General features: G+C 40.7%; 1 protein-coding gene across 2 annotated transcripts; it reads left to right on the top strand.

Moving 5' to 3' along the window:
* The first annotated feature begins 30,613 nt into the window (after positions 1-30,613).
* On the top strand, positions 30,614-70,695 carry LOC133528563 (protein jagged-1b). Of its 2 annotated transcripts, none has more exons than XM_061865993.1 (14): positions 30,614-31,042; positions 56,259-56,555; positions 57,403-57,718; positions 57,807-57,867; positions 57,973-58,457; positions 58,883-59,259; positions 60,203-60,329; positions 60,735-60,863; positions 62,294-62,407; positions 62,469-62,579; positions 62,665-63,177; positions 69,151-69,395; positions 69,543-69,905; positions 70,025-70,695. In XM_061865993.1, exons 1-14 carry the CDS (start codon positions 30,947-30,949, stop codon positions 70,619-70,621), a joined length of 3,831 nt encoding a protein of 1,276 aa, XP_061721977.1. In that variant the 5' UTR covers positions 30,614-30,946; the 3' UTR covers positions 70,622-70,695. The 2 variants fall into 2 exon arrangements, with proteins under 2 accessions (XP_061721977.1, XP_061721976.1); XM_061865992.1 differs by having other exon boundaries at positions 30,671-31,042; positions 62,484-62,579.
* The last annotated feature ends 1,394 nt before the right edge of the window (positions 70,696-72,089 follow it).

The raw sequence follows: 72,089 nt of genomic DNA, 5'->3' as shown, positions 1-72,089 counted from the left end.
GTGACACTTGCATAGGTTGATAATTATGATGATGGCTTAAAATCATAAGGCCGTCAGTGTCTGCGCGAATTCTTGGGATCAGACTGCCGAGGGAACCACGGTATCCTTTATATAAATGCAACCGAGAAAGTACCCACTGTAAGTTGAGGGATGATGATGATGTAATGAGTATTGTGTTATTGACTAGAAGCGTGTAATAGCGCGTCGATAGCGCGATACGCGCGTCGCCGATAAATCGTTCGCGCGTCTTATTGTCATTGTCCGATCTCCATATACGACGCGATATCTGCGAATCGGGCATTTATTTATTGTGAGCGGCGGCGCCGCTGGCTGTGTCGTTAGCGGGGTTGGGAAAGGGGCCGTCGCGTGGCTAGCTAGCAACGGCACCTTGTAAGGATGGTTGATAGATGGTCAAATATTTTTCAAAAATAAAAGTGTGTTATTACACATTTTATAAAATAAAAAGAAACTAGTAGTTAAATATTTTAATACCACATGGGGTAATGTGACGTCAGAGGACGGCCGGAATAGCTCGTGTTGTTTGACTTTTGAGTTATACTCGTATAACCTGGTGTTTTGTGCTGGATTTGGTGTTAAATCCCAATAGGGCAGAAATCAAAAAGAGATAACCAAATATGTTCTTCGAAACCGCGAGTTCGATTTACCGAAGTATTCTTAATAGATTTAACGAAAATACGTATAAATTCTTGTATGCATCTGAATTTGTATTTGGTCAAGTGCGGGTACGAGCTGGAATTTGTCTATTCACATGTTATTAGCGTCCACAATGGGCCGCCGGCGCGCGCGCCGCGGCCGGCCGCTGCGATGCGCCCGCGACGCTCTCGCGGTAATAAACTCTATTACACACTGTAATGTTGATCAGGGGTATAACTGTGAAAGTTCGCAAATTGCGGGTATCTTTCTCTGTCACTATAATTACGCCTTCATTGGAGTAAAAAGAAAAAGATCCCCGCAATTTGTAGGCCCTCAGCGCTGCCGACACCGATGGTCGCTCCTCTGTTTCCCTGACTTAGCCCTTTCCTTCTGGTGGATTTCTATAAACTATTTCCCGTTTCTAAGAGTAGAACATTAGGATACTCTTAGCTCATTTCCTGACGTTTTTAGGGTTCTGTAGCCAAATGGCAAAAAACGGAACCCTTATGGATTCGTCATGTCTGTCTGTTTGTCCGTCCGTATGTCACAGCCACTTTTTTCCGAAACTATAAGAACTATACTGTTGAAACTTGGTAAGTAGATGTATTCTGTGAACCGCATTAAGATTTTCATACAAAAATAGAAAAAAAAAACTATACATTTTGGGGGTTCCCCATACTTAAAAAATTTTTTTTCATTAAACCCATACGTGTGGGGTATCTATGGGTAGGTCTTCAAAAATGTTATTGAAGTTTCTAATATTTTTTTTTCTAAACTGAATAGTTTGCGTGAGAGACACTTCCAAAGTGGTAAAATATGTTCCCCCACCCCCCACCCCCCTGTAACTTCTAAAATAAGAGAATGATAAAACTAAAAAAAAATATATGATGTACATTACCATGCAAACTTCCACCAAAAATTGGTTTGAACGAGATCTAGTGAGTAGTTTTTTTTAATACGTCATAAATGGTACAGAGCCCTTGATGGGCGAGTCCGACTCGCACTTTGCCGCTTTTTTGTAAGTAACCGCTCCCGGCTCGGCTTGTTTACTGCTTAGTTTATCCCTGTTAGGAGCACTATTTGAGTTCACATAATTTTCGGGAACGAGGAATAAAATAATAATATGAATCTATATATACCAATTCTCCATTAATGCTAAGTAGGGATTGCAATCCGGTCCGGCGGATCCGGTAATCCGGCCGGATCCGGCACTTTTCAGGAGCTACCGGATCCGGTAAAAATCACCGGATCCGGACCGGATCCGGTCAAATAAAAAAAACGCCTAAATACAGCACGCACTGTGCGGTTTAGATGAGGAAAAGGCGACGGATGAGAGGTATGAACTTGAACAGAGCATAAAACGAATGAAAACGTTTAAATTTAGTTAAATAAAAATATATTTATTATGACGATGACTGGGAACAGAAGTTGCTTTTCATGTTGGTGGCACGATACGACGATTACATAAATACTGTAATAGAAGGAAAAATTAAACGATGGAGATGCCATGGAAGGCATTTGTAATTTATGCTAAAGAGAAGAAAAGAGTGTCATAATGTTGTGATAGGAGATTAAAAGTAAACAAATGAGCAGGATTAAGTCGGCAGTACTCAACCGACTAGAGCTGGGCTAATCAATATGTGTTACATGTGTGAATGAATATAAGATTGTAAGTTTGTATTGAAAATGAATGTATGAAATGAAATGATAACATTGATAATCTTTAGTTTACTTCGAGTTTATATATATATATATATATATATATGATAAAATATTGTTTATTTTCTATTCAAATTTGAGAGAGAATCTTTTGTATTTACAATTTCATCCAATCTTATGCAATTTCCTTAATGGTACATGCTACTCTACGTCTAGCCAATTCTTTATTTGATCCATGTAACTTTTCTTAAGGAGTCCCTTTCCGCGATGGATTTCAATTCTACACTCTATTATTTTTCACATGAGATCGTCGTGTCGTGTAAGTCGTGTTCCATTCCCTAAAATTTGACCAATATACTTTTCTGTAAATAAAAAAAGGTAATTTTTTTAAATCATACAGACTACTACTTTCTTGGGCAAAAAATGAGGGAAAATTTAATATCATTTTGGTTAATAGTAAAATATCTTATTTTCTTACTAGAATGGATGTCAACGTTACAAAGAATTCAATCAAGGAACAGTTACGAAAACTTGTCATTTCAAAGAGTTCCAATTCCCACCCCACATCCTATTACCGGGCTTTGGAAACTAATCAAATTTATAATTGTAAACGAAAATTTGAGCACTTGTGAATGGTTATATATAATAAATGACCGATAATAAATGATAAGGTCACACTTTTTACTACTAAGGGTTATTTTATTGTTAAGAAGTTATTTATTAACTTCAAATTATAGAATTAGGAATACGTATTACGCAAAAAACTAGAAAAATATGTCATTTAATTAATTTTGATATCCCTATACCAAACCGGATCCGGTCCGGCCGGATCCGGCCGGATTATGGCCAAAATCCAGCCGGATCCGGCCGGATTGAAAATCAATCCGGTTTGCAATCCCTAATGCTAAGTTTAGCAATATCTAACCACATTGGTTTTGACTTTAACAAAAACAGTTACCTATAAACTTATAGAGTGCCCACCTGTGGATCTTGTGTGGCTGTAATATGATTAACAAATGGCCACTTAACACCTTCGCGGAGACCCGCGTGGGCGTCTATTGTGGCCGATTCAGGGTCCGTGAACAAAACACACACACAAATCATTTATGGACAATAATTTATACAGTGATAAAGACTGGATAAGAGACGGAATTCTATCGGACCAGGATTTCAAATACCTAAACTAGGATGTCTTATGTAAGTTTTAGATGAAAAAGTCTTAGAATAAATATTTTTAAGCTTAGAATAAATTTAAAAGTGGAAAAATCTCTGTCTCTCTTACTCACGGCCTCTGGATAGATACTCCAGCGCTCTGCCATTTGAGCTTAGTTCGAGTCTCACCCAAGAAAGTAATATTTCCACTTTTAAATTTATTCTAAGCTTAATAGCATCGATCGTAACAAGCAGAAACGTCTGCGTTTCTGCTGGTTAAAAATTAATAAATATTTTTATTATCTATTATTCGTCAAGTGTTGTTTTGATATTCACAGCAATACGCTTAAATGACTATTGGTGATGCTTATGACAATAAAATTTACAAATTGTCATTTCACAGTGTGGACGATCGTTTTTGTTCCCTATTATTAGCAAAATTACATGGCCACTTTAAGATTGAATTAATTGATTCACTTTACGAAATGCAGATTGCTGTACAGTTTAAATACAAAATATTTACCAGTATCCAATATCTGGCACTGGTACAAATCTAAAGGCCCCAATATTGTATTAGAACCTTCTTTATCACGCGCTCGCGCCTCCGTCGTCGATCTAATTTATACAATTACTCTGCATGACACTCGCATTAACCTTTTTGCCTCGGTCGGGTAAACCGGGGATGCTGTGAACTGCTGACGCACGCCGCGTTTATACCGAAACACTTTTTATGCTTTCCTAATAATAGGGAACAATAACGATTCGAGGAGCAGCGACCAAATCTAATAAGAGTTGATGAAACGGCTGTAATTTGATTTAACGTCGCTCACGAGCGGCGCGGGCGGCGCGACGGGCTGAGCGGCGCGGCGGCGGCGGCGGCACGTCGCGGGTTGTGACCGTGACCACCTCGTTGTCGAGAAAATAATTCATTCCAAAATTATCGCGCATGATTGGTTGGATTAATAGGTGATGGGATTTTAGGTAAGGAAGAGCAAATTGGCTTTGAAGAATTGTGTGATTAATACAATCTGAGCAAGGTTGCATCTTTAAACATTTCGTCGCTTTTGAGGCTTTCTCTCTTGCTGGTCAATGTGCAATAAAATGAAATGGAGCTCTAATCCACTGTCTTAAAATAGGGTTCTACGGACATCTCGTTGTCAGATCTTAGAATGAAGCAAAAGATATGTTGTATGCGCATGCGATGCGCTCTACGAAAGTGGTACGCCGAAAAATATTACACCTGAAGTGAAGTATCAAATCGAGCTGCATGGGCGCGGGTACGAGATCGCAAATTAAATCTGCTGGGTGCGGGGTTGCAGGGGGTGCAGGGCTCATTAATTGCCGCGGGTGGAGGGTGAGGAGGGGCGCGTGGGGTCGACGGCCGGCGCCGCGTGCAGGTGCCGCGCCCGCCCCGCCCCGCCCCGCGCCCCTCGCCTGACATAACACCGGACTGGTTCTGACATAACCCCGACGACTGCCTCCCACAGACACAGCATTTTGAGGCCAAGTCGACGCCGCGCACCGCCACATGGTTATAAGCTGTCTTTTACTTACACTTAAATACTATTGCATCCCATGTAGTTATCTACACGTCAACAGCCGTATGTTTACCACAAAAGTTTTTAATCCTCCATGATATTTGTGATATATCGTGAGTTTCTACTTAAACGTGGACGCAATTAAAGTATCTAAGCGAATAAAATTATACTTGGCAAGGAAGCGGCAATGTATGGAATCGTCTTATGTGATAAGTACATCTACGCGCTACATAGGTAATCTGTGCATAACCCGCTCCCGCTGGATTCCGCGGCCGCCGCCGCCGCCGCCGTCCGCGCAGGTCCGTACGCCGCCGCCGCGCGAGCGGGAACAGCCGTCAGTACTGTTCAGGAATCGCGGGTGTTTTTGTCTTGGATTGATTCCCAGCCTCCGTCCGGCGCTCCCTCCCTCCCCGCGCTGTTTCCTCCCCCGCGTCTGCTGTTGTGCTAGTATTGATGCACTATTATGTCATATGGACTATAGGGAGAGCATTAGCGATACGGCGGGTCGCATTATCTCTGCTTTTGATAATCATGTCATACAGGATTTGTAGCTTCATACATTCATGTCATACGCGGTTTTAATAATTATTAAGTACATTTTTCTTCTACTATAAATAAATAATATACTATACTCCTCTTGAAAAAGTCTGCACAATATAATTCCTATAAGAATGGTGCGGAAAGTCGAAGAAGCAGACGATTTGATTTTACTATCATTACGCACCACCGAATAGCAGTGACCACAATTGACCATCGGCAGCTTTTTCAGATTATCTGAGGGATAGTCTCAGACTACATTAGATATAATAAATTAGATTTTACTAAGTTGGCTAGTGTCTGGGTTGGTTAGCTGAAAAACATCGCAGACGTAGCCACGACTTCTCCTGAGCCCTCCTGCCAATTACCTCAATGATCCTGCACACAATGCAAACCGCTTTTTAGCCACACGGTGGTCAAGGAATATTTGTACCTATAGCCTGGCAATCTGGCAAGAAAACGTTCAATACGGAGGGCGGTAAACTGCAGGAAAGAAGAAAGACAGTAAAACACAATGTAACGCTCAAGCGCGAGTTTTTCGTTATAAACAATCGCTGGGAGCCTGCGCGCGCGCAGTTTTTGCGGCGGCCGATGATGGCGCATTGTGTGCACGCCGCAAAAACCGCCGACACTGCCCATTCACTCATCCACCAGCATAGATAAGCGATCTTCATTTAACTTTCAGTGATTATACGTTTTCTTGTTCCTTCCTCGCGTTGTCCCGGCATTTTGCCATGGCTCATAGGAGCCTGGAGTCCGCTTGGCAACTAATCTTAAGAATTAGCGTAGGCACTAGTTTTTACGAAAGTGTCAGGTAAATATCAAATCTCACCTGAAATCATCTGTCCTTCTTCATCTTCCGGACTGATCCCAGGTCCGGTTTCCTCGCTATATTTTCCTTCACCGAAAAGCGACTGGTTAATATCAAATGGTATTTCGTACGTAAGTTCCGAAAAACTCATTAGTACCAGCCGGGGTTTGAACACTTTGAACCTGCGACCTTCGGATTGCAAGTCGCACGCTCTTAACGCCAGGCCACCAGCGCTCAGTGATTATACGTTTAGTAGGAATCGTCAGCTTTGTTTAAAACATATTTGACAAGATCAATCAGTCTGAAATGTAACTGCCAAAGTACAATTTGTTTTACAAATTGTCAGTTAATTATGTAGACAACACTACGCCATGTTATGCCTAGAATATGACATTATACAATTATGACAAACTTTAAGATACGTCAAATATTAGGTATGGATACGATATGGATCGTTAATGTCAATGTTAGGGTCCTGCTGGACGTAGAAATAAAAATGCGGACTGTATTAAAATAGGCTGGTTTATTCCGCCTTAATTACAGCTAAATCCCGGCCAAACAATTATAAAAAAACTATTACGGTATTCGTCCGTTGCCGGTGGAGTATGTGAAACCAGCAAAAACTGAAGTGGCAATCTTCGAACAAGGAGCTGAAAGTCGGATCGCTGGTTTTAATAAAAGACCGGGCTCTTCCACCCCTAGTGTGGTCTTTAGGGCGCGTAGCTCAACTGTACCCAGGCAACGACGGAGTCAGTAGGGTTGCGGAAATAAAGACGAGGAGAGGAACCATTCGGAGGGCCTTTAACAACATCTGTCCCCTTCCAGATTTTTGAAGTCTTCCTCCACATACTTCAACCCGGGCAGCATGTTAAGTACTGGACATACGCACGGGAGGAGACGCGCGGGCGGCGGACAGAGCGCGACGTCATCGCGGCAAGCCGCAAGCGCCGCGCGGCACACACTCGGCTTCACATACTCCACCGGCAACGGACGAATACCGTAATAGTTTTTTTATAATTGTTTGGCCGGGATTTAGCTGTAATTAAGGCGGAATAAACCAGCCTATTTTAATACAGTCCGCATTTTTATTTCTACGTCCAGCAGGACCCTAACAGTCAGTGTCAAAAGTGACGGTTCTTCAAACATAAACGTCACTTTTATCCATATCGTATCTAGACCTAGTATTTGACGTATCTTAAAGTTCGAATGGGGCCTATAGTTTTTTTTATAGGCATATTTCTTAAGCGCCTATTATTTTCAGTTTCAGATAAGGCCATAGGCGCTCAAATGAGGGCAATCAGGTGATTTGTCAAATGATCGTCATCACGCGGGAAACAATGCGCGGGCGCGGCTTCGGCGATGGTATCGGCGCGTGGGCTGCCGTCGCTGATGGCTGATACCGACACCGCAACGCCCAATCTGACAATAGCTTTGACACGTTTCTCCTTGTCTCCAGATCTGGTTGGTACAGTTTAGAATTCTCACGCTTTACGTTGCGCAGATACGTGTACTGCAGAGCAAACCGCGGATGAAGGCCGTGCGGGAGTAGCCATTGCTACCAGAAAATCGCTTCTCTGTCACATAAAAGTCGGGTCGGCAACAAGGTCTCCAAGGTTACAAGTGAACGCTGAAAAATCACAAGCCATTGTCATTGGCAGTCCTCATTTTGTCTCCAAACTAGCGGATATGGTGTTACCCAATGTCATTTATGACGGGACTTTGATCCCCCTTTCCTCTACTGTGAAGAACTTGGGTATTCATATTCATATTCTTTATTTGTATTGACCATACATTATCATAGATACGTTACCATACATTATTGTATACAAAAGGTATGTCAGAAATATATAAAAATAAAATTAGATAGTTAGCATAGTAAACATTGATAAAAAAATTATAAAATTAAATTGACAGTAAAATAACTACACCCCGTTCCAATACGTTTGGCTAAAGTATATTCAATAGTTAAGGAAGTCAAATAATAATACTAGCCTTCTATTTAACATTCATTAGCCTTGCAGGAATTCCTTAACGGAATAAAACGCCTTTTGGATCAGGAGACGCTTCAGTTTTTTAGGGTTCCGTAGCCAAATGGCAAAAAACGGAACCCTTATAGATTCGTCATGTCCGTCTGTCTGTCCGATTCTGTCACAGCCACTTTTTTCCCAAACTATAAGAGCTATACTGTTCAAACTTAGTAAGTGGATGTATTCTATGAACCGCATTAGGATGTTCACACAAAAATAAAAATAAAAACAATAAATTTTGGGGGTTCCCCATACTTAGAACTGAAACTCAAAAAATCTTTTTTCATCAAACCCATACGTGTGGGGTATCTATAGATTAGTCTTCAAAAATGACATTGAGGTTTCTAATATCATTTTTATCTAAACTGAATAGTTTGCGCGAGAGACACTTCCAAAGTGAAAAAATGTGTGTGTGTGTCCCCATAACTTCTAAAATAACAGAATGAAAAATCTAAAAAAAATATATGATATACATTACCATGCAAACTTCCACCGAAAATTGGTTTGAATGAGATCTAGTAAGTAGTTTTTTTTAATACGTCATAAAATTTTAAAAAAAATTTTTTTCATCAAACCCATACGTGTGGATAGATCTTCAAAAATGATATTTAGGTTTCTAATAATTTTTTTTTATCTAAACTGAATAGTTTGCGCGAGAGACACTTCTAAAGTGAAAAAATGTCCCCCCCCCCTGTAACTTCTAAAATAACAGAATGAAAAATCTAAAAAAATATATGATATACATTACCATGCAAACTTCCACCGAAAATTGGTTTGAACGAGATCTAGTATGATTTTTTTTTTTAATAAGTCATAAAATTAAAAAAAACATCGTTAAACCCATACGTGTGGGATATCTATGGATAGGTCTTCAAAAATGATATTTAGGTTCCTAACATAATTTTTTTCTAAACTGAATAGTTTGCGCGAGATACACTTCCAAAGTGGTAAAATGTGTGTCCAAAGTGGTAAAATGTTGAACAAGATCTAGCAAGTAGATTTTTTTTAATACGTCTCAAATGGTACGGAACCCTTCATGCGCGAGTCCGACTCGCACTTGGCCGCTTTTTTTATTATAAAAATAATATCTGAGATAACATCCTTTATATCAGACGGTAACCTGTTGTAGATGCGTGGGCAAGCCTGTGCCTAGGTATCACTAGTACCTGCGGTCGTCTTGACGGCTCACACGTAGTAGTAGTGGTGGTCAAGTGTTTCCTGCTCAGCCGGATTAGTTTTCCTACCTCAAATATAAAGAGCGAGGGAACTGTTAGGATACGTAATTTAATAAAAAGATCTCTTGCCGGTTTGTCGGGCGGTACTCGGTAGTCTCGGTACATATACCGGACGACTTTTTTTTTAATAATAAAAGGGCGATCACGGTCTGCAGCTAAACCCCAAAGATCGATTCCATAGGAAAGATGGGAATGAAAATAAGCGTAGTAGGCGGCTAGTAGATTATTCTGGGACAAGGCGCCTTTGAGTCTAGTCACAGCATAATAGCCAGAGTTCAACCTAGCACAGAGGAAATCAATATGATAGATAGATAGATAGAATTTTTATTGGTATTAGTCATACACTGTCAGATACATTATAATAATTAATAACAAAATGATGATAAAAATTAGATAAACATGTCAATAAATCATTTAAATGCAGTTAACTACAAATTAATAATGTCAACAAATTATATAAAGAAATTAAAAACAATAACAAAAGATATTAATTCAAATTACCATCATAGAAACGACTTATAATTAAAAAATAAAATAAAAATAAAAATAATAATAGTTACAATTCCATTTATGCAGATGTTCGATATGAGCACTTGGACATATTAATCCTCCAGGAACTCATTTACCGAGTAGTAGGCCATGTTTATGCAATAAATTTCGAGCTTGCGAACAAAGGCACAATCTGTCGAAACGGTTTTGATTGACTCAGGTATTTTATTATAAATTTTAGCACCCATTACACCAAGAGACTTACCGGTTTTCTGAAGCCTTTGCGCGGGGATAGCCAGCCCTGGTTTCCTCCTTGCAGAATGACTCTTTGCAGTCGGGAACTCATGCGGGCTTCCTCTCACATACCTACCTACCTCGAATACATAGAGAGAAGGCACAGTCAATATTTTTAGATCGATAAAAAGTTGTTTGGCCGGCTCATCCGGAGGAACACCGCATATTAGTATGCTTCTACCACTGCAGTCTACCGTCTAGAGTAAAGCCTACGAATCTCGTGCAGCTCACGGTCTCAACGTTATTGCTTTGTATTACTACAGGGGTTGAATTTGTAGTCTTACTTGCCAATGAGAAGTCAAGAATATTAGTTTTTTCGAGGTTGAGCTGCATACCGTTCGCAGTAAACCAGTGCAAGAGCTTCATTATTACCGTTTTGACATTGATACAGAGCTCATCCTTACAGTCTCCACTCACTACGGCACAGATATCGTCTGATAATTTAGGTTTTCCCTAATCAGTAAATATGTATTACGTTATGCCTTGCTTCTGACTAGCGTAAGTACACGGGATTAGTCCGCGGATTTGTGCGGCAGCGACTGTTGGATAGTCAGCTAATTGCTCGATGACTCCGGAAGGGCCGTCAGCCTTACCGCTATCGACCATCGGTAGCACTAATTGACTGCGCTCATTTACCTGCTCATTAGGCATGCGTGTCCGCAGCGCTCGTTACGCGTGGAGCAGGACTTCCCGGCCTGTCGCCGTTCGACGTCGACGTCGAGTAGTATGTACTGACACGGCCCGCCGACTGAGGAATAAATAGCGCAGCGGGTGTCACATTCACATCACGCTGCTAGGTAGATGTCACACTTTTTGCAATGTTTTGCAGTACACACAAAAGTACCAGACTTTTTCTTAGACGACGTAATTATACACATATTATAAGAAAGAATTTACCGGATCCGAAACACTACGTTGCGCACCAAAACAGGGACTGAGCAGGTCATGTACTACGACATTTGCACCCACACGGAGTGGATGCCACAACGTAAACGCCGGCATGGTCGGCCTAGAAGAGATGGCGGGACGACCTGGACAGATTTCTCAGCAACTGGACGGATGCTGTTAATCGGGAAGATGGGAAGTCTAATGGGGAAGCCTTTACCCGGCAGTGGGACATTTTATAGGTTCGTTTAAAGCTAAGAGGACAGTGAAGTAACTGCTACTGCATACAAATTCCATGCAAAATTTTAACAGCTCCTAACTTTTATAATAATCAAACGAAGGCACATAACTATGGTTAAAATACATCAAATTGCGTAAAAATATATTCTATAAAGCTGTAATATCCAGAGAGGAAAATGAGGACTACGTTTGTACGGAAAAGCGGATATCCATTATCCTCTTAAGGGTTAAGATAAAACTGCTAGTATTTCAGAGTACTCGTTCCCAGAGTGTACGTATGACTAGATTTACTAGGAAGAATTTATAAATAGTAGAACATTTATGTCAATTGTTTGACACAGTACTGAGGCCCCCGGTGCCAGCGGCGGGTACGGAAGGAACTCGCTATCGCTTCCGCTCGTCCGCCCGCTGACACGCTTAATGAGATGATAATAGTCCAGCCATAATTTGGAAAAGCCATTTAAGTACTTGGTTTTACACTTCCCTTTGTGGTTGGAAGTTCATATGTTAGATCAGAGTCGCTTTCGTAACAACTATGGAGAAGACAGTGTCGACTATGCGAATAGAAAAAGCGAGACTATCACAAAATCACTGCCACTGCACTGCCTAGCACTGTTCTTTGCCACGATAAAAGTATTTGACTGCAGACCGACCAGCATGAGTTGCGTTCTCGCGCGCGCGTGAGTCTATACTTGAAGTCGCGCAAGATGTATGGAGTCGCGCGCGAGAACGCAACTCATGCTAGGAGGTCTGTAGTTATATAAAATTGTGCAATAAAATAAGATATTTGCTCTGTATATGAACCAAAAGAATCAATTCCATCCCACGAGTCGTCGCGGTGCCCCATTGTCATGCAATAATTGTGCACCGCGAGCTGTCTGTTCCCTAGGCGTCGACGCGATAATTGCGCTTATCGGGGTTATGTCACTTCCCGCCGGCCACGGCGCGGCCGGCCCGCTTCACCCACCAACCCACTGCGCTATTGCCGCGATTTCTGCGCAATGTCGCGGATCATCGTGAGCATAGGAAGTGATTTCCGACACAACACCGCATTGTAAACAAAAGAAAAACCCTTTTGCTTTGAAATGCCCTTTGGCATTAAGTTCGCCATTTGTACATTTTTCTTTAATTGTACAATAAAGTGTAAATAAATAAATAAAAGGGCTCGAATGCTTCATTAAAGCGCACTTCGCATTGCAGACCCCTTTATTTTTTTTATCTATCCTATTTTGAATAAACACATAAGTACTATTTGGCTAAAATTATAATGACCACCAAAAATAATGCCTTGGTGGGAATACCAATGGTACCAATACATAAAAGATCTCTCTTACCAAAAAAATATACTAAACACCAATAAAATAAAGTCTAAAATTACATATTAACATATAAGTATTATCAAATAAAGTATAATGATGCCAAACCTACTAGCCCCTCCCGCTCAAACCCCCCGTACACCGCACCGCAAACGCCGTTAAGTGGCTTAGGTTAGGTTTGATTGAACTGCTATCCTCACAGAACCACCGAACTGCTTTCAGGAAAGGTTAGGTTAGAATTTACTTTAATACGATAGCAGTTAAATTCCAGCCGTACTTTTTTAGAAGCTTGTTCTAAAAGGAATGAAACGATGCCGTACGTGACCATTCAAATTTTGGGATGTAAAAATAAATACCATACTAAAGACGACCGACCGGTGTGTTATAGGAAGAAACAATACTGCCTTCCTATTCCTACTGCCCAGGCATGTTCTGCACGCGGAGTGTATTCATTAAGCCACTAATTGTATCACATCTTATCAATAAATCGTTATTTCGGTGGAAAACGTTATTTATCATTATCAACTATCATCTAAGACTGTGCTCACATCATCTCGTACAATGTCATATAATTCATAACACAATACCGAACGGTATACCATGTTATGCGAAAAAGGCTCTTCTCTTTCGTAATTAAAAACGGTAGAAGTTAGTTATTGGCGGATGCGAAGTGTGAAATAGTGCGGCGCAGTCGGTCGGCGATCGTGTGGGAACGGCCTGCATTCCGCCCTCTCGTCCCGGCGACTCACGAATATACAGATCTCTACACATCTAGAGCCTAATGATGAGATTGTATTTTTCATTTTGATAAAATTTAAAGACTAAGGGGCTCGGATGCCGGAATCCGTGGACAAAAAACGAAAGCGCGACATCGGGCCATCAGCCGTTTCCACCGAATTAAGGAGATAAGCCCCCGCTGCTCCCCGTGCCCCCTTAATTAAACCGTCCTGCGCGGGCGCCTGATGAGCACGCTGGCGGCCGAGAGCCTGCCGCGGCCTCCTTCCTATCGCTTCACGAACCGTTGTTAGTATGATCTCTCATCAAGTACAGGTTGACCGGTCTCCGTGTCACTCCTTGTATTGGCTTGCCCGAGACGGCTGCTATGTCCTGCAACGGGAGCGACGGAGCCTGCACCCGCGCCGGCGCGGTTTATTTTTGTTCCCGCGACAACCTGCGATCACGATCTCGACATTCCTCGCTCGTTACTCAGCTCTGCTGCATATCGCTATTTGTTAAAGTTTCATTATAATAATTAATCCTCGATGGAATATTTCCATCGCGGCTGTGTATTAATCTTGTCACAAATTAATTAATTTAAAACCATCGACTTGTTCGATACAATACATCGATTAAATATTTATGATGACCGCCGAGGCTGCGCTCCACTCCATTGACTCCATACTTATGCCACTAGTGGATAAAAAAATATTTATTTATTTATTTATTGCTATGAAACTAATGGTCAAACGAAATAGACCTACGGTTTCCTTAATTACTTTAAAGGTGCTAAATAGTACAACATTTATTTAATCTGTTTTGCTATAAAACATCTGAGTTTAGTAATAATGAGCTCTGATTGATTATAATGATTACAGATAAACAAGGCAAACCCTGTGTGAGCATCTACATATGTAGGTACCTACTAATTTATCAACAAAATGTAAAATTTACCTGAACTTTAACAACTTATTTACGCGATACACGATAAACTGTCTCGATCGATCGACTCTGAAGCGATAAATCTTGGTTTAATTAGCTTTACAAACAAATGAGCTTATACTACAATGAAATACATCAATATTTGAGAGATGCGTGCGCATTCTTTATAAAGTCTGCGGGGACGCCTAATAAACATATTTCGTGCATAACAAGTTCTACTAAACGGGACAGCAAATAATTTCTTTTTACCACATTTATACTGACGCGCACGACGATAGACTATAATATTTCTTTTTTATATGTAACCTGTTTCCTGTTTATATTTATTTAGTTACGAGTAAATGTGAACGAAAACGCCGTTACCAATTCAATTCATAATTTCAATTCAGTTTTAACAGCAAACGACCCTGCATTGTAAAAAATAAACGCTTAATAATAATATTACTTACTTATGACATCAATATACATATAATTTAATGTGCCAATTATCAAGTACCGGCCCAGTCCCGTTAGCAAATAAAGTGCCTACCGAAATTTGTTAACGAAATGTAAAATGCTCCATAAAAAGGCCGGTTAACCGCCGCCCCCGCCCCCGCGCCGCGCCGTCCGCGTCCGCGCCGCTTTTTAAATTGAAAACAAATGTTTGTACCGATGATTGTAATTAACATCGCATTATATGTATTTTGGCACTGTAAATATAGGAAAAAGGCGGCCGTGCATGCACTCGCTTCGTTAAACGGGATTCCTCGGTCAATTTGTTCTAGGTGTTGGTCGTAAAGCGAGGATGAATAGAGGTGGCGTCACTTCACGTCGTTCTGAATCGGCCCTTAGCTAGAGTTGTGGGGCCCGCGAGAGTTGCGAGGTGTCGGTGGCGCGGCGTCGGGCTAACGAGTGCGCCCGCTGTTTACTGCCGCGCCGCCGCCGCGCCGCCGCCGTGGCGGACGCAGTGGCCGCGCGCTGTCATTTTCACGACGACTGTATATTTACTGTCGCTTCGGGTTTAAGGGCCTTCGTAGACGAACTGCAAATGCGGATGAATATACTGTATGTAATCCACGTCAACACAATTTTTAAATAAAACTCTGAGCAACGACTGCAGTAGGAAGTAGTAGGCTCTTCAGTTCTAACAATTAGATTCTCTCTATCTGAGACTACTAAATTACTTAAATGGCAAAAAGAGAAACACAGAATAAATATTACGAACTAAGATATGGTTCAAGAAAATATTCGACGCATAAATTATCTACATCTACATTACAATTAGTTAAAAGGCAAATATGTAACAATTATAAATCAATTATAATTAAACAGGCCAATTCGAGTCTTAGTTATTTGATCTGTTTTCGATATTACCATATCGAAAGGTCTTTCAAAAGTGGCATTTCTTCAACCAAAAACGTTAGTTTTGACACTGACAGATCAGTATTATATCGCAAACAGATAGAATAACTAAAACCCGAATTGTCCTCTAAGTCACGTACTGAAATCCTCCCTTTCGCAACGCAACATATTGGCGTATTGACACGAAGGCAACAATCGAGCTGTCATATGAGGGCGTGTCATGTTGTCAACCACACGACGCCCGCCACAAAGCGCGTGTCTGTTCGCAGCTGCTGCGCCGCGCGTTCGACAACTACAACACTTCACACCACATGCGACCCTCTTTATCTTAATCACGTCGCTCCCACGCTACTGCTGCTTGTTAGCACAGATCTGTGGCCATCTGCCCAATGTCTAGCTTCTAGATTGCATGACAATATACTCATTTACATCAATTGACCTGATTTTTCATTAGCTTCAGTCTTGTCTATTGCATTTATTTTAGACATCCCTTGTTTATTCATTTTTACGATCATAAGAGTGAATTCCACATTAAGCAGGTATATACAAAGAACCGGGTCTCTATTGGTTCCCATAAATTTTCAGTTCCGATTTTCTCAGTCCATAACGTTTTCTACCATAATTTTTATTAGTCATATTGTTAATAGTCATAAAATTTAACGACATAAATTGTAGATCTGATTTATGCAGGTCATCATTATTGTTAGTCATAATATTTGTCGGTCATAATATTCAAAGCTCAGATTCTATATCATTACATAATGTAGAAGGTAATAAACTTGTTTATAATAATTGTCGTAAGGTCTATTTTCGCAAGGTATAATGATCGATATTCACTTGATATCCTATATTTCATGTAACTTATTAATCCATTTCGTGCCGCCAACGAGTCGACGGAGCCCCGCTTCGCGGGACTCCTATTTTCGCTCTGAGGGACACAAGGTAACTAACGAACCTACCTGGGAAAACATGATTTTTTGTTCATGTTTTGTGTAATTCACTTTAGTAATTAAAACTATATGAATAATAACCATTAGTCCGTTAAAATGTATGCCTTAAAATATTTCTGAATAATAATGCATAGGCCTTAGAATGTTATACTAATCAATTTTATAACTTTTGCGATTATAGTATTTAATATTATAGAATGATAATGTTCGAACTATTAAACGTTATGCTTAGCAAAAATTATGACTATTGATCTTTATGTTCTTTAATTATATGGATATCAATTTCTGACTATCGAAATTCGGAACAATAAGAATATGGGAAAGAAAGGGATCCCACAAAGAACCAGATACAAACCTAGAATAATTAAGATGGAGAATTTTACAGAAGGGTCAACGATGCTTTTTACAGGTTGTCGTCAGAGAGAGCTTGATTGTCGGCATAAATAGTTGTCAGGGTTGAGAGATGTACATAATCGCACAAAGATTGCTGCCAATGAAAGGGCTAGAGCTTGGGGCCGGAGGGTCGTTGACAGGAGTGTCGCAGAGGCATCGCGCCGGAAGTCGCCGCTTACCGCCGCAGGAAAAACCGCCCATTGTGGATGATCACAGCCAATGACTCTGCGATATTCTACAAAAACCATGCGTTATCGGAGCAATAGCGCTTATTACGGCGTGCCGGAGTTAGAGCTTCGCGGAACACGGGATGCGTCGCGTTCTTGCCGGTCGCGCTGGGCGCAGGGACAGGACAAAAACTTTGTGAACAAGCTTATTAAATGCGAATATGACAGAGCTATATCAATCATAACGAACAGTACTTCACAGGATCCCAGACAACAGATACATTGTAGCCAATAAGTTTTTATTAATACGATCCCTGATAACTAACTCTCCAATTGTAAGCTGTTAAAAGATAATAAAGAGTTTCAAGACATGTCTGATAAGTTTACAAAATTAATTACTTATTCTCATCAAAGATTTATACATACACTGAGCCTCAAGCACTGTTCTCTCCTCAGCCACATGGCACAATTTTTCATAGTGTGCTATATACTAGTAAGTTCAAATCTAAATTACAAGTACCTGCTAAACTATATTCAAGTCACATAAGTATATACTTTCCTCCACATGAGATACGCTTGCAATTTATCAATGGCACGCCGTGCGCAGCAAATTCCCATCACAATTTATCCTGCCATTGCGACTTCCTGTTCCTGTGTGGGCACCTGGGCACTGGCCACTGCTATGGAATAAAAGGTTTGAAATGAGCCCAGTATAAGTCATATCAACTTGAAAACTCGCGATTATCCTGTAAGTGTAGGAACTTAACTACGCACCTGCTTAGGGCGTTGCATTAGCGGGAGCAGTGTGTAAACAGGATGTTATTGTTGTGTCCTCCATTGAGCCGAGCCGGTGCGGGTATGTAGGTTGTCATCGAGATGCGCGCGACCGGCCCTGCGCCGCTGACACATCCACATTAAAATTTCCATAAACATGTCATTACGGTTTGCGGCCGAGTCATTCTGCCGTCGTTTATTTTTTATATCTTTCTGATACCTCGTAAAGTATGCAATATTATCATCGTGTATAACGTGGATTACAAGCCGTGGCATTTGAATTTGAATTATAACAATTACCGTCGATGATACGGCCAAGTGGGTGCGGCGCGGGCCCACGTCGGGGGCTGCGCTCGCGCCCCGCTGTCTAGGCTTCGAGCGGCCGCAGGACTTCATTCGATCAGCCTTATCACCAGTGTTGGCCGAACGTCAATTGCAATTAACCATTACAAATTGAACCGTAAACCGTAACAGGCGGTTACAGTTTACGGTTCAATGCGTAATGGTTAATGGTCAATTGCATGAACGTTTCGGCCAACACTGCTTATCACTCTGTCGATAAACCTGATGGGAGGCATAAATAAAGGGGTTCTCACGAGTGTCTGGTGGCTGTTTGCCGGCAGCGGGCGCAGTAATGGTCACGACACGCGTAAATTGCGTATCATCATCCAATAATATTTGTCGTGCGCCGAGCAAACAACGGCGGGCGCAGGCGGAGTGCGGGGTGCGTGGTGTTTGCCGCACCTGGCCGGGCCCTTGTTTTTCTAACGACCAGTTTCTAACAACAAAGTTTGGAGTTAATTTGAGCCTCTCCCCGGCCTGGGCCGCCGCACCTGTCCCCGCGTCCCGCGCGTGTCAACAGTCGCGGAGATCCCGCGCCGTCCGTGGACCGCCCCCGCTAATCTCTTCAAGCCGTTCCAGGCATTGTGTCAGTTGTCGTCACAACAGTGTCCTGCTCCTGCGCCGCCGCCGCCGCGACACGACGACACATGTCACGTCGGATCACATTTTCCACCCGCGCGTATCTTTCCCACGCTACATTAAACGGATTAAGAAACTAATTAAGCCTGCATAATTTGTTTCTGACGGCGCGTCGAGTGGAATAAGCCGAGGCCGAGGTTTCAATAAAGGATTAGCCTAAGTCTAGTCTAGACTAGGCATTACTGTCAGTCACCTCGCCTGGTTTAGAGACTTTAGAGCGCGTCACTGCTCGCCTCAATGCCGACTTAGATACCTACCCAATTACTTTTATAACCACTTTAACGCTTCCTTTTCGGTAGTTTAAGTTAAAAGTCTTTGTATAGCTACAACATAACACAGCACCTCTGCCGAACGAGTGTGTTTTGGTAGTGAATTGTAGTGTATCGTTTGTTAGCCTTTTTTTAGCAAACCCATTTTGGTCGGCATCCCTTTGTTCAGGTAATGGCGGTATCATAACGTCTGCGGAGGTAAGGTGGCTGACAACGACAAACAGATGGCCTTACTTAGGTTTGATTTTATATTTATAATATTTTTCATGTCTCATTCAAGCATTTAGAAACCTTAGACACATTTGGTGGCGGCTTTACCTGTAGGTACTTATTGCCTTGTTTGGGAAATACAGCACCGAGTATTATTACGAAAGCTGCCATACTTCATGTTTATGGCGGCTGCGTGTTATTAGCGTTGTTATTCATGCATAGTATGAAATCCGTGCGCATTCACTGGTCGCGGTGCATTCGCATGGGCCGGGAGAAGTGGGATCCGAAGGTTCGGAGCAACCAGTTGGCTAAAAATAAACAGGTCACGTCGCGCCGGCGGCGAAGCCCGAGCACCCGCTCGGGGGTGGGGTCCGCGGCGCGCGGGGCTCATTAAACCGGTCTGCGGGAGCGGCCGTCGGCCGCTGCACTTGCTAAATGATTTTGTTCCACATGAATATGTAATGGAGTTTACCACGGGGTGTCATAAAGCTGATGCGCTATTGTTTCGCGCCTCTCGCGGCCCCTTTGCGCTGCGCACTCTCGGCGACAGGTCCCCGTCAGTCCCCGCTACGTTATTCAATGTCCGCGCGGCTCCGCCGCTCCCCACAATGCGCGGACATCATCCATCATACGCTCCATCGACACATTGATGTTCTTCTCGCTGATTGGAACAAATCCATTATAAACATATATTGATATTTATTGATTGATTGAAAACAATCACTCGTATTGAGCATGACATATTCATAGCTCATTGTGTTCCGGATCTCGCGGGTGTCCGTACACGGTATGAAGCGTGAGGCATTCACGCGGCAGTTTCATTGCCATGATCGACAGGCCAAATGTGTAATGAAGTTTCATAACAAACATTCGATATCAAAGTTGATTTGTAACTTGACAGCCAAGCCAAAACCAATATTTCAAGCCGAATAAGTGAAGCTAAAATATTACGCCAACACCTGTTCACTCAAATATACAATTCCATGCAGGTACCTACATACTTACTTTAAATCCTACAGTTTCTGTAAAAGATAAAGCCGTATGAAGGTTTTCACTATCATACCAATGCAAATCTGTTCCAATGCAATAGATCACCACAGCTCCTGCCGCAATTACCTTCTTCTAAACGCTAGTCGAGAGCTGTTGCCAACTTTTAATTGCTTTCGTGAAGTGAAACAATTTAAAAGTGCAATGAAAACCCAATACTTCAAACTTCAACATTTATTCAGAAAATAGGGCACAAGGGTACTTTTACACGTCAACATGGAATTTACATACTATAATATTCTTATTTTAAAAGCAAACACTGGTTTATTATAGAAAATTACTGTTTAATCTTGTATCTTAGATTCGCCATCTTACAACCACACCCATATATTCGCTGTCATAATCTATGCGCGCTATGCGCTATTTGAGCCTTATGGATACACGACATTCGTCCCCCTTTTCAAAACGAATTTACTTACTATCTAAGTTATAAATCTAATCTATCAGGTGCTCTCCTGATTCTTGTAGACCGTCTCAGATCCGGGCCAGTCGCCGGTGATGTTTGCATCTCAGGAGTGCTGCCTTCTAGTGGTAGTGGTAGTCCAGTTACTTCCACTCTATCTGATGGTTCAGCTGAAGGTCCCACCTCTTCTAATCCTATCTCCTCAGTACCCTGACTTATTTCGACCTCATCTGTTGGGACTGGCGGTGTTATAATAACAGGAGGTGTGACCTCCGCTGATGACCCATTTTTAACCGGGATCTGAGACAGTTTATACATGGTCTTAAATCTGATACATGATAAAAAAAATTGTATGCCATTTGAGTTAATTACATACCTATCTGGGCTTAGAATTTTAACAATAGCCGCTTTGGTCCACCCTTTTCCCTCTTTTAAAATTTTTGACCATACTTTTTGTCCTTCCTTAAAAGTAAGAATCTTATCCAAGTTATTATTCTTTACCACTTTTTTAGACAGGGTATTGGATGGTTTTATTAGTTCAAAACGCGTTCTTGGTTTGTGTTTGAAAACAATTTCATTTGGAGACATACCAGTAGAATTTGGACTGTTTCTATATGTAAATAAAAAGTTTTGTAACAAAAGTTCTTTTGAGGGTCTGGACTCATGTTCTACTAATAACCTATTTAATGCCTGTTTGACTGTCTGAACAGTCCTTTCTGCCATTCCATTTGATTCAGGATGGTATGGAGGGCTCTTTAAAGTCACACATCCATTATTTTTCAAAAATTGTACAAATTGTTCAGAGGAAAAGGGTGGCCCATTGTCACTGACAAGGTATACAGGGATACCAATTATAGCAAATGTTTTACACAATTTTTCTATTACTTGCGAAGCTGAAGTGCCATTCATTATGTGTACATCCAGCCACTTGGAAGTTGAATCCACTATTAGCAAATAAGTTACAGAGTCTTTCATGAAAAAGTCTACATGTACTCTTTCAAAAACATTATCACATTTTTTCCAACTGACTGGTGGACTTGCATTGGTAAAATTTCTTGTTGATTGACATATATTACAACCAGCAACAACTCTTTCAACATCTTCATTCATATTAGGCCACCAGCAATAACCTCGCATTAACATTTTTGACTGAACAATTCCCTGGTGAGACTCGTGAAATAATCCTAATACTTTATCTCTTAACTTGGTTGGGATAATAACTCTATTTCCCCATAGTATACATTTCTGTTCAGTGCCTAATTCAGCCCTTTTATTAAAATATGGCTTCATACACTCATCATTTACTGAGCTGGGCCATCCAGATAACACATAATCATACACTTTACTCAATGCCACATCTTTTTGTGTATATTTAGCTATTTCCTGAAAGTCCAGTAGAACATCATTGGTAAAGTTAAAATAATTTATGCAGTCAGCTACATTAGCTTTTTCTGGTAATGGTAATCTTGACAGAGCATCAGCATTTCCTAGTAATGTGCCTTTTCTATAATTTATTACATACTGATAACCTGACAATATTAAAGCCCATCTTTGTAACCTTGCATTAGCTGTAATTGGAATTTTCTTAAGAGGATCAAATATAAACTTTAATGGCTGATGGTCTGTAACAAGCACAAATTTTCTGCCATACAAAAATTTATGAAACTTTTGAACTGCAAAGATTATCCCCAAAGCCTCTTTTTCAACTTGGGAATAATTCTTCTGAGCATCAGTTAAGGTAGCCGATGCAAAACATATAGGTTCACTATTTATTTGGTGACTTAAAACCGCTCCGAGGCCATATTGACTTGCATCTGTGGTGACAAACACTTCTTTGTTACAATCATAATGCACTAGTAAATTACAATCTGTGATTAACTTCCTGCTTGCTACAAAAGCCTTATGACACTCCTTGGTCCATTTAAAGGGAACATTTTTTCTTAATAAGGCATGTAAAGGTGCTAATGTATCCGAAAGTCTAGGTAGAAATTTTCCATAGTAATTTAATAGCCCTAAATATGCCTGTAATTGTGTAATGGATGTAGGTTCTGGTGCCTTTTCAATAGCCTCTACTTTTTCGGGTAATGGTTTTATTCCCTCTTCACACACTAAATGCCCTAAAAACTTAATTTCACTACAAAAGAATTGGCATTTATCCAAATTCACCTTGACACTATACTGCTTTAGTTTTTCTAACACATTTTCCAAATTTTTATGACAATCTTCTAAATTAGTACCCGTTATGATCAAGTCATCAATATATGCTTTAACAAAAACTGATGGACCTGATGATATACCAAATTGTAAGCGAGTAGGCCTAAATAACCCTAAATGTGTATTTATAGTCATATATTCTTGTGATTTCTCATCTAATAACAATTGTTGGTAGGCACCACTCAAATCCAGAACACAAAATACCTTTGCTCCAGCCAACTCTGCAAATATGTCCTCTGGAAGAGGCAAGGGGTAATGATCTGTGTCTAACATCTTATTTAAAGTCACTTTATAATCTACACATACTCTAATTTTTTTATCATTCTTTTGAACTACAACAATAGGGCTTGCCCAGTCACTATGGGTTACTCTCTGAATAATTCCTGCCTTTTCTAAATTTAGTATCTCATTTTCTACTTCCTTCTTCTTAGCGTAAGGAATGGAGTAAGCCCTATGAAAAATAGGAGTTGCCCCATCCCTAAGCTTCAAAGTAGCCTGCATGTTTACAATATGTGAGGATCTATCTTTACTAAACACACACTTGTATTTATTTTTAACACTTTCAATCAGCTTATTTTTATCTTGAGTTATCCCTTCTTTTTGTATATAACCTACTTTGTGAAGCTTAAATCTTTCTTGCCAGTTAGGAAATAATATTCTCAACCAATTTCTACCCACTAAAGGTTTAAAATAACTATCACAGTCAATTACAATGAGGTATAAATCTTTTCTCACATTTCTGGGTTCTATCTTAATAGCCCCAAGTACTAACAAGGGATTTCCTGAAACAGCCTTTAACTTAACTAAACACTTTCTTAGTTCATACCTTGCAAAGTAGGTCTTATAGTCTTTAAGATGAATCACCGACTTGCAAGCTCCAGTATCAATTTGCATCTTCAATTTTCTGTTACCTAGTCACAAAGGGAGTTCTGCACAATCCTCTTCTGACACATTGCCAATGCTGCCCAGTACCACATCTTCCTCTGGCTTGTATTCACTTCTCTCCTGCCGACTTTCCATTGCCACAGGTCCTTGATCCACATTTCTGATATTTCTGTAACGGCATTTATGAGCTAAATGTCCTTGTTTCTTGCATACAAAGCAAACACAATCTTTTTTGTAGCACCTGTCTGTAGAATGTGAACCGCCACAGCATCTGCATTCTACTCTCCCTGATGGATTATTGTTGTTGTAAGAGTTGTATCCTGATCTATTGGGTGCCGGGGTTTTGTTGATTATTTTCTTCTTTTGGTTTAGCATTTGTATGTTTTCAGCATCTGGTTGAATATTTTTTGTATCTTTTGCAGCGCTTTCTAGAGCAGTCGCTAACTTAATTGCCCTTTCTAAAGTCAATTTCTCCTCCGCTAATAGTTTACTAATAATGTTTTCATTTTTCAATCCACACACTAATTTGTCTCTTAATGCGTCATCCAGGAAGGTTTTAAAGTCGCATTTAGCAGCTACTCTTTTTATTTCTACCACAAAATCGTTGATAGATTGTTGTTCTTTTTGTTGGCACCGGTAGAAATCGAATCTCCACGCAATAATGCTCTTCTTTTCAACGTAGTGCTCCTTAAGCGTACTTATTAATTGTTGGTACGTTTTATCTTTAGGTATTTCAGGGGATAACAAATTTTTTAGCACGCCGTAACACTCTGGCCCGATTAATGTTATCAGCAATGCTACTTTTTTTGCTTCGTCCTCGATATCATTCACTATAAAGAACTGCTCCATTCTCTCAATGTAGGCCACAAAATCGCCTCCTTGGCGATAGTTTTCTATACTGCCTATCATGGCCATGGTTTTGTTTTTGTCCTCGTCGCCAATATAATATTCTTATTTTAAAAGCAAACACTGGTTTATTATAGAAAATTACTGTTTAATCTTGTATCTTAGATTCGCCATCTTACAACCACACCCATATATTCGCTGTCATAATCTATGCGCGCTATGCGCTATTTGAGCCTTATGGATACACGACACATACGAGTACAAACAAAAAAAAACACATCCAGAATTATAAAATATACACAACAACAATTACAAGGACTTGTACGAGCCCTACGGGAACAGTTGTACGAGTGCGTGTTGTATGAATGAGCTTTGTAGTAATCGTGGTGCATCTGTTGCAGCGGCAACGGTGGCGCAGCCTTGCCCGAGGCTCGGCCGCGCAGCTGGTCGGGAGGAGCCGGCGCCGCCGCCGCGGGCTGTGGGCCGCCCGCCGCCGCGTGCGCGCCGCTCGCCGCGCCCCGCATGCCCGCACCGCACGACGAGCCCGAGGGAATCACGCCGCGACCTCTGCTACAGGAAATAAAGTAACATCATCGGCAGGAAATACTGCATAATACCTCTGAGATAAGGCGATCCGTGCGCAGCCCCGACCTCCGCGACGCGACGCCGCTCGCAGGCCGTGCCTGCTACTACCCTGTTCCGTTAACATTGCAGCATGTGCCATATATGTAATACTAACTTTCAAATCCGGCGTAACTTATAAAAGCCCGAAAATATCAAATAGCGGAATTTAGTACCTCGCCGTCGCTCTTAATATAATGTTTACGACGATTAAGAGCAATATGCTCATTCCAAATTTTTGGGTGACATATATGTAATTATATATATTTATAAATTGTATGTAATAATTTGTGTAGTGTATGATTTAGTGTATAGTGCTAGTTTATGTATTTTATTATTATTTTTGTCTTAATCGTTTTTCATTTTGCAATTATTATTTTTTCTTTTGTTTTTCCACCACCCTTACGCTTAACTATTTTCACCGTTTCGCTATCTGAAGGTTGTCTGGAAGAGATAGCTGTTTAGCGATAAGTCCGCCTGTTGTTACTTTATTGCCCATATATTAAGGTAGTGTATGTATACATATTTTAAGCACATTTTTCGTACCGATATTTTCAGACGTGACTGTACACAAACAGTAAAATATTCTTGAAACTTGGAACTTTTACCCCCCAACAGATCTCCCCCCACCCTTTAAATTAGGGGACGGAATATTGTCCTAAGCGAAACCCCACCAAAAAAATTCATGTAAAATGTTGCCAAGACGAAACCATAATAGGCTCGCACTGTCAAAAATTATCAGAAGTAATGTAGAGCCAAGCTTCTAACTCTGCATGCCCTAACTTCACACGGTCAAAATAATGTGGCTTGGTCGTTTTGCTACCATCACATGGGCATAACGTCAAACAAAATGGCCAAGTGCGAGTCGGACTCGCCCACGAAGGGTTCTGTACCATTTATGACGTATTAAAAAAAACTACTTACTAGATCTCGTTCAAACCAATTTTCGGTGGAAATTTGCATGGTCATGTATATCATATATTTTTTTAGGTTTATCATTCTCTTATTTTAGAAGTTACAGGGGGGGGGGACACATTTTACCACTTTGAAAGTGTCTCTCGCGCAAACTATTCAGTTTAGGAAAAAATGATATTAGAAACCTCAATATCATTTTTGAAGACCTATCCATAGATACCCCACACGTATGGGTTTGAGGAAAAAAATTTTTTTGAGTTTCAGTTTTAAGTATGGGGAACCCCCAAAATTTATTGTTTTTTTTTCTATTTTTGTGTAAAAGTCTTAATGCGGTTCATAGAATACATCTAATTACCAAGTTTGAACAGTATAGTTCTTATAGTTTCGGAAAAAAGTGGCTGTGACATAATCGGACAGACAGACGGACATGGCGAATCTATAAGGGTTCCGTTTTTTGCCCTTTGGCTACGGAACCCTAAAAATGTATTCACTGTTCATTACATTTCTATTATACAATAATTCTTGTAGTAACGAAACGGCTAAGCGACATATTTTGACTAAGGTGTAGAGTTTGTGTGGCTTGTAGAGTTAGATGCTTGGCTCTACATGAGATCTGGAAACATTTTGGGATTTTATTATCTACAATTGTCTCGTTTTATAGTAGTTTGTGTGACTGCTACATAATGAAAGGCATTAAAATACGAGTGTGGGTTTAAGAAACTGAGCGTCTTAAAAGGACCACACCAGAGTTTTAATGCCAAATTATGTAGAGTTACATACACTATTTTATCTACACACATATTATAAACTATCTATGATAATTCACTAGCCTAAATTACAGCCAACATTGGGGCATCGTTGCTCTCTTGGCAGAACTCGCGGATGAGGTGGCGTCTGCGAAATATCTTTATCGCTCATTTCGCACGAAACTTTTGTTATAGTTACTTTAAAAACACTTTATACTTAAAACTAAATAAAAGATAAACTGTACGTCAAATGGCGGTAAATGAAAAATTTACACGCATGTCACGCATCCGTAGTTTTTTTTTTAATTCAGACACTAACTAGAGTGGGGGCCTCTTTCCGTATCATTCGATACAAACTACATGCGAGATTTGTCAAAAGTGTATGCAATTGACATTTCATTACGAACAAAGATGCATCTCGAGTATCTCGACTGATATTAGAACCGAGGCAGGTCAAATCGAATTGCTTTTTTTCAGAGATGTTCCAAATTTGAATGTCATTACCATATCGATTTTGATGTAGTAATGAAGCAATTGCAAAATGTACACTATTTTACACACATAAAAAATTGGTTGTAACAAAACGTAAAAGTTTATCGTAATGGTGGCCATTATTTACGGATTTTGAAGGCATCATAGAGGGTTTATGATAAGTGTGTACAAAAAATATTTATCTTAATTCACTAATAAGTATTTATTATGCAAATTCCTCTGCATTCGCATTTGCCCAGCAACAAGTCGGGCCGATACACTCAACGGGCGTGACTAATTATATGCATAATTAATTACCCCATATAAAGAGAACGACTTAAAAACTAAATGGACTTGAATTTGCAAACTCCAACAAACTGGACTCCATTAGATAGGGATCAATTAATTATGATTAAGATGAAACTCAATCAGTCAAATCGAAGAGAAGTGGCATACGATCCGCTCCGTTAGGGCACTTGAACATATCGAGTTGTTTTTGTGCAATCGCTTACTCATTTTTAAGGCGAGTCTGTTAACAAAACGTTTCCAATACCTCATAGAGAACCACTACGAGCAATATATACTTGAGTTTTTTCTAAATATATGCGGTAAAAGATCCATTAAATTTAAAATTATATGAGTTCCGCTCTAAACTGTGCAACCTTATTTAATCCAGTAACTTTCTCGCCTTTTGTAACGGGGTTCATTTGCGTCAAATCCGGCATCGGCAGTTCTGATTTTTTTGCAGACTTGTTTATGATGTTGGTATCGTTGAAGATAACAAAACAATGTCCTAGAACAGAAAAGTGCCACTTTGATCTTTCCTAGCAGCGAAGAGAAAACCCTTTTCCGAATAGATGATGTGAGTATGTTTTCAAGTCTGTATGATGTGAATATGTTTGTTATACGTTGCATAAAAGTATAAAACAATGACAGCTACACTCCTATGGGAATTTTAGGATCGGCAGACCACTACTATATTCACCCAAAGACAATGAGAAGATATCTAGATTTATAAAGTAAACATTTTACTCATGACAGGCTCGTCTAAAGACAGTATTTCTGGCGAAATTAGAATTACAAAAACTGATGTGGAATATTTGGAGGTGGTGAGAGGGAATAAGACGAGGAATAAACATTTTTTGTTCCAGAAGAGTGGAAGAATCAGTGAGGCCATTTCAAAGTTTATATAGAAACATTTGATCTATAAATACGCGTCGTTTTTCTAGTGGACCAAGACCACGACGGTGTGTGCTACTCTCTGTCATATTCAGACTATGGCAGAAGTTGAGCGACTTTAATTTTTTTTTTCTATTATTATTACATTTTGATTATTGTGGTTCTTTCACGCTGAACCCGGTCGCGGTCAAGCAGTTTATCCGCGCGATATGTTGCTGACGTTGCGGTGGCCGCCAGCTCCATGTCGGCGGTCGGCGGCCGTGGGTGACCGCAACATGCACCCCGGTCCCCGACAGGCATCATAAGAAATTGTAAAATTTACTCTTTGAGACCCATACTGTCGCGCACATAGTCAATCCCATCAAAAACATTTTCATGTAAAATGTAAGACGAAACCATTAGGCTCGCACTGTCAAAAAGTTATCAGATAGTAGGGCCAAGCTTCTAAATCTACAAGCCCTAACTTAACAACCTCTACACCTTAGTCCACATATATTCTTATATATAATTAACCACATATATATAATTCTACCTATATTTACAAATAAAACACTTACTTACTATATGGCTTGACAGTTTCACTACCGTCACATGGGCGTAAGGTGAAAAATGTATTCATTATTTTACTTACTTATAATACTTACTTCTTGTAGTAACATGTTTTTGTAAGTCGCTTATGACAATCTTTCATCCCCTAATTTAAAGGGTTGGGGGTGATTTACTTTTAAAAATCCTGAAATATGTATCTGAGGGCATGTTTTATACAATCTGCTTTTTTACTGATTCCCCATAGAAACTTCTACCCCCTTTTCCCCCTAACGCCCTTTTCCTCCGCTTTGTCACCCTTTCGGGGTGATTTTGGGATTGAAATCTATTATATACTATATCCTTTTCCATAACAAAAACTATCTACATACCAAATTTCAACTAAATCAGTTCAGTGGTTATTGATTCCCCATACAAAGTTCCACCCCCCTTTTCACCCCCTTAGGGGGAAAAAAATTTGTTGTTGTTTATATACTAATACTATCTAACATACCACGTTTCAGCTTCCTAGGAATACCCTAAGAGTGTTGATGATCATCAGTGAGTGAGTGATTCAGTGGCGAAATCGGGGTTTTTTAGATATTAATAAAATGTAAAGTATGAGAGCTATGCAATTGAATTTTTTTACGCTTATTAAGTCCACTGTTGACATTATCCCCGAGAAATTTGTTTATGTGGTATAATCCGAACCCAAGTTATGAGGGTTCAAAAAAACGACGAAGCGCTTCGAGAATAGGTAGGTATCGTGCCCCCAGATACGCCTGAGTGAGATGCATTGTTAAATGAAGATTCAATGATACCTACATGGAGTTAAATGTAGATACCGTGAATTAAAAAAAAAAAACCTTACCTTTTTCAATGGGCCACTCCCCTATTTTGTAACCCTAAAATACGCCAAGTTTTATAATTTTATCCCAATTACAAAAACTTACAATACAACAACAATTATTATTCTAACAATATTATCGTTGGTGTAGCTTTTATATCCCAGATAAAATTGAATTGTTAATTATATCTTTAATTATGAAAATAATTAAAGATATAATTAACTACAGCCCTTGCGCAACTACATATCAGCAGCCCAACAACCCGGAGCAACGATCTCAAACTCTATCTGCATTCCATCTTAAAATTCGCGTAGAGCGCCGCCGCCCGCTGCGCCCGAGCAACGTCAATAAAAATAAATCAAATCAGTGCAGCGGGAGGGCGGGAGAGGCCCGGAGGCTCGAGGCCGCGGGGAGCAGGGGGCGGCGGCGGCGCGGGTTCAGTCCCTCGCCGAGTCCCGCGGCGCGCGCACGCCGACCTCACTTTCGCGCAGTCCGACCCATGCGCGCACACGCGCCCGCTCAGTGCTACAGTGACTACGAGTGCAGTGATAGAGTCTCGTGCCGCGGCGCCACGCGCGGCCAGAGCTGCGGTCGTCGGCTGGCGGCGGGCATGCGCCCGCGCCGGCAGCGCCGGGCGCCCGGCTGACGCTGCGCCCGCCGGCCCCATGCGCCGCGCCCGCGCCGCCGCCGCGCCACCGCCCCCAGCGCCGGCGTCGGCGAGCGCCACCCCGCTGCTGCTGCTCCTGCTCGCCCTGTTGCATGTACGTCATCACACCTTCTGGACTCTGCTGGTTCCATGCCATACCTCTAGCTGCTCGGCATAGACAAATCACATATTACACACCCGAGAGACCACAACACGGTAACTTAGGCTAAGACTGGTGTCTCGTAAATTCTCACTTCGAGAAGAAAAAAACACACCCCCGTCTCAATGTGCCAGATAGGCAACATTTCCTTCTTGTTCTTGCCTTACCCAGACCAATAATTTCCGTAGCTTTTGGGTAGTCAATAGCAGTTTTTCTCTTTTGCTCTAGATATCTTAGCTTATTCTCTAATTAGAGGAAACAGTGCAATTAGAATCCAAAAACCATCTGAAAACCCTCTTATAATATCGGAAATACCCATATCCATAGATGAAAGCCCCTAATAAACCCATTATATCCGAATTAAATTAGTTTAGGCATCCGAAAAGCCATCTGATAACTAATAACATACCGGAAAAAACAAATTCCAACGAGTAAAAATAAATGTGGAGCGTTTGTCCTTGTCAGACCATTCGATAAGTAATGCCTGTACAAGCCAGCGCGAGGCGATTCGGCATTCAGCTCGCATCATTATGCAAATGTCTGTGGGAATCGCCGCGAGTCGGGGACGTGCATGTCGGCCCTAACACACTTCACGAGTCATGTGCGAAAGCTAGCCACACTGCCGATTGGAAAGTTATCTTTAACTGCGGAAATTGCAGGCAGAAAAAGTAGCGATGCGTACCACAATAATCTGCTTGGTATCAGACAAATGAGCATTGGTCGGTGGTCGCATTGACAATTTCCGTTGGCCGCATCCGCTGAAGCCGCACGATTATCGCATTGAGTCTGCGCGTTATCTGCTGCTGGAGACCGCCAGCGCGCGCCGCGTCGCACGCGCACGTGACGCGCACTCCGATGTGCCCACTCCGGTCTCATCCCACAAACCGAACACGAATGCTCCATGAAATGGAACTGGAGACTATTTCTGTTCTTCCCAGAGGTCGTTGCCTCCGTGACCCCTAAGACTTAACAAAGGCAATCAAAACAATAAAATCCTTCTCTTATCTATGATAAAGTAGCCAGAGATCACGTTATTCATGTGAAGGCACCGTGCCGTGACGATTAGTAGGAGTCTACTTAGCTGTTTAAACATCTATATTTTGTAAAGCTTTCTCAGGCATTCATGTTTATTTGTGGATTATTTTTATCATATCACTGTTACCAGATCACATCCGCGGCGAGGCTCATGTAAGGTGATCGTTATTTATTTGTTTCTATTTTGAACAAGAGACTCCCGACCCGAATTCTTAGAATTTCACTAAACTTTTGAGTTTCGTTTGTCACAGACCTTATTTCGAATTTCTCAATTCTTTACATGGTTTTCAATCAAATTCATTTGAGTGACAGCCTAGCAGGTGTAAAGGCCATAACCTTAAAATCGATATCTAAATTAGAACGTATCTTAACCAGAACTTATCGTTATCGTATTTCATTCTTCGAATCGGGCCGATAGATGTTTAATGTGATTCACTTACCGAGGATAAAGTAATGTTTTAAAGGGCAAATCAAAACATATTTAGGACATAGACAAAACCAGTTGGGCGGTTTTTCGAATTCCCTCAATAAGTATTAAAATAATTACTGTTTTCCATTTTTCTAAATTCTCCGCCCCCTGTGAAATTTTACTAAAAATATTTGTTCAGCACTTGCTTATTACACATCTCAAATATGAAAGCCCCGAAAAACAGTCTCCCATACGTAGTTTAAGAACATACCCGGGTCCAGTTAGTTGCGATATGTAAAAGATATCGTAGTCAATTTGGAGAAAAAAGTAGTTACAGTGGTGTTAAAGGTAAATTACAAAAAAAAAATCTTGACATTTACAACAAATAATCCAATAAGTGTAAACTTGTAAGCCATTACTCTGCTTGACACCTTAATGCCGCGAAGGCACCTGTAATACTTAAGTCGCTTCATTCAATTGTACTTATTGAATGTTTGTCTGTCCAGCTTATTTGTTAGCTTTCATGCAGATTAGCATTTATGCTTGTTTAGTAATTGCCTTGCATTAATCTGATCTAAAGCCTTTCAAAACCAGTACTTATTGAGAGATGCTGTTGTGAAAGTCTTTGAACGCAGTGGGCTCAGCAATAAACAGGCAATTAAATCTATACATGTCTGCTAAACGCTAAAAGTATTTATTTTCAATAACAATACACATAATGGATATATACAGATGATTACTATAACTAGCTTATATCTAAAATAGGCCCTTGAGGCATTGTACCAAGGATGCTGGCGGCATTTCCTCGTAGTATCGCAATACTGATACGTTGTGCGAGGAAGCCGCCAGCTCTTCGGTCACCAGTTACGTCAACCAGACGTTTCACGATTTCTCCAAACAACTAGTGCGCGCTGGGACCCCATGGACCTAGAGTTTCAACGCCAAATGGTACAAAATGGTACTCTCTACTGAGGCTCTTATATTTATTACCCGCTTTTACCTTAGTCCATTGGAGGTGGGACGGTGCCAGTGTGTCTACGCAGGTAGCATCCCACACTAACATCCGTCCCAAGCTCCAATGAACCAATGACACCCCATCAGGCCTCTTGCTATCATCCCTGATAATGCCGGTCGGCTCAAGAAGGGCAGGCACATTGATGGTGGCAAGATATCGACGGATTATGTCATTAAGCGACGCATGTCTTGAAAAACGACCTGCACTTTTTTGACAAGATAATCCAATGTGTCCCAGTCGGTCCACGTCCGTGCCACAAGAGCATATATGTGGCGTACATACCGAAACCCCGAGTCGCAAACCAGTCGCCAGTCTTAGGGAGGTGGGATCCAAGAAATAAAGATCTTGTTTGCTAAATATTTGTTTGTTTTGTTTGTCTGATTGTACCTATTTAGGTACAATCAGATCTTACTTTTCAAAGAAATTTTGTTAATTGGGAGATGTTACTGTTTAGTCTATATCAACATGTCATAAATATCTTGACCAAAAAGGATGAGTAACAAGAATCATAAGAGTAATTCTTAATTTTTAATCAATAAGAGTAATTGATTAAGTATTAATAAAATATCAATTGACTTTTATTTCAATCGTAATGCACTTTTCTTTGGAATCGTCCCTTGTATGGGTATTAAGAAAGTAGGTACACACATACATAATCTTGATTGGGATTCCGTATATTTTAGAACAGCTATCGTGCACAATGCACAAATATACGTAGCTACACACATAATATGTACATAACCGAAACGCAGATCCCGAGCGTGTTCTCAAATGCTCAATCATCAAAGCAATACCCGGACTAACACTTACTCTAGTCATCAGGAGCATTTTTTAAAAAGAATTTCCTTTTAAGGATTAAGTTCACCTTTGTACTGCCTATCCTGTGCCATATTTGTGTTTTACACAGTAATATATACATACATACATTGTATGTAAAATTGTACACAAATTTGTTGATTTGAAATTATTCATGTTATTTATACTCAGAATTAGAAACACTTACGATCTTAAGTTGAGTTGCCTTTTTATTTATAAAATGTTAGCTTACTTTTAAATCCATGTTCAAGTAAAAACCGAAATGAATAACCAACTAATTTTAAAGCCTTAAAATTACATAATTTAAAATGTTGTAATTTTTAGGGTTCCGTAGCCAAATGGCAAAAAACGGAACCCTTATAGATTCGTCATGTCCGTCTGTCTGTCCGATTCTGTCACAGCCACTTTTTTCCGAAACTATAAAAGCTATACTGTTCAAACTTGGTAAGTAGATGTATTCTATGAACCGCATTATGATGTTTACACAAAAATGGAAAAAAAAAAACAAAAAATTTTGGGGGTTCCCCATACTTAGAACTGAAACTCAAAAAATCTTTTTTCATCAAACCCATACGTGTGGGGTATCTATGGATAGGTCTTTAAAAATGATATTGAGGTTTCTAATATCATTTTTTTCTAAACTGAATAGTTTGCTCGAGAGACACTTCCAAAGTGGTAAAAAGTGTGTCCCCCCCCCCCCCCCCCGTAACTTCTAAAATAACAGAATGAAAAATCTAAAAAAAATTTATGATATACATTGCCATGCAAACTTCCACCGAAAATTGGTTCGAACGAGATCTAGTAAGTAGTTTTTTTTTAATACGTCAAAAAAATAAAAATATTTTTTTTTTTCATCAAACCCATACGTGTGGGGTATCTAAGGATAGGTCTTCAAAAATGATATTTAGGTTTCTAATATCATTTTTTTCTAAACTGAATAGTTTGCGCGAGAGACACTTCCAAAGTGAAAAAAAGTGTGTCCCCCCCTCTGTAACTTCTAAAATAACGGAATGAAACTTCCAACGAAAATTGGTTTGAACCAGATCTAGTAAGTAGTTTTTTTAATACGTCATAAATGGTACGGAACCCTTCATGGGCGAGTCCGACTCGCACTTGGCCGCTTTTTGATATTGCAGACTGTAGTACTTTTCTTTCTACAGTCAACTAATCTGAGAAACCCAAGGTTGCGTTGTTTTATCACAGAGCTGCTATATCACCATCCCCGGTCTCCATCATCAGATCGACTCGATGGTACCATAACATTGCATTGTCATCCAACTTACTTAAGTAAGTAGGTATGGGAAGCGGAGTCTAATTTATCTGACGAAATTGTATTACAGATACAGACATACCTACAAACACCGGCGCGGCGACCGGTCAAGCTTAGTGGGTAATGACCTGCCTATGAAGCCGATGGTCCTGGCCGTCCTGGGTTCAAATCCCGGTAAGGGCATTTATTTGTGTGATGAACAGAGATATTTGTTCCTGAGTCATGGATGTTTTTTATGTATTCAAGTATTTGTATATTATATATATATAAATCGTTGTCTGAGTACTGACAACAAAGGCCTTCTTGGGTTACCGTGGGACTTAGTTAATTAGTGTAATAATGTCCCTACAATATTTATTTATTTATCTCGTAACTTTTGTGTTGCTTTACATTGCGGGCCGAATTATTTTGTATTATTAATATTTTCATTGTATTTCTAAGCAAAATTTATCTCAATAAACTGAACGAGCAGATTTTTAATAGCCAGCCAGCCAAGCCATGTGGCACTCCTATTTTACTAAAGTGAAAAGTGTAATATGTATATTATCTATATCTATATGTATGTCTCTGATGGCCATTGACCGAGATCCCGAGTAGAGTACCTTCTCAGGAATTTATTTTTATTTTATTGATTCAAAAAGTTTACACAGCATTACAGCGAAGTAATATATTGTGAAATTTATAATAGACAGTATTTAAATGTTCTGATATGGTAAATTATTTGATTAGATAAACATAAAAAAATATATTTTAAAAGTTAATTTAATACAATTAAATCATTAATAAATAGGAGGATACTGTATTAGCCGTTCGCAATGACGATAACAGTGTGTACCGAGAGCCGAGAAGAGCTACAAAGATTATTACTGTCGTGGAAGCATCAGTTGCAGACAGGCGGTCTTATGTTGAGTGTCCAAAAAACGCAGTTTATGGAGTGCAATGTCCCCGATTCAGACTCCGAGCCAATATTGGTTGACGGACAGGAAGTACAGAAATGCAACCAATACAAATATCTTGGGAGCATTGTGCACGATTCCGGATTACTGGAGACCAACATTCAACACAGGATTGCAGCCGCCTGGTTAAAGTGGAGAGAGGTGACTTGTGTGACCTGCGACAGTAAAATAAAGGCCTCGTGTACAAGACCATCATAATACCGGTACTTACTTATGGCAGCGTTATATATATCGTTGTCTAAGTACCCTCAACACAAGCCTTATTGAGCTTACCGTGGGACTTACTCAATTTGTGTAATAATGTCGTATAATATTTATTTATATTTATTTATTTATATATATTTACTTTACTATTGGCTCTACATACGGTATGTTCCGAAGTATTAAATCGTAAATCATTAACTTCTCCGTTAATACTGTGTCGTTTGGAATGAGACTTTGTACATAGGTTAGAACCCCTAGTCGACCCTAGTCGAGTACCCTAATCGACACCTCCTATTCATCTATGTCCAGAGGGTAGAGGCACGTTGTATAGATACCTATCAATATATAGGTATGTATAGGTAAATACTGTTGTTACCTAGTTCTATTTTCCTTTAAAATTTATTTGTAGGTTTACATATAGGTATGTAAAATATATAATTATTGGTGCAATAAAGAATATGTACTTCCTTACTTACCCACCTCACTATTATTGATACAATTAACTCATTATATTCTTTTACTTGCTTTTCTTCCTGTAGCACACAAATCTACTCAATATCACTTACTTCTAGAACGCTGGATACAGTAATTCTTTTAGTAACAAGTGTTTTCATTCCAAATTGTACCAAAATTTAATTACTGTCTATAAGAGTTCGCCGTATTGTCTGCCTGTCGTGTCTGTAGTACAGGCCAGTCTGGAATCATTTTTCCACAATATTTTGGTCTAATTGAAATTGCTTAGAAGTTAAAAGCTGGCTGAACCTAAAAGATAACATCTACTTTGAAATAACCCTGAATACAAAACGTGATGAACAGGGGTCGGACAAAAAGTGCGGATGACGTAAAAATGACGTAATCTTGCACACAGGATGATGTTTGAGTTTGTATTTAAACTTCCGTGTGACATGTAGTAACAAAGAAGTATTAATGAAGTAACAAAATAATCGTAAATAAATCCATGGATTTAATAATACAGGTGGTAGAGTGATGTAGTGAATAAAATAAATTTCACGAAACTTGTTACCATAAGTTATAATTATTTGAAATTAGTTAGAACAAGTCTGTGGGATACCACAATATTCGAGTAAAGATGACATTTTAGAGCGTTTTCTTATACATTAGTAAATATAAATTTTAGCTAAATATAATCGTGAAGATACAATAGCTAAACAATAACGAAGTCAATTTATTGTTCATCTGATTGACAATGTGTCAGTCAAAAACGTACTTACTCATTTCAAGTGGCGATATCGTTTAATAAAGAGGTTGATAAATGATAAGTGATAATTGTTTATGAAAATCAAAAATACTATTTGAAATCATCCTATAAGTGGTTTGACGTCATCCGCACTTTTTGTCCGACCCCTGGTGATGAACGTTGTTTTACTCCAATCCGACAGCTGCAAAATAAACATGTCGGAGCACGAGTAGACACACGCTTACTTATATAATGACGTTACGTGATTATGATGATCGCAGCAGCTACGGGAATAACCTGTACCGCAGACTAGTCTTACAGTTATCAAACTAATTAGATTGTATGGTGATTCCACGTTGGTGCTGAACTAGCAGAAATACCTTAGTCATAACCATTGATTAACTTTATGTCGTTGTTATAAGGTGTTAGAATGGTCCGTCAACTTTGTTGATGGAACGGAATTCACAGTCTGAATAATATTTTTGCATTGTAGGTAACACTGAAAGTTCTTGGAAAGGGCCACTTAGATCATAAATATAACAAAATGAGACATATAAACTTTTTATTTTTTGAGGTATATTATAGGTACGCCATTCGCTTATCATTTGTATTTCAGAATTGCTGGCAATTTGAAAATTGTATATCGAGCGTCATTCCAATTTTGATCAGATTTTTTTTCTATCGTAAGCGTATATTACGATACCTATGTGAATCATAGTGGACGCGGCCAACACCGGAGTTACAATAGGTTTCAGTTATATTTTTGTAATCAAGCCTAGCTTTCACGATTGTTTAATGTTTTTTGTACTCTTTTAACAGATGATTATAGAGAAGAATATCATTCAAAAGCGACGTCACAAGTATACAGTTGTGCGGTTTATAAAAACAATGGACAAAAAAGTTGAATATTGGCAGATTCTGACATCTCTCAGTAATCCTATGCCACCAGTTAAAATAATCGTGTATTAATTCTTTTGCCCCCGGGGACCGAAAATCGTCATACGAAATGGACTTCAGGAGAATGAGCCGTGCGTTTCAGGATGATTCCATTCCAAAACTTATACAAGTGACCAGGAAGGGCCTGGACTCGTATTAAAATAAATATTGCCTAAATCGTACAATCTTCGCAATTTTAAGAACGTACAGTAAGCCCCTCGTGAAATCGCGCTTTGTTTTCCCGCTGCTACGTCAAGTGTAAATGTCCATCAGATTGTATCTTGGGTAGTCAGGACATCTCTCCAATCTAACCTCTGACAGAGGTTTTTCTCTGGGAGGCACATTTCTGTAAAAATGGCAAATACACTAAAGTGGAAAGTCCATGTACCTAACTACCTGAAAGTGAAGTCAATACACTACAAAAAAGAATATGTGAGTACCTAACTGAGGAATACTTCAATTAAAATAACTCAATAATATGGATAATGGAATTATGGATGATATACTCGTAACAGCAAAATCTTATTTAATCTCATTTGGACGACCGGTCTGGCCTAGTGCGTAGTGAACACAGATATTTTTTTCTGAGTCATGGATGTTTTCTATATATATATAAGTATGTATTTATCAATATACGTATGTATATCGACGCCTATTACCCATAGTATAAATAAATAAATAAATAATAGCTTTTCTTACTTTGGGGCTAGGTCGGTGTGTGTAAGATTGTCCCCAAATATTTATTTATTTACCGTAACCGTGTTCGCGGTCACGCCTGAACGGCGTTGTTGGTAAACAAAGTCGGCGTGGGCGGCGCGGGTGGAGCGGCGCGGCGGCGGCGTGGGCGTGCCGCGCGCCGGGCGGGGCCGCGCCGTGTCCCGCACGCCACGCCCCGCCCACTCCTCACGCGCCGCCGCCGACAAACACTGTATTCGATGTGTCTAGAAAGCAAAAAGAGATTGCAAATCAATTACTATTTCAATAGTAATAAGTACCTAAATATTCATATTTAGGTACTTATCTAAGTAAGTATTCGGTATGTGTGCAATAGTCAAATAAACTCGGGCTACAATAATTTATTACATTTAACAGAAGAACTTAGGTATATCATCAAACAAATAAACAATAACTATATAATTAATACACCGTGTAGGTAAGTACCTACTTATTAAATTGTTTGTTTTGTTATTATTTGAATATTCCCCATAAAATCGTCGGGAATGTTGCGTGGACGTCCGTACGGAGGTACCGCTTTGCTGTGGAGGAGTGCGATATTCCGCGATGTGTCGGTGGTCCCGTGCGATAACCCGCGAGTGTGCGCAATAAAGGTAAAAACGAAAGACCGCCCTATTATAGTGATAAGTGTTTACATGCCAACTAATAGTGCGGACAACCTGGGGCCTTATTCGAGATGCACAACTGTCAAATTTCGCGTCCACATCAAATCAACACTTGATTCTATCGCATGTTGATTGTATCAAGTGTTGATTCTATCAACTGTGGATATTATCATTTGGAACAATCAAAACTCATTCATAGAAAAAATAATCAAACAAAAATCAACTTTGTTTATTACTACTATATAGTTTGAAATGGCTCTGAACTCGAAGTGGTTCGGTTTGATTTGATTGTCACCTGACTGTGGATTGCTAATGTCAAATTTTGACAAGTGTTGATTTTATTGCTAGACTTTTTTGTCCATGGGCTTGGGCACCATCTTGGATTTTTTGACGTACGACAGGGAATACCCTTCCTTTCTTACAATATATGGCATAGAGTAAAGCGTCTTTTTTTTTTAAACATAAGTTTACAGGAATCAGCGACATCTTGTATTCGATAGGATAAGTAATGCGCTATGAACAATGCGGCGGCGAGTAGTGAAACTGTACCTGACAACGTCAATCAATTAAAAAGTGACCACACAGTTGATGGTCGATAAAGGCGATTATTAATTGAATTTTAAAGACAATAAAGAACTATTGACATACGATCTTTTTGTTGAACCCACACCTACACGTCGAATAATGCTCGCTCCACATATTCTCCTATAAACGCTCAAAATTGTAAAAAAAATTGATGCAATTTACTCCGCACCCAGTCTCAAGTTGCTTCTAAACCACGTTCACGAACCAAGTTGTAACCTAACACATCTGTAAATATAAGGCATATGATTTAGAGATAAAGTCCGTTTTTTTTTAAATTACGAGATGGTTCATGAATAACCTTTATTACTATAAAAATAATACTACATTTGTCATTTTTTTTTTCTGTATTGCGCTATTACATAATGCATAAAATTGATATAAAGATAGGTACCATAGTAGCTCGCTCACTTGGTCTATCAACAACTATTTTAATGCTCTTTGTACTCGTATACGCGACCCCATTGTATGTACAGTCGCCATCAGATATATCGGAACGCATGTATGAGATCTCAAATTATTAAGATAAAACCTACTGTACTGTCTATATTACTTACCAAGACCTAAGTACCTATTATTTATATGTACCTACACAAAGAGAATTCCTATGTTAAAAGGAGATTAAATACATATTTTGTTATTCAACTACAAATAAAATAAAATTTATCTTTTTCAGTTAACACATTTTTTTACCGCTTTCTTTAATAAAATAAAACATTAAAGTATTATGTGACTATATTTCATTGTCTTCGGTGTAGATTATTTACTGACATTCCAATTTCCTGTATCAGTTTGGTACCAGGAAATATAAAAACTACACCTCTTCAAAAACTTTGCTGGTAGTTCGACATCTGTAAGTTTAATTATAAAACATGATAAACACACTTAAGTCAAAAACGTATACATAATATATTTGCCCTATATTCTGGTCGCTCGGTAGGGTGCTCAGAAGGCTGGGTGCATTTCCGCGCTGGTTAACAATGCTGATCCTCTGGTCACCAGAAGCCTATATAAGGCGCTCTCATAGAGCCACACTAGTGCCCTAGAGTTTCAAATTCAACCCCAATATGTAGTTAAGGGTTTAAATTCTGGATCAAGAACATGGAATACTGTTGTTCGCTAGTAAGGCCATAGGTATTAGAAAAAAATAATAGTAGGAGACGGCCGTGGTCATGGTAGGTGGTACAGGTGGGCCAGGCAAGCTCTGAAATTATGCACCTATTTTACTATAACTTTGTTCACCTGTGTATATTTACTGTTTCCATGATAATCATTTTTAATATGTAGCCCGTGTAATCGGGCTGTATCATTGGTCTCATATTTTTTAACACAAAATCATAATTTTAATTCAATAATTAATGGTGTTTTACATATTAATTTACCATTAATGTACCTATTTTGCAAAATTTTCTTGCATATAATAATATTGTTTACTTCAATTGACGTGTTTATTATTTTCGTTACTATGTCAACGTTAATACTTAAAAAATTATAACGTGAAGGTTGAGTCCGCAGTACAGTTACAGTTTACGTACATAGTGGCATTAGCACAGTCGGATTAGGACCAAACTCGAAATGTCTGAACAGTCATGAAATTTGGTATGTATATACGTTAAAGGCCCCTTTTTCATGCCCACACCATTTGACATTTGGGGACCTCGAGGAACCGCAGCCATCTTGGAAAATATGGACCATCCAGGAGAAATTCGCGTTTTACTCTAAATCTACGTTCTTTATTCAATAATCGTGTAAGGCAACATTCAAGCTTATAAAATTCTACATATACTACATCTATAGTTTTAGACATCTTTGCGAAAAAAAAAATGATCTTGCTTTAAAAAATACTTGCTAAACCCAGATTTAGCCCTTATACCCTTTCATGGGATATTCTCTTAATAGGAAACTTGGAAGAATAAAAATTCCACTTTTAACTATACATTTGTACATAATCTACCCCAATATCAATATTTTACTTGACTGCAACTTAACCAGAAAGTAGGGTTATGGGTATAAGTACTGAGGATTCAGGACAGCCTGTAGCTTAGGATACTGGACGGATTTTTTAAATGACGTATTATTTAGCCCTAAACTTTTTTCTTCCGTTAATTTTAGTTTTTTTTTTTTATGCTACGTCGGAGGCAAACAAGCATACGGCCTGCCTGATGGTAAGCAGTCTCCGTAGCCTATGTACACCTGCAACTCCAGAGGAGTTACATGCGCGTTGCCGACCCTAACCCCACCCCCCTCGTTGAGCTCTGGCAACCTTACTCACCGGCAGGAACACAACACTATAAGTAGGGTCAAGTGTTATTTGGCTGCGGTTTTCTGTAAGGTGGAGGTACTTCCCCAGTTGGGCTCTGCTCTAGATCTGGAATGACATCCGCTGTGCTGTGCCCTACCACACAAGGCGAGATGACATTCACATTGCCCATACCTCTCTTTTGGACGTAGTTTAAGGACATACCCGGGTCCAAAACTTTAGTAACTTTGTATTGCATAGCACTTGTATACTAACTGTGGATCTACTGATCAGGGTGATACTGTGACTCAATAGTTTAGGCGCTAGAAGAAAAAATATGATTTAATATTCGGAGTCCTCTTAAGGCGGCTGTATTGATTTTTCTTTTATAGAACAAGTAAAAGTAGGTTGTGAATGGCAAGAGGAATCTAACGATACGTCATTTTAAAAAATCCGTCCAGTATCCTAATACCAAGCTACTGGGTGTACTGAAACATCAGTACTTACACCCATAACCCTTCTTTCTGTTGTAGTCGCAGTAGAATAAAATGTTAATATTGGGGTAGACCACGTACAAATGTATAGTTAAAAATAGAATTCATATTCCTCCGAGTTTCCTTTTAAGAGAATGTCCCCTGGAAGTGTATAAGCGTTAAACTTAGATTCAGCAAGTATTCTCTATAACAAGATGTATTGTTCCGCAAAGATATCGAGGACTTTTTTGTGTAGAATTTAATAAGTTTTAATGTTGACTGTTGTGTTGATGGTACACATTTTCCAAGATGGCTCGGATTCCTCGAGGTCCCCAAATGTTAAATGGTTTGGGCATGAAAAAGGGGCCTTTAATTTATATACATAATAAATTTCATGACTGTTACAGAGATTTCGAGGTTAGTCCTAATCCGATTATGCTACATTGTGCGTCCGCAGCAAATTCGGTTCTCCATACAAATGTAGTTTCGCTCTCATTTTAAATCGGCTAGCTAGATTGCTCTGAAACTTTGTACTTACAATAGGATATGGTATGTCTATGCATATAATTAATTTAAAACATAAATGTGAAATGAGAGCCAATTAAGTTCAATATTAAGAATATGTACCTATTGTTGTTGACTCGCCGACAACGGAATTGAGATCTATATGGGTGCCATGTTCTGTGCTGTGTAGAAAATCCTGAAATTATAAAGGATTTGTCTTGGCTAGTTTTTACGTATAGGCTACGTATCACCGAAACGTCACAAACACCACGAAGGTTCGGCTTGTACGGGCCCTCGTTTTTCCTATATTCTTATACGCTGCGGAGACCTGGACTATCCGAAAGACAGAGGAGAAGAAGATAGACGCCCTAGAAATATGGTGCTGGAGGAAAATGCTGGGGATATCCTGGACCGAGTTTCGGACTAATGTCTCCATCCTTAAAGAACTCCGTATCAAGCAGCGCCTTCCGACTCTCGTAAAGACCCGCATACTCAGTTTTTTTCGGTCACGTCTCGAGGAGGAACAACGACTCCATAGAGCGTCTAGTGGTGCAGGGTAGAGCAAACGGAAAAAGACCGCGCAAAAGGCCACCTATGCGATGGACTGACCAAATCAAATCTGCCATGAAGGGTCCCCTGAACGCATTTGCCAGAATGGCCCCCAACCGCGAAAAATGGCGAGAAATCATACGGCAAGCAACATCTGCGTCTGACATCAGCAGTTGACCACGACGCTCTGCAAAGAGTAAAACGACAAAGAAGAAGAAGACGTATCATATTTGTCTAAAATTTGGTTTGTTGGTACACACACAAGGGATAGTCTCTAGCTAGGTACAGGCCACACTCGTCAGCGCGACGGCGATATTTTTTACCTTCTACCTAAAAATCTCAAATTTGTGTACGGGCTCAGCTCCTGTTTCGTCTTAAGCCTAAATTTAACAGATTCTGACTCACAGGGGGCTTTGAGCATGTTGTTGCGTTCGTTTTCAAATTTTGAAAAAAAAAAAACTAGCCTAACAACACAATAAATGCTTGTTTTTCCGCATTCTTCACTATATCTCCCTGTCTCACTACTATCTGACCTTCTAACCCAGAGGGGAAAATATACCTTATTGGGGATACTCCATCTTCCTCATGATAATATATTTTACTTTACTGAAAAGCAATCGGTACATGTTACAAGATGCACATTGTTAAGAGCCGGGGTTAGAACCCACGACCATTGGTTTTAAAATGAAGCTTTGTATATAATTTGTATTTTTATAATAAATCTGTTTTCTTGTTGACATTTTGTGGTATTGTATTGCTTTATGTTAATTGTCAAGATATTTTTTTCATTTGTCACATGCGTCACATGTACGTTTTTATGATAGATCTACATCGACGCAACTGCATGTCATTGTCAAAGAGCATATAATCACTACGTTTTAAGAGACGGGACTTCCATACTAGCGAGTGGAATCAGTTTGTTTCGCAAATCATTACCAAAATGTACGACAAAGAACTGTCAAAGAACGATAGTACCAACATAAGCGATTTGAATAGTGTAGTACGCTACACGCTTACGATTCTTATCGATATCGATAAAATGGGGAGGGTTGAAACATAGGCTAATGTCTACAAATTTTGTACTCGAAATCAGGTTAGCATCGAGTCCACATTTAAGTTGTATGTTATATAGTGGATAGTTCTTAATTGGACTACTATCTGGTCGGGCTTAATGTGGACCCGAATTATTATAATACAGTTTTTAAGTCGTGTTTTTTTATTTTATTATATGCTTGATTTTCATAATGATGTGCACATACATGTTTGAATAAATGTAACTTTTCTATGGGAAGATGTATCAGGTCTTCGTTCCCAACAAATTTGGCCCACTGCCTGCATCTGAAAACATACAGCCTTGGAAAAACATGACTTTATCTACAGTTTATATTCCATGTGTTTGCTAATGAGATGATTAACTGATTATTTCGCGCTAATATGCATCTATAAATCATGTTTTTCGGCATCCAGTTATCAACAACCCTTTATCAATGCTTTAACTTTTTATGTATTTATGTCTGTTAATCATGAGAACGGGTCTGGCGTTGTTGGCAGCGACCCTGCCTATGAAGCCGATGGTCCCAGGTTCAAATCCTGGAACGGGCATTTATTAGTGTGATGAGCATGAATATTTGTTCCTGATACATGGGTATTTCCTATGTATTTATAAATACTTATAAATTAGGACTATGTACATAATATATATATATATTCATTATTACACAAACTGACTTAGTACTAAAGTATGAATGGCATGTGTTGTGGGTATATATATATATTGTTGTCTAAGTACCCACAACACATGCCAGTCATACTTTAGTACTAAGTCAGTTTGTGTAATAATGTCCTATAATATTTCTTTATTTATCATAAAAACAGAGATTAATTTTCTTACATTTTAGGTTAATATATTAAATAATCACTAGATAAAAAAAATATGTTAACTAATGACCATTAATGCATAAGTAATAGATAATTTATGCAGTATTAATCTTCGACGAATTAATTATGGTCATATTGCATGAATTCTAGTTCTAAGGAAATTTCACATATTTAATTTAATTATTTACACTGATATACAAATAAAACTACAGTTATCGATAGTTATAGTACATCCCTAGTTCACAACGAAAAATAATGTAAAATATCTAATTTTCGATGTGTTTATAGCCTGCTGACCCAAAATAAGGTCAAAAGTATCTAAAGCAATACTTACCAGTCTTCATCCAAGGGAAATTTCGCCATAAAATCCCTTTTTTCGTGATTTTCTCGAGTGGCTCGCTTGCCACATATTTCACACTTAGTAAACCGTTTTCTCGCTGGCATTGTAACAAACTCGCTCTTTACTCTGATCACGGTTGACTATTTTCGATTTTTTCACTAAATAATAAAGAAATTACACGAAATACCCGAACAAAACATTGAAGCCTTCAAAACAAACAAAGCAATTAGGCTGACAGTAGACTTGATGTAAACTTGACAGAATAAATAGCACTGACGTTTTCTTTTTCTTCGTTGGCAATGATTTGCGAAACAAATTCCATACAAAACTTTTGTCTTCCTAGTTGCGTCAGCCTGATCGGAATTTGGCAGCTAACTCCATCTTGCGTCCAGTAGAAGAATCAAAATCGTACAGAAAAAACTACTCTCTGCCTTAGGATCCCCTTTTAAATGTCATAAATCCAAACATGGCAGCCATACCCATCGACAAAAAAGTCTACCGTTGATCTAATTTCATTTGACAGTTAACTAATACGTATTCGACACGCTTATATTTGACAACTAGAATCCTGACTAGAGCTGGGACTGCGTACCAAAAGTACGTCTCTGTTACTCGTACCAAAAGTACGTCTAAAATACCAGTTTTACGAGTATGACCCCCAATAGGCAGTTTACGTATTTGCCATGCTTAGGCGTCTTACAAATAAGGATTATTTATACAAATATCGACTTATTATTTCGGTAAGGGTCGGAAATATGGTGACGTTTTGAGTGAAGGCTATGAATCTATTGTCATATTTTTGTTATATATTATTACATTATTTTTAGATACAACAGACACCCAGACGACCATCTGTTAACAAAATTTTATTTTACCTAAAGTAACGGTAAGAATGGAGGTACGAGGTGATAAAAGTTTCATATTTGTTTTATTTCAGAAATCAAAGTCCGTACTTTTGAATACTCGACAAGCTAAAAGTAGTCTATTACAAATAACCTGTTCCAAAAACTATTCCGGTACAACGCCCCGCCTCTAGTGTGGATATTGTTCACTGACAGGTGGTGATAATAGCAATTCGACAAGTCACAATATTTCTCACATCAAATGGAAATCAACACGAAACGTCACTTTTAGCATGTCGAATAAGGGCCCTGGCGGAGTTCGCGGACTGCTTCGGTGCGGTGAGTGCTATTGTTGACGAGTACGGCATAGAATCAGTCTATATATTGGGAGATTTTAACGCCCATCCTAATGAACTTTTCTATAATGAACTTTTAAATTACTGCCATGATCTGGATTGGTGCTGTGTTGATGTACAGAAATTAGGTATAAACTCAGAGACTTATACTTTTATTAGTGACGCGCATCAGTGTAAACGTTGGTTGGACCATTGCCTAATAACAAAATCTATAGTGTCTTCGGTCCGAGATGTATATGTTAAGTACGACGTTACTTGGTCTGACCACTTTCCCCTGATAATAAAATGTGATTTAAATGTATTGACACCTAGATCAAATAGTATACCTAACATACCAAATAACTATGTAATATGGGGGGTAAGGGGGCCGGAGCAGGTAGCCCGCTATACGAAGGAATGTCACGAAGGCTTAAAATGCATTGATTTTCCACAGGAGTTAAGACATTGTTCTGATAGATACTGCAGTGACGCTAAGCATAGGTACATATTAGATAGTCTGTACAAAAATATTATATCAGTTCTATGCGCGGCCGCAATTGCAAGCAGTAAGGGCACTAAACGTAAGCCTAGAAAATTAATAGCAGGGTGGAACAGGCACGTCCAAGAGTCTCATAGGGTGGCTAGGTCAAAGTTTCAAGAATGGACGCTCCAGGGCAGGCCAGCGTATGGTAATTTATTTAAGGAAATGTGTGAAACGCGAAAAATTTTTAAGTCCCGTCTTAAGTGGTGTCAAGACCATCAAACACAAATTAAAATGGATATTTTAGCGTCACAGCACTCCAAGAAAGATTTCCGGTCGTTCTGGAAATCTACCAATAACATGAATCTTGGACCTAGCTACCCGGTGAGCGTTGATGGCAAGAGTGATGTATTCGAAATAGCTAACCACTTCAAAGACCGTTTCTTTGTGAAGTCTCCTCTAGGGCCATCACAGGCTGAGGTGAGAAATGCTGAGATCAGGAATGACCTGGTGGAGCCTGGATACACGGCTAAGCAAATAACTTCAACTATACGGTCTATGTCCAGAGGCAAGTCACCAGGGCACGATGGTCTCAGCATTGAGCATCTTCAGAATGCGGGGCCACATATCTCAAGGGTGCTAGCAATGTTCTATACATTATGTGTTAGACATTGTTATCTGCCCGAGGACTTAATGAAAACCATTGTTATACCTGTAGTCAAAAGTAAAACGGGAGGTCTATCGGACTCCAGCAATTATAGACCCATATCTCTTGCGACTATAGTGGCGAAAGTTCTTGACAGTGTTCTTAATGCGCAGTTGAATAGGTATGTGTGTATTCATCACAACCAGTTTGGTTTTAGACCCGGTTTATCCACTGAAAGCGCTATACTGTGCCTTAAGCACACTGTCAAGTACTATGTAGATAGAAGAACCCCGGTTTACGCTTGCTTCTTAGATTTATCTAAGGCTTTTGACCTGGTTTCCTACAATATCTTGTGGGAAAAATTAGGAGCCACTAACATACCACCGGAAACAGTGCGTATTCTAAGGTATTGGTATGGAAACCAGGTCAACTGCGTAAGGTGGTCAGGTACTCTCTCGAGTCCATACAGGTTGGAGTGTGGTGTGAGGCAGGGAGGGTTATCCTCGCCCACACTCTTTAACTTGTATATAAATGGGCTTCTCGAGGCGCTGTGCGGAATGCATGTCGGCTGCCATATTGACTCAGTGTGTGTTAATAATATAAGCTATGCAGACGACATGGTTCTGCTCAGCGCGTCGGCCTGTGGACTACGCAAATTACTTCTCGTATGTGAGAAGTATGCGACTGAGCATGGCCTGAGGTATAATATCACCAAAACTCAATACATGGTGTTTGAGCCGAGAGGATACAGGATAGGGGAGGTACCTCCAATACAATTAAATGGCTCATCACTGGAGAGGGTAAATAGTTTTAAATACTTAGGCCATATTGTGACATCTGATATGAAGGATAATATGGATATAGAGCGGGAACGGAGGGCCCTATCTGTGAGGGCTAACATGATCGCCCGTAAGTTCGCTAGATGTACAAAAGAAGTAAAAGTCACATTGTTTAGAGCCTTTTGTACATCTTTATACTCATGCAGCTTATGGAGGTATTATACGCAGAGAGCCTATGGAGCCCTCCGAATACAATATAATAATGCGTTTCGGGTGTTGGTGGGGCTGCCCCGCTTCTGTAGCGCATCTGGGATGTTTGCGGAGGCGCGTATGGATTGCTTTCATGCGACCATACGCAAGCGATGCTCATCCCTGGTGCGCCGGGTGCGGGACAGCCCCAACCCCATCCTGCGCTCAATTGCGGACAGGTTCGACTGTCCATACTTGAGGCGTTGCTGTGAGATGCATGTGTCTTGCAGCCCTTATTATGTTTAATTTATTAATTATATAATAACATTAGATATAAGAATTAATATCGTATTGTATACTAACCAATTGTATGAGTCATGTTACTTGATAAATAAATGAAATTGAAAAAAAAATTTAATAAAAGGTTACCCGTACAATTTACAATGGTTTTCCCGCCGAGCTCTAGAATAAAACAGATAAATAATAAATGGCATACTTGTATACGTATAATAATTAATTCACTAAATAAAACGCCGACATTAAGCTAAATTGTAGTCGAGTGTCAGACTTGTCTGTAATTTTATTGGGCACGTGAGACATGTTGAACATTGTAACAAAATTTAGCTAGATGGATAGAAAATGAGTCATCCATTATAAAAAAGTAAAATTTAAAAAGACATATTAAGATTATAAAAAAGCGGCCAAGTGCGAGTCGGACTCGCCCATGAAGGGTTCCGTACCATTCATGACGTATTAAAAAAACTACTTACTAGATCTCGTTCCAACCAATTTTCGGTGGAAGTTTGCATCGTAATGTATATCAAATATTTCTTTAGATTTTTTATTCTGTTATTTTAGAAGTTACAGGGGAGGGACACACATTTTTTCACTTTGGAAGTGTCTCTCGCGCAAACTATTCAGTTTAGAAAAAAAATATATTAGAAACCTAAATATCATTTTTGAAGATCTATCCATAGATACCCCACACGTATGGGTTTGATGATATTTTTTTTTTAATTTTATGACGTATTAAAAAAATCTACTTACTAGATCTCGTTCAAACCAATTTTCGGTGGAAGTTTGCATGGTAATGTATATCATATATTTTTTTTAGATTTTTCATTCTGTTATTTTAGAAGTTACGGGACACACACACACATTTTTTCACTTTGGAAGTGTCTCTCGCGCAAATTATTCAGTTTAGAAAAAAATGATATTAGAAACCTTAATATCATTTTTAAAGACCTATCCATAGATACCCCACAGGTATGGGTTTGATGAAAAAAGATTTTTTGAATTTCAGTTCTAAGTATGGGGAACCCCCAAAATGTTTTGGTTTTTTTTTCTATTTTTGTGTAAAACTCTTACTGCGGCTCATAGAATACATCTACTTAGTACTTACCAAGTTTGAACATAGCTCTTATAGTTTCGGAAACAATTGGCTGTGACATAAACGAACAGACAGACGGACATGAATCTATAAGGGTTCCGTTTTTTGCCATTTGGCTACGGAACCCTAATAATAAAATTTTCATACAAACTTTTATCCCCTAGTTTAAGGGATTGGAGTATAATAGTTCCCAGTTTTTGAATATTTGTGTTGTTTGTGTACTAATACTAGCTTACATACAAAATTTCACCCTTTTAAGACATCAGGAGGTACCTATCAATTTGATGATCATTAGTGAGTGAATAACGAAATTGTGTTTTTTAGGTATCAATAAAATCAAAGTTATGCAATTGAAACCTTATATGTTTAATAAGTTTACTATTGACATCATATCCCGGCAATTTTGTTTATCTGGTATAAACCAAACCCAAGATATGAAGGTTCAAAAAAACAACGAAGCGCTCCGAGAAAATGTAGGTAGGTAGTGCCCTTGCGCGTCGCTTGGCTCGTCTTGGCGGGGTGCCCGACGTGCTCCCAGGTAATTTGATTTGTTCCCTAGCTATATGTACATCATATGTTAGCCAAATCATTTTAGACAACTTGTCACGTACTCATACAAAATAAAATATATGTTCTTTATTGCACACGAATAACAAATCAGAAAAGTCACCAGAAAGTTTATTTTTATGATATAGGAAGCAAACGAGCAGACAAACCGCCTGATGTGAAGTGTTTACCGTCGCCCATGGACACCCGCGTCACCAGAGGAGTTGTAACTGCGTTGTCGGCATTTGAGATGGTAGTACCGTCTTTATTTGAAGGTTTGAAGTACATACTGTTGAAATTATAAGAAGCAATATTAAGCGAGAGAGAGAAGCTAAAAACATTTATCTAATGTGAAGTTGGTAGGTTAGCTGCTGCTGATCTCTTTAAAACATTAAGTATCAATCGCTCTGTTTCAAATGTTTCAATATTTTACCTCGGTGTAAGAATTTAGTTTCTGCCACTATTCTTAGGTTCTTAGCGACATCGGTTGCTTATTTTGGTTCGGCCGCTCGCAGCTAGAGGTCGCTAGTAATTGGGCTAGGCATTCCATTTTCGTTTATTTTTGCTTTTTCATCCGCACAAAAATTCTCGTAGCCTTCGATTACATATTTTATTAACTGTAATTAGTGATTTACTTCTTCGATAATAACCTCTGCTGCCTTTTATCGGAATTTGGGCGTAACTAGTTTTATTCCATGGCATGTGGCGCTAGTAGTTATGTGTTTCGTTATTTATGGTGCTAGAAGAAAAAAAGGTGTTCCACTCGTCCGCCCATATAATAAATAATGTCCTATAATATTTACCTATTTGTTTATTTTTTATATCAGGCGGAAAAATGTCAGGAATTACGCAAAATTTTACTCGACCATTTTTATATAAAATTTTAATCACCATGAGGTGGTAAATAGTCAAGTTAATTAAAATCATTTTTTTATGACCACTATACTGTTGTAGGTCCTACTGCTAGCGACATCTGTTGTTCGATGGATGTTCTACTCGTAGTTCCGCCGCTCGAATCTGGAGGTCGCTAGTAACTCGAGTTTGCATTTATTTCTTTGATGTCTATGCATTTTCATCCGTGAAATAAAGTAATAGTTGTACGCCTCGATAGGTGGCACTAGTAGTATATTTCGCTGGAGCATGAAAAATCATGCGCACTATTGTGTCTACTAGAATCTTAGTTACGTTATTTCTTTAAAAGTATCCATAAATAACGTAGCATATTTTTCAGTAGAGACTTGTTCTTAATGTTACGTTTCATATATTGAGTTATGGGGTGCCTAGTACTAGCGACATCTGTTAGCCAGCGGCTGTTATTATTGTAATTTTGCCGTTCACTTTTAGAGGTCGCTAGTAGGTAGTTCAAGTTTGCATTATTGTTTGTTCAAGTTTAATTTGTTATTTGTTGTTTTTGTAATATGGAATATCTTGTCCGAAATAAAAGCTTTTTATATATTTATTGAATTTTCAGCCTTCTGTGTATTTCATCCGCCTAAAAAATCTTGCAGACTTAGTTTTTGCTATAATTTTTAACATTTATTAGTGATTTACGTTTGACATGCCAACCTTTTCTGCCTTTTATTTACATTACATACGTTCCCTTGCTTTCACAAAAACAATTATAACTGATCCGTGAATCTGTGGACCTATACAACAAGTATACCTTGTAATCAAATTAGATGAGCACCTCGTCTGGTCATATTATTATGCTAATTTTATTTATGAAAAACTTCGAGTTTTATTAGGTCAGTTCTACTATCACTCACAATTCAAAGTTCCTACTTCCTATTCGCACACTAAGATGGTTATACATGTCACTTGTAGATTTAATACTGAGTCATGCTCTTGATAGCTGTGGGCTCACAACCAAGATCAATAAATAAATAAATAATAATAAATAAATATTATAGGACATTATTACACAAATTGACTAAGTCCCACAGTAAGCTCAATAAGGCTTGTGTTGAGGGTACTTAGACAACGATATATATAATATATAAATATTTATAAATACTTAAATAGATAGAAAACACCCATGACTCAGGAACAAATATCCATGCTCATCACACGAATAAATGCCCTTACCAGGATTTGAACCCGGGACCATCAGCTTCGTAGGCAGGGTCACTACCCACTAGGCCAAACCGGTCGTCAGCAGTCATCAATGTGGATAAATAAGAGAATATTATGCAGATCAGATGTTTAAAATTACTTGTTAACCATAAAACTAAATGTAAAGGTAACTACAGGCTTCTATTCAAAATTTGCAAAATTTTACCGGTTACTTTATTATAAAACCTAAATATCTAATTGCGATAAATAACCATAGCTGCCTAGAGCTTCATTCAGCGGATTTTTTTAACACCAGTCAATCATGCTTACACTTTGCAATCAGGCAGGCTGTGACAAAGTATCCGTTCCTAGAATTAATAACTACTACGGGGATAGAAATAGAACCCTTAGGATAAGAATTCCATACTTACTTAATAGTTTGCCTAAAGCCATAAGACGTGAAAATAATAAGACTAAATTTAAATCTATGTTAAAAAAGCATTTTCAGACATTGTAGCAATTAATTACCTACTATAAGTTATTTTAGTTACATAACTGGAGACTGACGACGACCCTACAGTCAAACTCATTATTGAGTTTTGTGGGGCTACGACTATATTTAAGAATACCACTGTTACATTAAAATAAAAAAAATAAAAAAGAGATTTAATGTTTCGTCACATCTAAACACACAATAGGTATACATAATTTTAAACAAATAAACTATAATTATCTAAACCAAAACTATTATAAAACTAAAATTTTAAATCTAAAATGGGCCCCCGTGGCATGGTGCCGAGGATGCTGGCAGCATTTCCTCGCTGGATCGCTATGCTCAAGCGTTGGGCGAGGAAGCTACCAGCTCTCTTATCCCCGGTCCCATCCACCAGCTGTTTCGCCAGTTGACGGTATAGGCCCTGTGCTGCGGGGCCCCACGGACCAAGAGTCTCGACTCCAAATGCACCAAAGTTGTAGTTGGTGTCGAGACTCCCGTATTTGCGCTTTTTGAGGGCCTCGGCCGCCTCGGCCGCCGCGCCGGCTTTGTGTGTAGTACCGTGGAGGTGGGAAGGTGCTAGCGTGTCAACACAAGTAGCGTCCCACACGAGCACACGGCCCATCCTCCACGGAATCAAAGACATCCCGTCTGGTCTCTTGCCATCTTCTCTGGCTATACCGGCAGGCTCTAGTATAGCCGGAACGTTGACGTTCAAGTGACCGACGGATTATGTCGTTAAATACAGTTGGCAAGCAAGCCCGTGGCGCCCCAGCTGGTCCAACTTCAAGCCATAGGAGCGGCATAGGTGCGGTGCGCAGATTGGGGCCCCTAAGCATAGCCCCATTGACAATCGGAGTGTTTCTGAATCTAGGTGGAAATAAAAATAAATTGGGTTTGGCCTTTACTCGTTCTACTCATCGGAAGGTGGCGCTAGCAGTGGTGCGTTTCGCCGGAGAAAGAAACAAATTAAAAAAATATCCATAGGTACATTTTATCCTATCGTTAATTGCCTTCCCGTCATAGCTACCTACCTAATCAATCAATCAAATAATTAAATTCGTTACAATGAAAATGAAATAAAATTATAATTTAAAATAACATTGAAAGGTGAATTAGCTAATGAAATAAAAACAAAAATTAGAACACATTTTTTTCTTGTAAAAAATAAATGTGCTCGTGATACTGAATAAATAGAATTTATAATCATATTTTCTAAAATTATAAAATAGTGTATACAGTACAATTCCAGATAGGTAAAAAGTGGGTTAAAAGGTATTACCGTAAGACGACGTATTACAATAGTACCTTTTTACGTAATACATACTACATATCGAATGAAACGACGAAAGTATGCCCTGGCTTCTGCAATTGTGCATGTAATGTAAGGTATTAGTAAATAAGATTAGATCGCATTCCAATAATTTATGTTCATTTCTTTCAATATAAACGCTTTAAAGAAACATTTTCGATATGCCCCCTAAGCGGCGACCTAGCCTCTGCGAGGCTCCGGGCGGAAAATCTTTGCGAGGCCCCGTTGTTTTACTTCTTTTGCCTCTATTGGTAAGCCGTATGAGGGTAACACCTTGTAGACATCAGTCCAAATGCCGAGCTTCAAAAGAATGGAGCTCGTTCATGAATTAACGTCCTCAACTATATGATGGTGTATTACAGATGACGGCGGGCGCGGGCGTGTTCGAGCTGCAGATCCTGGAGTTCAGCAACTACCGGCTGCAGCTGGCGAGCGGCGCATGCTGCGGCGGCGCGGGCGGCGCGGGGGGTGTAGCCGGAGCGGCGTGCGCCGCGCCGTGCCGCACGCGCTTCTCGCTGTGCCTCAAGGAGTACCAGTCGGCGGCCGCGCCCGGCGCCTGCTCCTTCGGCCGCGCCGCCTCGCCCGTGCTCGGCACCGACTCCTTTACGCTCGCTGAGCCGCTCTACACGCTCGCGCTGCCCTTTTCTTTCCGGTGGACGGTTAGTATACTATCAAAGAGAATTTGAAATAGAGGTCGATTGTCAAAGAAAACTTTGTAGCCACAGTAAATTTACTGCCACCTTTCTACGCATGATTAAAACTTTTAGAACGCCATTTGACTTTGATCCTTATCCTTTCACTGATATGTGTTTAATTTGTTAAATACCAAAAAAGGCTCCATCTAATAGATCAAAGGCCAAAGATATGGGGCCGTTTCGAGCGATGACGCCACAACCTTTAGCCGATGCCCGGTAAGACGGCGCCACTTTTTGATATTTAACACATATCAGTGAAAGAATAAGGATCAAAGTCAAATGGCTTGTTTTTATACTACGTCGGTGGCAAACAAGCATACGGCCAGCCTGGTGGTAAGTGGTTACCGTAGGCTATGGACGTCTGCAACTCCAGAGGAGTTACATGCACGTTGCCGTCCCTAACACTTTGCACCCTCGTTGAGTTCTGGCAACCTTACTCACCGTACTCTGTTCTAAAAGTTTTAATCATATGTCGAAAGATGGCAGTAAATTTACTGTGGCTATAAAACTTTCTTTGACAGTCCACCTCTTTTTCAAATTCTCTTTGACACTATATACATCCTCTTGTTATTTTATACAGTGTAACTTTTGGATGTTTGCGACTCCGGTTTTCATTTTACTAGTTTATGAATGAGAATTCCTCGCTGTGACAGTAAATCAAATAACATTTTGTCCCTAACGATTTACATCTCACCAGTTGAGCTACTCTGAAACTGAGCTTAGATGAGATTCGAATTCGAACAAATTCCCTAACTACTTACTTTGACTAGTTAATATTTGTATCGCAGTAATTCTAGTGTTTGTATCGCAGCGCTCGTTCACGCTGATCCTTCAAGCGTACGACGACTACAACTACACGACGGCGGAGGGTACGGAGTCGGGGCTGATCGTAGAGGCGTGGTGGTCGGGCATCGTGGAGCCGGGTGCGGCGTGGCACGCGCTGCGGCACGCGGGCGCGGCGGCCGGCGTGGCGTACCGCGTGCGCGTCTCCTGCGCGCCGAACTACTACAACACCACGTGCACCACCTTCTGCCGCGCGCGCGACGACAAGTTCGGCCACTACGCCTGCGACGACACCGGCGCCAAGCGCTGCCTGCCCGGCTGGCGTGGCGACAACTGCGAGCAGCGTACGTATACAACGTTTCTTACTTGACCTTCAGAGACTTGCTCTTTCTGTTCGCTGCTTCTTTACTCACCTCGTTTTCTTTGTTGCAGCTGTATGCAAAGAGGGCTGCCATCCAACTCACGGCCGCTGTGATCGCCCCGGAGATTGCGAGTAAGTTTTCCTTTGTGATAATTATTTAGATTATGCACTATGTCTCATATATTAATGATCGTTTTAATTTGTTGCGAATTGACTATGAAGGTTGTGTATTCACAGTTGCCGGCCCGGATGGCGAGGCGCGCTGTGCTCCCAATGCCAGCCTTACCCGGGCTGCAAGCACGGCTATTGTAACGGCTCCTCCTGGGACTGCACGTGCGACACCAACTGGGGCGGCATTCTGTGTGACCAGGACCTCAATTATTGCGGCACACACGAGCCGTGCCAGCACGGCGGCACCTGCGAGAACACAGCTCCCGATCAATACCTGTGCACCTGCGCCGAGGGGTTTTCCGGGGCGGACTGCGAACGTGTGGACAACCCGTGCGCGCCACAGCCGTGTGCGCACGGTGCGTGCTCGCTGCGCGCGGCGCCGCCCGGCTTCAGCTGCGCGTGCGCCGCGGGCTGGGGCGGCGCGCTGTGTGATCAGGACGTGGACGATTGTGCCAGCCAGCCATGCGCGCACGGCGCAACCTGCCGTGACCGCCTTAACGGCTTCGATTGCGAGTGCGCGCCCGGCTGGACCGGGCCCACTTGCACCGAAGGTATTTCTCTCGTAATTCATCTAGACATTATTTTTTACCAGAAACTTATTTATTTGACGACTGGTCTGGCCTTGTGGGTAATGACAATGACCCTGCCTATGAAACCGATGGTCCCGGGTTCGAATCTCGGTAAGAGCATTTATTTGTGTGATGAACACAGATATTTGTTCCTGAGTCACGTATGTATATCGTCGCCTAGGACCTATTAGTTAGTACAAGCTTTGCTTAGTTTGGGGCTAGGTCGATCTGTGTAAGATTGTCCCCAAATATTTATTTTATTTATTTACTTACGATTTGGTACATGGCCACTGGTATAAGACTTTACATGACTATGTATACTCGTAAGTAAATTTTAAATGACATACATTCGATCATTGTTACACTGCGTCGGCCATCCTCCATACGTGTATTAATTGTATCCTCAGACGTCGATGAGTGCGCGATGACCCCCGAGCGTGAAGGCGCCGAGGGTGCCGAGGGTTCACTAGGCCCGTGCGTGAATGCGGCGGCGTGCAGCAACACGCCGGGCGGCTACCTGTGCTCGTGTCTGGCCGGCTGGACAGGCCGTGACTGCGAGTCCAACGTGGACGACTGCACAGGCCAGTGCCTCAACGGGGCAACCTGTATAGACCTGGTGGACGACTTCCACTGCGCGTGCGCGGCAGGCTACGCGGGCCGCACGTGCGAGCGCGACGTGGACGACTGCGCGCCACGTCCGTGCCGCAACGGCGGCGAGTGCGTTGACCTGCTCGACGCCTACCGCTGCATTTGCCCCGTCGGCTTCTCCGGCGTCGACTGCGAGGTGAGCGGCAGTCCATAAACGACCTTTTGCGCACCCTTCATCAATCACCTGTATCTAACCTTATATTATTATATATTATATGACTAATCTTGCAATCTTTTTATATCTAGTGTACAGTCAAGGTATTAAATATCGACTCGGACAACGTGCCAAAAATATGTACACACTACTTTAATATATAGGCAATAAGGTCGTGTATACATATTTTTGGAACTTTGTCCGTGTCGATATTTAATACCTTGACTGTACCTACATATTTTACTTGACTAATCGTAATTTAACTTTCACCATTCAGGTTACGTTGCACTAACACACTAACGAGTCTTCTGCTTTTTTAGCTGTCCTCCTGTTTTGGAAGGTATTGTCCGGTAAGTGATAATAAAATCAGAGTTAAACCAAGATAAGTATGCAACAATTTTGATAGCACACGCACCGCACGCAGTGTGTGTGTGCGAAGTGTCTATGAAATTTTGATGTATAAAGCTACGTATAAATAACACTTGCACTGCGTGTGCTATCAAAATCGTTGCAGACTTATTCGGTCTAACTCTATAGTCTAAGTTTTAATGTTAAGTATTGGTGTTGTCATTTAACAAAAAGGGGTATGATGATGATGATGGTATCCTGTTATCCCTCATCAGGGACATAGGGCTCTCAGAAGGGATTTCCATTTTTCACGCTTCAGCTCGGCCTCCTCCGGCTCCGCCCAGCCGAGGCCAACTGATACAGCTGCCTTTTCCACTGTGCGCCTCCAGGTGGTACGTGGTGACCTTGCCCCCTTTTGACGGGAATTTTCCAAGTCAGCCCTTGCTTGGATAGGTGGTCGTTTGGCCGTCGTAAAACATGTCCTATCCAGCGTCACTCCCACAGAAGTATCTCCTTTTCTAAAGGGTTTTGTCCGGTAAAAAGGGGTATAAGTATTTATATTTGTGAACGTATGCAGGATGACCGCGACCACTGCGCGGGGTCGCCGTGCGCCAACGATGCGCCGTGCTACACCGCGCAGAGCGACTACTACTGCCACTGCGCGCCGGGCTGGACTGGCAAGAACTGCACGCAGTACCGGGACCGTGAGTACCGCGTCTCTGTACACTCTATTAGTTACTCATATTTTGTAAATAAGAATTGAGACGCCATTTACAACACACTTTATATTATTACATTTAAACGCGTATACATGTTCATTCAGTAAACGATATTGCAAAAATAAAAAGCTTAGCAATCCGCCGCCGCTTATATAGGTCGCTGGGAACTCGTATCGCGCGATGTGTGCAGAGCAGCGCCATCTACCATGAAATTGAATAAACTTTCTTGCTTGCCGCAACAGTCTCCATCACTACAACATACTCCAACTCTATTCGTCTCCGGTCATGACCAAATGGTGTTCGCGAGTGCCCGGAAAGCACCACAAAATCTCACAACTACGAACAATTCTATTCTATGAGGGCCAGAAGTGAAGTTGTCTATTTTTTCAGGAGCAGTGTTAGAAAACGAGTCGTGCGTGAACGGCGCGGCGTGCGAGCACGGGCAGTGCGTGCGCGCGCCGCCCGCGCCGCCGCGCTGCGTCTGCGCGCCCAACTACGCCGGACCCACATGCCAGGAACGTAAGTATCAATAAACTTTGTCTCCAATATGCTCGGAAATGTTCACCTTATTGTGGCAAAAATAGTATGAGAAGTTCTTCATTATGGTCAAACTCTAACTTAAAAAAATTCAAACCATTATTGTCGTGTTTTAGCGGGCGGGAAGTTATTACTGTATTATTTCTTACTTTTTAAAAATACACTAAGAGAAACGCAAACAGCCAATTAATATAGCCGCGAGCTGCGTCTACATGACGCGATCGGCATCGTTTCACTGCTTAATAAAATCAAAGACTATATAACTTTTATATTTTTTTAAGGATCTTATGAGTGCAAATACAGCTTATATTGAATGGTACTGAATGGCAGAATAGTTGTGCCTGAAACTTTAAAAAAATAATTAAAGAGGGAAATTGTTTTTGATTTTAAGATTCGATTTGAGCGCTGGTTGATGCTTAAATTATGATTATTTTACCTTATTTCCTCGCATGCTTCCCGTGTGCCCTTCCCCGGCCTCTGCCATAATGTACTATTAATACTATAATTCTAATGATGATCCTAACCGATTTGTGGCTGCTGTTATTAGCTAATTTGTAGGAGACTTGCATATTATCCCCCGATATATGCAGAGATGTGACTTACCTAACAAGGAAAGGTACCCAACTGTCCGGTTCGGTGTTAAAAGTATCTAAGATTTTTGTATTTGAAATACTTTTATTGAAAATATTTTGTATGTCGTATTTAGATACTTTCTTTACGTATCCTAGTACTTTGTAAATACTTATTAGCCGAGATACTTTTTCTAATTCATTGTGAATTAATTTCACCGTTTTATTTTCAAAACGCATGCAGCGTATTCGTGTTGCAGCTTTACATTTCTACCTACTTTGAAAATTGTAACCCTCTTTTAATGTGAACGGCGAAAATAAATCTAAGTTCGCATGATACCGTCTCGTTGACCTGAATATTATATAACGGGAGAACCAAAGAGTCTGCACGTCACAGTGACAAGACGTGACTTTTCATTAGAAAAAAAGTAGTTAATTAGTTTATCAGAAAAACTTACATCCTATGTTAGTACTTACATCCTATGTTAGTACTTACATAAAAACACTTATGACTAATTAACTACTTACTATACATAAACATCCCTGCGTACCGTACAGATAGGACCACGGGCAAGATAGGTTATTTAGTCCTGCCCATCACCACCGAAAAATAAAAATCTAATTTCCATTAGCAACAGAAAATACATATCTGTTCTGTTCGGTATTCAAGTTGAATCAATGAATGTACTAGTATTTAAGTAAAAATTGTAAAATTGCCATTGTAAAAAAATCAATTAGTATAAGTTTTAAATGAATAAATACTATCTTATTATCTATTATATTATCTAATTACCTAAGAAGGCATTTACTATTGTAGATTGTCATACTTGATGATTGTTGCAGGTGTGGAGGAATGTGTGGCGAGCGGGTGCGGAGTCGGCGGCGCCTGCGTAGAGGTAGCGGGTGCGCTGCGGTGCGTCTGCCGCGCCGGCTTCAGCGGCGCACACTGCGAACTTGGTAACTATTAGCTATTATTGTTCGCTAGCTTATGAATCGGTTTCACATGTCACTTATCAAGCCCCTTACGTTTCAGAGGTCGACGAGTGTATGGGCAACCCGTGTCGCAACAACGCCACTTGCGTCGATGGCGTTGCAGACTTCACCTGCATCTGCCGCGACGGGTGGACCGGTGAGACATCCTATCTTCAATAGATGACTCATATTTTGATTGCCGCTGTCGTTTAGGTCTACACGCAATATTATTTTGTGTTCAGGAAAGACCTGTGCCATCCGTGGGGAAGACGGAACTCGCTGCGTAGACGGATCTTGCGGTAACGGCGGCACTTGCGTGCGCGAGGCGGGCGTGTGGCGCTGCGCGTGCCCCACCGGCTGGGCGGGCTCCACGTGCGAGACCTCGGCGCCCGCCGCGCTGCCGCCCGCGCCAGCATGTGCGTGCGCGCACGGCGGCACGTGCACCGCCGCGGGCGCCGCCTGGGCGTGCACGTGCGCACCGGGCTGGACGGGTGCGCACTGCGAGCACGCGGTAGACGCGTGCGCGGCGGCGCCGTGCCGCAACGGCGGGCGCTGCGTGGGCGGGCCGGGCTGGTGGACGTGCGAGTGCGCGGCGGGCTGGGCGGGCCCGGAATGCGGCGCTCGCGTGCCCCCCGCGCCACCCGCCACGGACTGCAGCCCCGCGTGCCCCGCGCCCGCAGCCTGCGTGCACGACCCCGACCCAGAGCGCCCCGCACGGTGCGTCTGTCCCCGCGCTGCGAGACGCTGCCTAGAACGTAAGTTTTGCACTAAATTGTCACTTACCTATTTTTTTTCATGAGAATCCTATAGGTTTTCTCAGTTCTCTTTCGTTGTCGGTGACTTATGGCACTTAAAGGGGTAGTAACCGGTGGTGTTGCTCCTGGTCGTCTTCCCGACGGCAGTTTCAAGTGCCCATCTAGTGGGCCAGCCCCGATAACTAGTGAAAACATTTGTTATGGCGGGTGTCTGGACGTCTTTGCAATAACCCAGTCATACTGTTCACTTTTTCTACAATAGCCCAATGCTTGCTGCGATCGGTTCATGGGTTCTACAACAGGCGTTCTACATGACATTAAAGGTCTCCAAGGCGCCTCTACGTGTTGGATCTATATCCCCACGCAAGTCTATCATAATAATAATAATAATTCAGCCTATATACGTCCCACTGCTGGGCACAGGCCTCCTCCCATGTGCAAGAGGGCTCGGGCTATAGTCCCCACGCTAGCCCAATGCGGATTGGGGACTTCACATACACCTTTGAATTTCTTCGCAGATGTGTGCAGGTTTCCTCACGATGTTTTCCTTCACCGAAAAGCTAGTGGTAAATATCAAATGACATTTCGTACATAAGTTCCGAAAAACTCATTGGTACGAGCCAGGATTTGAACCCACGACCTCCGGATTGAAAGTCGGACGTCATATCCACTCGGCCACCACCGCTTCTTCGCAAGTCTATCATAAGACCGGGATTTAGAGGCCATTGAAATCCCAAGAGATATAAAATAAATTCATGTATTTCGACCAACTTAGGACCATACTCGTATTATTATTATTATTATTTTATTATTTATTGTTCGGAGAACCAACAGCTATAGATTGTACAATAGTTATATATATAGATAACAAAGAGCCAATTATAGGTTCCCACCGGTAGCAACAGGTTAACAGATAATTGGTGGTTAGCACTAGATTTTTTTTTTTTTTTTTTACAACGTGTTACCACTAATATTTTTAAATATTAATACTTATTATATTATATACTGAACAAAGAAACCAAAACTTATTAGTAATCTTAATACGTTAATCGATACAATAATATGCCAACACATACGACTCGCTCACTCAAGTAATTTGTCTGTTAGAATCCGTCTTATAGTTGTGATGTTGCTATTAAAAACGTCTATATCCCGCTCCTTCGTTAGTTCATTTAGACTTTTACCAGCTCGTAGTAGAAAGCTATTCTTTCTGTAATTACGTGATGAAAAAGGAATTGAGAGGGGAGGGAAGTATCTTTTAGACCTAGATGGAGTATTGAAGGAGAGCTTAGCGAGCAATTCAGGACAATCAATGTTACCATTTAAAATATTAAGTATATAAGTAATATCTGCAATCTGTCGACGTTTATGTAGTGGGATAAGGTGATGTTTTTTACAAATATTCTCATAATTGGATGAATTATAAGGAGTTTTCATTTTAAAGCAGAGGTATTTTACAAACTTTTTCTGTATACGTTCTATTCTGTTAATGTAAATATTATAACTGGGGTTCCAAATTTGAGACGCATATTCAAGTTTACTTCTGACATATGTACAATAAAGAACTTTTATAGTTTTAATTTGGGTAAAATGTAAAGAACTACGCATTATGAATCCCAAAGTCTTGGTAGCACCAGTTACTATATTATCTATATGAGTATCAAATAAAAGCTTTGAATCATGGGTGACTCCCAGGTCCTTCATACATGACACAGATTTAAGCACATGATCATTTAGCTTGTACGAAGTTGGAATTGAACTTTGTTGTCTAGTGAAGGTTAAAGTAAAGCATTTAGATACATTTAGATCTAATTTATTGGTCTGGCAATATGCAACAAGACGTGTAAGGTCATCTTGTAAAAGAGCAGAGTCATCCAATGAATTAATTTTGGTAAAAATTTTCATGTCGTCAGCGAAACATAGCAATTTGGAAGTGTGGAAACAATCACTGATGTCATTGACAAATATATTGAAAAGCAAAGGCCCCAGCAACGATCCTTGAGGAACGCCACTGGGAACAGTTACCCAGCCAGACACATAGTTGTTAATGACAACAGCTTGCGACCTATTGTCAATATAAGACGTGAACCAGCGCAACAGATCACCGTGAATACCCATATTACTTAACTTGAGGATTAGCAATTTATGGTCAATTTTATCGAACGCTTTACTATAGTCTGTGTAAACTACATCTACTTGACTACCTTCAGACATGATTTTAGTTACATAATCATTAAGGAGTATCAAATTTGAAACGGTAGACTTACATCGCAGGAAACCATGTTGGAAAGGACTAAAATAATTCTTAATTGCCGCATATACTTGAGTATAAACTAGTTTTTCAAGTACTTTAGCAAGTATACAGAGTTTTGAGATTGGCCTATAATTAGTTACTTCCGTTTTTGGGCCTTTCTTATGAACGGGTGTAATGTAGGCTGATTTCCATATGGAAGGGACGTTACATTCAGCAAATGAGCGCTTGAATAGTAGAGATATTGGAATCACAATTGTATTCGCGCAATTAATCAGAAAGAGGGCCGGCATATCATCAGGTCCAGCTGATTTGGACGGATCCAATTTTAACAGTAACTTTATAAGAGCATCTGAGTTAACTTCTATATTACTTATATGTGAGATAGAACCACCCACAGAGTCAACCGGCACCGCTTGATCAATACTAGGCGCAGAAAATGTTGTATAGAAATAGTTAGAGAAAGCCTCACATATATCAGCGGCCGTATTGACCAATCTTTCGTCATACTTTAAACAACTCGGTACACCATGTGAGCTAGAACGCGACTTAATGTAGGACCAAAACTGCTTCGGGTCTCTAACGATATTATTTTCGAGGCGTCGAACATATGTTGCAAAACATGACTGTTCAAGTTTTTTGACCCTGTCCCTTTGAAAATTAAAAGAGATTAAATCTGATATATTACCATATGTACGGAATTTTCTTAGATATTTAGATTTCTCTTTGATAGATTTTTTTAGCGCGGGCGAATACCACTTAGGAAAACTATCAGTATGACATATTTTACTAGGGATATATTTAAATCGCAGTTTTTTAAATGTGGAATAAAAAAAGCTAACCGACTCCTCTAATGAGCGTCGCGAGAATTCATCCTCCCAATTAATCAAGGTCAACTCGTTGTTAATGGAACTATAGTCACCTTTATTGTAAAAATATTTTATGCGAGGAGCGGGTTTTAAACTACTTATTTTTGCAAATTGAATCGAAACTAATATAGCTTTATGATATGGATCAATCGGTACTAAAGGGTCCGAACACTCACTAACATGTACTACATCATTGGACAAGACAAGGTCTAATAACTTACCATACTGGTTACGGACATCGTTATATTGATTTAAGTTTAGCGTGTTTAACTCATCAATTAAACTACACTCATCGTTAGTTTTATAATTCGAGGGAATCAAAGTAGAATGCTGATGTGTCCATATAATATTGCTCATATTAAAATCGCCTATTATTAAATACTTGTCATCACACCCACGTAATACCGCTTCACCTAGGCTGTTGAGGAAATTAGATAATTGCTGTGAGAAGGTATTACCATTATTTTGTTTACATAAGTATAAAACACATAGGTGCAGTTTAATTGATGTGTTTTGATGGCCCTTAATAGTCAAGGTCACCCATAGATCCTCGGCTGTTGATTGATAGGTAGGTTGCGGAATGACTGCCAGCTCCCTGCGAGTAGCTATAATAACGCCACCTCCTCGATTTTGGCCAGTTACAAGCGGATCACGGTCTCGCCGCCAAACGACATATCGATCATCAAATAACTCCGTGTCCAATACTCCATCTAGTAGCCACGTCTCTGTTAGTAAAATTATGTCATAAGATGAAATGTTTAAGTTACGATAAAATAAAGAAGTTTTGGAACGGAGTCCCCTCACGTTTTGGTAATAAATTGTAGGATAAATACCTCCCTCGTTATTATTTAAAGCCATTTACGAGTGCAATATACGCAATAATAAAATATCAACAAATTAACCGAGCTAGGTAAACAGTGAATTAACTTAAATAAGCGTATTAGGTAAAATAACTTCATTTGCAACTGGAAATAAATGTAACGCAAAGTAGAAATCGTAAGAGGACATAAGCGGTTTCTAGTAAGTGCGAAAGAGCGAGTAATTAAGCATAACTTAAAAGGTCGATGATAGACGAAGACAAATATAGTTAAGTGAGCATGCCCTGAGCGGCGCATCTGGAATGCGTATAGCGATAAGCCGTGCACCCGATAACAACAAATAGCTGGACCGGCCGGGCCGGGCCATGCAGTGATACTCAAACTTTGGCATACATGGCCGAAATTGTTGTTAGCACAGGTTGACACAACTTTAGCGAACAGAGAACACTTTAAAGACAAAAAGAAAACTAAGATCCAAATTAAAGTAATCTGTTTAAATCACTTTCGTTGTTAATGACGTAAACTTTCGAGTTGTCATCCTTGCGTACGTGAATCTTCGCAAATTTCACCCACACATATTTATAGTTCTTGGATTTCAATTCGGTTTTCGTTTTTGTTAGCAGCATTTTATAATCAGGTGTTAGATGATCATTTACAAAGATCTTGTTATGACAATCCTTGAATCCGAGTTCTTCCGCTGATATAGTCTTCCTCAGTCTCGCCGAAGCAATGAAGTTCTCTTTAATATATCGATTAACGAAACTAACGATGATGGATTTTTCTTTAGAATTGTGAACAGGAATCCGGGATATGTAATTAATACTGTTGGTTTGTATCGGGAACCCAACTATCTCGCCGATGTGTTTCATGATGGTGAAGAGGTTCTCATTATTCTTGAGTGGGACACCTTTAACTTCTAAATTGTTTAGACGGTACCATTGGTCACGATTTGTGATCTCACTCTTAAGCTGAGCTAACTGTTGGCTAAGTGAATTAATTTTGACATTATTTGCTTCGAGATCGGGTATTTTCTTCTCAACTTCGTCTAAACGCAAAGTGCATTTAGTCAAATTAGCACTATTTGATTCGCAAGAATTTTTTACCTCAGCCAGCTCCAATTTTATATCTTTTACGTCTTTCACTAGACCTGGGAGACACGCAAGGTGAACCTCCATTTGATTCAGCTTCACCATAATGGAATCAAGATCAGTAGCCTTGGAAGTTGTAGGTGTTGGCTTTTTGCATTTTAGGCACTTCCACGCCGCTTTTCGACTAGCGCTGAGTTTTCTGTATTCTTGCTCAGTTTGGTTAGCACAGCAATATCCTATATTATTTTCGCAAGATCCACAGCGAATAGCGTCACTAACATCGTCACCACACAAAGCACACTGCATGATAGAAATATTTGTAAACAAAAATGAAACTTTGAGAAACACTGGCTAGTAAGACAAGTTCCGTAGGCTAATAAGTGGACACGTGCGACGTAGGCGAGCGAGCGCACCAGACTGTATTACAGTATTACATTACTTATAATATTACATAATGTTAATACTCGTAACTATCTATCATCGCTTGAGGGTCATTTTAGTATTTTATTTTGTTTGTCAATTTAAAGGTTTCGTTTTGAATCTAAGTGTTATTTTATGTAGGTGGCGTGATAGTTAAGAACATATTGTGTATACATACAAGGTGCCCGTGAGCATTGCGGAGGCATTGCGAGACATTTTAACTAAGCATTCCTGGTTATATTTAGAAACTAAAATATCATATAAAATTTTCTGGATTAGGCCTAGTTTGAGAGATAATTAAATATTTTTCGAAATCATTCTTTCGCCATAAGTTGGTACAAAACACATTTTTGACTGCGGTATTGCCACTTTATAGAAATATTAGAAAGGCTACATTCATGACAACATTGTCAGACACAAATGCCATGCAGAGTTAGCTTGGTCCGACTCTACTTACCTTATTCCGTACCTATTGTTAATTATAATTCATATGTGATGATATTTAAGTAAAATATTATTTATTACAGAAATCGCCGGTTTGGAGTTGGACGACGGTTTCTCCGAGTGGGGCGTGGACGAAGAGGAGAGCGGCGAGGCGGGCGCGGGCGGGGGCGGCGGCGCGGGGGGAGGGGCGTGCGGCGCCGACAACGGCACATGGTGGTGGGGCTGCAACGCCTGCTGGTGCCGCGCCGGCGCGCCCGTCTGCACGCGCCTCTGGTGCGGCCTGCCCGACTGCCTCGCGCCCGGCGCGCAGCCCTGCCGCACCGATGAGGTACTTTAACTTTACTTTTTCTGTTTTTACTCATTTTCAATGAAATCTAGAGTGCACATCTGTTTTAACAGTACACGAAATTCTTTGCTTTTTGAATTCAAAAAAATTATTAAACGTGATTGTAAAATTCGTCTGTTGTGTTTCCAGGTGTGCGTCCCGGCGGCGCCGGCGCTGTGCCTACGGCCCGTGTGCGCGCCGCTGGGCGAGTGCCGGCGCGTGGCGGGGCGGCGCGTGGAGCCGCCCGCTCTGCCCGCTCCCGCCGCCTGCTGGCCCGGCGCGCGCCCCGCCGTCACCGCCGCCGCCGCCGCGCCCACCGGCTGTGCGCGCGTGTCGCTACAACTCGCGCGGGAACGTCTCGCTCGCGGCGCGCATGTGGAGCGTGCTTGTGGCGCGCTACGCCGCGCCCTCGCCGCCGCGCTGGCTACGCGCACCGACAACGCGCCGCCTCCGCCGCTGGTGCTACTCTGTGATCTCGCCGTCGACGACGACGACGCACTTGATCTCGCTATTGTGAGACTAACTATTTTTTAATTCATTTTATAACTATTATCTACTAGGTATTGCAATGGAAACTTTTGCTTGCCCACTTTACACGCATAATCGTATAACAAAGAATAAAATCGTTTTAGTGGGTCGGAGAGGAAGAAAGTTTGGAGGGCGCGTCGAGCGCCGGCGCGCTGGCCGCCGCAGTGCGGGCGCTGAGCGAGCTGGTGGCGCGGCGGCGGCTAGCGCACCATCCGCTGCTAGGCGCCGCGCTGCGCTTGCGCGTGCCGCACGCGCCGCCCGCGGCTGCCGCCTCCACTGGCGCGCCCGGCCTGCTCACGCTGGCGGCCGTCGTGCCCGTGCTGCTGCTGGCGGCGGCGGCGGGCGCCGCATTCGCCGTGCGCCGCCGTCGCGCCGCCGCCGCCGAGCGGTCGCGCCGCTGCGACGAGGAGAAGTCCAACAACCTGCAGAACGAGGAGAACCTGCGGCGCTACGCGAACCCGCTGCGCGAGTCCCCGCGCGCGGCCGGCGGGGTGGGGCCGGGCGGCGCGGTGCGCGCGGGCGAGCCGCTGCCGCGCGCGCACTCGCTGTACAAGGCGCAGAACGCGGACGCGCGCAACCACACGCCGCCGCGCGACAAGGAGCTGACGAAGCGCGCGCTGCCGCCCGACGCGCCGCCGCCGCCCGCGCCCGCGCCGGCCGCGCGCCACCCGCCGCCGGAGCGCCTCACGGTGCTGGTGTAGTGATACCTGCCGCCTATCCTAGTATAGGCCTGGCAGGCTCTAGCTGTAGCTGTACGTGTAGGTAGAGTGAGAGTAGTGACTAGAGATGTGCCGACTAGTCGCCGACTAGTCGGGAAAGCCGACTATCCGGCTACATTTATAGTCGGCGACTAGTCGGCGACTAGTCGGCAAAATGAGCCGAATAGTCGGCTGCCTAGATCTTCCAAAAAAATAAGGAAATAAAATAAAAAACCACCATACTCGAAGTGTTTGCCGATTGGTACCAGTCCACCTCACGAAATAAGTACTTGGCATTGATTACTTTACTTGAATCACCTTCAACATCGTCAAAAAATGTCCACACGCGTGATTTTCTTTTAGACATAATGTTTATAAAGATCACTACTTGTTTATTTAAACTTTTAAACAACAATTACGATTCGTTTTGTATGTTTTTCTAATAATAACACACCGGAGCAACAAGTGAATCGGAAAGGTAAACAAAACTAGTCAAAACATGAAAACGCAACCACGTGCGGCAGCGAATCAGGCGACCCGAACGTTCCCGATTACGCCCGAACTTAGGCGAAGACCATAGTCGGCTACGCCGACTAGTCGGCCGACTAGTCGTCCACCTGACTGCCGACTAGTCGGCTAGTCGGCTAGTCGGCCAAAACCGTAGTCGGCACATCTCTAGTAGTGACCTCCCGCCGGGACCACGACTGCCGTTGATATTTATTGTGAACGAGTGATGTCGCGATTGTAAATATGTATTTTTGTGTAAATAATGTTAAAAGAGTGTATTGTGTATGATTTTAAATGGAGCGAAGAAAATTATATATTTTTGTAAAATAGAAGGTTGTATGTTGAAATAGAAAAATGTTGCAATAAAATGCTACTGAGTTATACCTTTGTTTTATTTTTAACCCCAAACGCAAAAAGAGGGGTGTAACATGTATATGTTTGACGCCAATGTCTGTGACATCGCAAATCTCCAACGGACTGGTTCCGATGCATTTTTAGGGTTCCGTACCTCAAAAGGAAAAAACGGAACCCTTATAGGATCACTCATGCATCTGTCTGTCCGTCTGTCACAGCCTATTTGATCCGAAACTACTGAACCAATAAAGTTGAAATTTATAAAAGTTTTACAAATATTAATTTTATGAAAGTTTTACAATCTTAAGAAAAAGGGCTGAAAAAATTGAAAATGAGTGTTACAAGAATTATATAGATAGTTCCGAGGATAAAATAAATTCACATGTAAAATATTTTTGGAAATTTATTAAATCTTCAATGTCCAATAATGGTATACCACAAACAATGAATTACAGGGGGGTTTCAGCATCCGACGGGGAAAGTATTTGTAATATGTTCAGTGATCACTTCCAATCAGTCTTTGAACAGTCCACTTTGCCACCTCTGGACATTAACTCTCTGGAACCTCCACCAAAGCCAATTTTAAACTTTAGTGGTATCATTTTGACAA

This window comes from Cydia pomonella, chromosome 19 (assembly GCF_033807575.1).
Source record: "Cydia pomonella isolate Wapato2018A chromosome 19, ilCydPomo1, whole genome shotgun sequence".
In the NCBI taxonomy this organism is placed as follows: Eukaryota; Metazoa; Arthropoda; class Insecta; order Lepidoptera; family Tortricidae; genus Cydia; species Cydia pomonella.
Note: the sequence above shows the minus strand (reverse complement) of the source record. Positions and strands in the feature narration are given on the sequence as shown.

Excerpts from the sequence above, each read along its gene's own strand:
- LOC133528563 (XM_061865993.1), top strand. The coding sequence starts at position 30,947 with ATGCGCCGCGCCCGCGCCGCCGCCGCGCCACCGCCCCCAGCGCCGGCG. Across the intron at positions 31,043-56,258 it reads TCCTGCTCGCCCTGTTGCAT|ATGACGGCGGGCGCGGGCGT; the intron begins GTACGTCATCAC and ends GGTGTATTACAG. Across the intron at positions 69,396-69,542 it reads AGCCCTGCCGCACCGATGAG|GTGTGCGTCCCGGCGGCGCC; the intron begins GTACTTTAACTT and ends TTGTGTTTCCAG.